We start from the raw sequence: 72,089 nt of genomic DNA, 5'->3' as shown, positions 1-72,089 counted from the left end.
AACACTCATCTTTTATTTACTTCAATTACAATCTAAAACATAAACCTTTGTTGTAAAAAAAAAACAAAGTTGTCCTTTAATACCATGGTCTTGCACTGCCACCTATTGACCAAGGTTATTATTGTTTTAGGTGAAAACGATATCTTAGCGTCATGGGGCCATAACTCCCTCCACTGAGGTAGCTGGGTTCTTTGGCGCAGGGGGTTGTTGGCCGGACTGTTGAGCCAAGGGTCATGGGTTCGACTTCTGCTTGGGGCAATGCAATTCTTGGCCTTTTATAATATAATGACACGTAGGTCTAAAAGGAAAATAAATCACGATCTCTTCTGAAAACAGTGACAAATAAAATGATCACACTTCAGTGGGCATCACATCACATCATTTTACATTTATTGGGCTATTCAAAAATAGCAGATATACAAGATCATAGGGCACTTGTAGATCTGCTATTTTTTTTAAATCGTGATAATGTGTGCAAATCTTTGAATATATATTTTTAAAGCGAACATTTGTCAAATATTTTGTTCCAGGGACCTTCAGAAGCAAAGATTTGAGTTACACAATGTTGTTTAAAAAAATATATGTATTCAATGATTTGCACACATTTTTCAAAAAAAATAGCTGATCTACAAGCTCATACCGTGGCACTCAGTGCTATGAGCTTGTATATCTGCTATTTTTAATAGCCCAAAGTATGAAATAATGGTTATATAGCTAAAAATGACACAGATGCGTTCCCGGTCATATTGGGTTAATTTGAAAAGTAATCATCTTAGAAATGTGATGTTTTTCAGCCACATGCAGGGCTTGCTGTCGTTCTCAATAGAACTGCATTCACGGCATGAGCTTAGTAAGAACAAAGCAAGTCAGGTTACATTTCTCCTGGAGTATCAACTTCAATGTGATTAAACATTAGCCTTGAACATCTGATGCAATTCAGTCATGTCCCTAATTCACAGTGAGGGTTTAGTTACTGTAGGTACAGTCACACAAGTTGTATGAAGGCTGTGTTTGTAATTATGCTCGTAAATCTTCCAGAATATGCTACAAACATGTTTTGAACCTGTGGCATTATTGAAGAGCCTGTAGGGATTTGTGTTCTGATACTGTACGTACCCTATTTATATTGTTCTACAAATACTTCATCACTATTCATATGACATACACACAGTAAAATCCTCAGCGTTCATTTATTTATTTGTAGCAGGGAAAGTGTAACCCAATTGATCCTTTTCGGCCAGTTCTGTGTCCGGGTAGCTCAATCGGTAGAGCTCTCCCCTTTGGACCACAAGGTCATGGATTCAATCCCGGGCACCGCCAACTCAGTGTACGAGTGGCTTGGGTACAGTAAGTTGTGTGGTAAGTACTGGGAGCTGATGGTAGGTGTGGTGCTCCACCTCAGCGTTTCATCTCCTAGTTGTCTAGCGCATTCTAACGGGGACAGACTCCCGCATTATCGGCTGATACTGTCCAAAAGCCTTTCCAGCTTCCCTAATTTCTACTTGGATATATTTATATATACATCATATTGGGTAAAATATACCCAACGTTAGTGGTGGTGTGATAATATTCAACGTTAGTGTGTTCAATTTAATGCATTAATAACTTTATAACTGTCCAAATATCTAATCAATCACACCTTGTATAATCGTAGATCTCCCTTTGGAAGGGTAGGTAGAGCCGTGGCCTGTGGATACAACTCAACAAGTGTCTTTTATGGCGTTTATTTTCGTTCACACACAAACTCTCACACACCCTAATCTAAACACTGTACTTTGTTGTTACAACGGTAGTTAGCAGGTTATAAAACCTGCAGATAAAAACATAGGAAATAGCAATCATTACCGACATGAAATACATCTTCACAAGGTATAATATATATGCAAGAAATACGTTATGTCGTGTAAGGTCGGAGCTTATTTTGCATACCATCCGCCCACCGCGGCTCCTCTTTGTTTCTGAGTTACTAAACTAAAAAACCCCGGTGCTAGGGAAGCTGACGCATGCGCAGTACACTGGGTCACGATGGTAGACATAACAAATAGCTAAATACCCCTCAGAAAATTAGGTAGTAAATACAAAAATCACCCCACTACTAGGATAATACTTTCTATGCGCGGATTAAGCCGCTATACCTAAATCTAATGAAAGTATATAACTAGAAAATGTGCTCCTCGGAGCACAAGTCTCCGCCAGCAAATATGTTAGCTTGGCCGAGGGGGGGGGGGACGGAAAGTGAAAACATAGTCTCCGCCAGGAGACTATGTTTTCACTTTCCGTGTGCGTGACATAGTCTCCTGGCGGAGACAATAAATCACGTGAAACCGGAAGTACGTCATTTCTCCGTCATTCCTCCCACAATTAGCTGAACAAACGGCCATTCACCACGGGATGGCGCTAGAAGGCTACATAAGTAGGTAGGCTACATGACAATAAAACACTCCACCCTCATCATAATCATGGATAATTCCACACACACACACACACACACACACACACACACACACACACACACACACACACACACACACACACACACACACACGCACAGCGTATGTAGAAACTCATTTTAGCCGCCAGATTAAAGGTTCAATGAATATAGTTTATATTGTTAGTTTCAATCCACAGGTGGGTGGGGCTACACAAGGAGTGGCAGGTGGGTGGAGCTACACAAAAAGAAAGAGCAAAATAATGATTTGCACATTTGTTGACTTCACCAGTCTCACAGAACTTGGTCCTGAGTTTGGAAATGTCTCCAGGGCTGACACCAAATACCAGCTTCCACTTGCCCTATAGAGACACACGACCGGAAGCAGAAGGCCTACAAATTCACGCCCACTTTTGACACTCGGGGTCCGTTAGAACGATGAACTGCAGCTCTCAATGCAATCTCTATGAGAGGCATTGTAAAATACCGTCATTTCACTGGTTAACTACTGAGGCTGTTGTGATTTTTTTTGTGTTCTAATAAACTGTCCCATTTGTTTAATTTATCCTTTTTAATGTCCCATATCTGTCATCTCGATATACTACCCACAATATACTATAATATACTCCATCAGTATGTCAAAACCGCTAGCATCGGTGATCTAGAGTTTAAGTGGTCGCACGGTATATACGTCACGGACGCATCCCTTGAGGTTTTCAATACCCAGAAAACTGGCGAAAGTGTCCGTTTTCAATATGTTTTGGTCATTATCTCTGGAACAGAAGGTCCAATCTGCTCGGTTCAAAGCTTGTTGGATGCACGACTTTAAGCACGCAATGACACATTTTCGGGTTATTTATTTGTTTTTTTTAGGGCAGTGTTGCTGCTTGGGGCATATAATACACAAACTGAACAAAGTTGCAGGACCCTAACCTGACTCCTCCAGATGGACCCTAACCAGACTGCTCCAGATGGACCCTAACCTGACTCCTCCAGATGGAAGAAGCTTGCTTCACATCCTACTTACCTCTGCCAAACTGCTGCAAGACGGCGGTCTGTTTTTTCAAGCTACTTGGCAGGTGATTGGATGGGATCGTCTGGCCTAAAAACGAGACGACTCACTCTTTCTTTGGTGTTTGGACCAGGTGGGCGTGGTTGTACAGGACGCAGCAGTGCACGCTTCAGGACGCATATTGGGGGAATTTGGGGAAATCTTTGCTAGCTAGAGAGAGAGAGAGACACAGACAGACAGACAGACAGACAGACAGACAGACAGACAGACAGTCACACACACACACACACACACACACACACACACACACACACACACACACACACACACACACACACACACACACACACACACACACACACACACACACACACACACACACACACACACACACACTACTGAACATGTGAAAGCTTCCTTTGGGAACATTGTGTTTGGGGAACACAGACATAGGGGACACATATAATAGACAGGTGTGTTGTGATTGGTTGAGGGGTAATTAATCACACTTGTGTATTGTGTGTCCCGTACGTATGTGTTCCCCAAAGGAAGCTTTCATTTGTTCAGTCTGATCTCCACATTATAGCTTTGTGTTATTTCAAACATTAACGCTCCTACTTCATCATACTACGGCCTCACACAAAAGCATCAAAAATAGCAGATCTACAAGCTCGAAACGAGCTTGTAGATCTGCTATTTTTGATGCTTTTGAATTTGAATCCTGAATAGTAACAGTTTTGAACATGTGAGGTTTACACCTGACAGACCATGTGGAAGTCACTGTCAGATTACAACTTGAGTCAAAGTACTCGAGTAGTGGTATTTAAAAAATACTTACTATGTTTAAAGTACAAGTTACAACAAAGCATATTTTCCTCTTTTTTAAATACATTTTCAAAAGTTCTAAAGAATAGAGAAACTAGTAGACGATGTGAGCTTGTAGATCTGCTATTTTATTTTACTATTTTTGGAACAGGTCTTTTAATGGTAAATTCATAATTTACTTTTATCCCTTCCTATAAATGTAGTAGAGTGAAAGTATCCAAAAAATACTCTAGTTGAGTACTCAAATAAATGTACTTTGATTGATACTCAATAAAGATACACAGATACACAGAGAGACAGAGAGACAGAGAGACAGAGACAGAGACAGAGACAGAGAGACAGACAGAGAGACAGAGACAGACAGACAGAGAGACAGAGAGACAGAGAGACAGAGACAGAGACAGAGACAGAGACAGACAGACAGACAGAGAGACAGAGAGACAGAGATTATGACTTACCTTTCAGAGGTAAGTTGATTCCATCTTCTGTGATCTAAAATGGACAGACAGACAGACAGACAGACAGACAGACAGACAGACAGACAGACAGACGAGTGTAAATAGTAACTAAGTATGAACCGGAGAAATGGACTAAAGCCGAGGCAATGTTTTTCAAATTTAAAAAGCAGAAATAGCAGATCTACAAGCTTATAAAGAGTCAAAAAGTGTCACTTCATTCAAAATATTTGCCAACAGTGCCAACGATTTTGTTGTTCTACCTTTTTAAGTAGTCAGAGAACATTAGTATATAACTTTATGATGGATTGGTAATCACATTAGTATATAACTTTAGTATGTGATGGATTGGTAATCACGTTACATTACATTAGTATATAACTATATATATAGTATATATATATACATATATACATAGTATATAACATTAGTATATATCTTTAGTATATGATGGATTGGTAATCACGGGGGCTTTCACTGTGCTTCCACGGAAGAAAGAAAAAAGGTCAAGCTACAGCCAGCCAGAGAAGATGGTTCATCCCCCCCGATTCTACTACTACTTCATTCGGTGGATGGATGGATGGTGGATGGATGATCGGTGGATGGATCGTTGTGAAGAATAATATTCTATGATTTTTAAAAAGGTCAGTGAAAACGCTCGGAATCGCTGGCAAGGTTAATCTCATAATGTACTCCCCGGTGCCAAGGTTTTATTGTTGTTTTTTTCATGTCGCCATAGCCCCCGCTAAATCCCTTTAAAATCGCGCGTTCATTGGGTTCTACACACACAGGGGATCTGTGTGCGACGAGCAGAAAAGACCGCATCTGTTTACGTTCCGCCATCTTGAAGCTACAGGGGTATAAACGCTAGACGGGGCGATGCGAGGAGAAAAACTACACCGGAGATAATCGACTTAGATACCCGGATCCCAGACAGGAAGTGGGTGTGATCGAAAAAAAACGGAAATCGGATATTTCTGTTTCCGGTGGTGGAACCGGAACCGGAAGGGGATCAAAAACATTAGGGAAAGTGAACCGCAAAATTTCATAACGGATTTTCTTAATAGCAGGAGGTTCGCGTAGTAGATCGACGCGACTGGCACGCTGCGGCTTTAAATATGTTCGTGTAGATCTACGCGATTGGCAGTCAATGTGTTAATGAGTTAAAATGCTCTATTTTCAGGCTTTTTGTGCTCATTTTATTTTCCATTCTTTGCTTCTAATTCTCTTTTCACTAGTTGAAACGTGCAAACGTGAAAAAACGCATAAACAAGAGCTTCACCTCACTTCTACCTGTAACTGTGTTGTGACAATACATAGACCCTCCAGAAAAACGCGGGCAAAAATCCTTGATTATGCGACAAAATATGTGTTTTTTTTTGCAATTTTATGTGGTGAAATTGCGGGAAGTTGCGAAATATGCGGCAATATGCGAAATATGCGATATGCGAAAAGTTGCGAAAAATGCGAAATATGTTAAAAGTTGCGAAACACGCGGAAATATGCGATGCAAATCGCATATTATGCAATGCAGCCTTTTTGAAAAAAACATTACCCCCGCATAATTATGCATCATTTTGCTGATTATGCGGTAAATTCTGCGATGGCATAAAGGCATTTTTCTGGAGGGTCTAAATACAGTTGGTTGATTGATGGTCTCACCAGCACGTTGCCATGGGCCTGTGCACTGAGCTGACCCAGGAGCAGCCTGGAGAAATGAAGCTCCATCACTGAGGAGGAGGAGGAGGAACAGGCTCCTCCAACGCTGGCAGGAGGAGGAACCGGAGAACTTTCTGTAGAAACATTATCCTGGACCCTCCTACCACCTCCTGAAGACGTCTCCACTGCTCTAGAACCTCCTGAAGACGTCTCCACTGCTCTAGAACCTCCTGAAGACGTCTCCACTGCTCTGGAACCTCCTGCAGACGTCTCCACTGCTCTAGAACCTCCTGCAGACGTCTCCACTGCTCTAGAACCTCCTGAAGACGTCTCCACTGCTCTAGAACCTCCTGCAGACGTCTCCACTGCTCTAGAACCTCCTGCAGACGTCTCCACTGCTCTAGAACCTCCTGCAGACGTCTCCACTGCTCTAGAACCTCCTGAAGACGTCTCCACTGCTCTAGAACCTCCTGCAGACGTCTCCACTGCTCTAGAACCTCCTGAAGACGTCTCCACTGCTCTAGAACCTCCTGAAGACGTCTCCACTGCTCTAGAACCTCCTGCAGACGTCTCCACTGCTCTAGAACCTCCTGAAGACGTCTCCACTGCTCTAGAACCTCCTGCAGACGTCTCCACTGCTCTAGAACCTCCTGAAGACGTCTCCACTGCTCTAGAACCTCCTGCAGACGTCTCCACTGCTCTAGAACCTCCTGAAGACGTCTCCACTGCTCTAGAACCTCCTGCAGACGTCTCCACTGCTCTAAAACCTCCTGAAGACGTCTCCACTGCTCTAGAACCTCCTGAAGACGTCTCCACTGCTCTAGAACCTCCTGAAGACGTCTCCACTGCTCTAGAACCTCCTGAAGACGTCTCCACTGCTCTAGAACCTCCTGAAGACGTCTCCACTGCTCTAGAACCTCCTGAAGACGTCTCCACTGCTCTAGAACCTCCTGAAGACGTCTCCACTGCCCGGGCCAGCGTAGAGGGACTGAGCAAAGACAAGTCGCCCTCAGTCATCTGTCCAAACAGAGGGTCCACGGCCCATTCGTTGTCCTCAAGGAAAGCCAGGACATCTGGGACACACTCTCTAAAGAGGGAGACACACACACACTTTAAATTTCATTTAATTTAATTGTCTAGCATTCATCTTAATAAACAGCATTAAAGTTTAATAATGTAACCTTACATGTTACTAAATGATAAACAGACAGAGAGACAGACAGACAGTCTCCGTAGGACAGACAGACAGACAGACAGACAGACAGACAGACAGACAGACAGACAGACAGACAGACAGACAGACAAACAGACAGACAGACAGACAGACAGACAGACAGACCCACCGATCAGGGTTCCACATGTCAATGTTGGGTTTGACTTTTCTGAACTTTTCCAGACCCTTGATGACATCCCGGATGTCCTCTGGAGGGAGACACGGGTCAATGGTCAAACAGTAGATGTGTTTCTGTACAGCTGGTTATGATAATAGCACTAACTATTTCAGTTCACAACAATTAAATACCACAATTACACATAGGAAATGTATATTGTCAGTGTTTAGGATTGTGAGGAAGAAATGATGTGCCTGCTATATCTAACCTTTATATTATACCATCACTTATAATACTTCTACAATACATTATGATATTTGACAGCTTATACGAGCCTAAATGTCTCCACTAGGCTTAATAGCCATTGTTTTGGTACAGCCTATCTTGTTATGGTTCAGTTGTCCTTCAAGCAGCTACAGTATAACTATGATCTGGGTGTTAATGTCATTCTGACCATGATATCATGTACATAAAGCATAGAATGGGCCTCAGGTCGTAATGGATTAACTCAGGCTTAAGTGGTCACTTTTTTGCCACCCTCCTGAAGAGGTTAATGTATGTTTTGTAATAATAATACAAATCTGCAAAGAAACTAGTAACTAAAGTATAAATACTTTGGTTAATTAGGAGAGTTTTTGGCGGGTAAACCTTGGCTGATGATATGGGTATTCTTTTATTGTTAGAATTAATAGGAGCATATTGGTTATATATTCTGCTGCTGTAGCCCATCTGCCTCAAGGTTTGACTTGTTGTGCTTTCAGAGATTCTCTTCTGCATACCTCGGTTGTAATGAGTGGTTACTTGAGTTAAGGCAAGGCAATTTTAGCCCATAGAACTGCCGCTCAATGGAATTGTTTTTCTTTACTGGAGTATTTCCATCGTTCAATACTTTTACTTTTACTCCACTCCACTACAATTATTTGAATACTTTAGTTACTAGTTTCTTTGCAGATTTGTATTATTATTACAAAACATACATTAACCTCTTCAGCCCTAGAAATACTTTGGCCATTTGAAAATAGCAGATCTACAAGCTCACAACGCGTCCCACCATGAGGCGTTGTGAGCTTGTAGATCTGCTATTTTCTATACATTTTGAAAAGTTGAAATGGGACATTTCTGCATAATGAGTACTTTTACCTTTGGTACTTCATGTACAGATTGATTACTCGTGTAAATTTTGAATATCAAACTTTTACCTGTAAACAAGCGTGTATATTTACATTGTGGTATTGATACTTTTACATAAAAAATCAGACTCTTGAAGTCTTGTTCAGTTGTCCTTTATTATACATTATATGATCTAAGCCCTTTGTCAATGTATGGTTGTCTTTTCTTATGCCCTGGGAATGATAAATACTTTATAAATGATAACAATCTCAAGTATGGTACTCTAGGCTAAAAGCACAATATTTGCCTCTGAGATGTAATGGAGCAGAAGTCAAAGTACTGGAAATTGGAGATACTCCGGTAAAGTAAAAGTACCTCACAATTGTACTTAACCCATTAAGACCTGAAGCCGATTCTACAAATGTCTTCTAAATCCCAACAGTATTCTGAACAACGTATGTATCTATATCAGTGGTTGTCAAACTTTTTCATGTCAAGGACCCTAACAAATGATATGTATTTGGCCGCCTACCCCCATCTCAAAATATTTTGTTCCAGGGACCCCCAGAAGTAAAGAATAGAGTGTGTTCGCTTTAATCAAATATATATATTCAAAGATTTGCACACATTTTCACGATTTCTCAAAAATAGCAGATCTACAAGCTCATAGAGCTTGTAGATCTGCAATTTTTGAATAGCCAAAATGTGAAATAATTATTTTTAGCTCAAATCTAAAAATGACACAGATGCTTCTAAAGGTCTGGGTTAAGTACAGTACTTAGTTACTTTACACCACTGCGTGCGTGCGTGCGTGCGTGCGTGCGTGCGTGCGTGTGTGTTGCTAACCATTGTAAGGCCTTGTGAACAGGCCGTTGGGGTCAGCGGCGCCGATGTCTCCAGCCATCGGAGGTCGTGCGGTGTGCGCGAACACGTTGCTGAGCTGCTCCGTGAACTCCCAGTCGGGGATCTGTGTCACCATGTCCACCACCAGCTTTGACTTCCTCTTCCTCCTCTTCTTCCTCGGTGGAGTCTGGACATCCTGGAGAAGAGAGGAGAGGGGAACATAATCGTCTCTGTCGGGTTGAAACCTCCTTATGTCCGAAACTGTTACTTTTCAGGATTCAAATTAAAAAAATAGCAAAAGTAGCAGATCTGCAAGCTCGAAACGCACGTTTCGAGCCACGTTTCGAGCGTGCAGATATGCTACTTTTGATGCTTTTGTGTGACGCTGTAGTATGATCAAGTAGGGCGTTAATTTACAAAAAAACCTAAAAAAGTTTTTGAAATAAGAGATTTCTGTCCCGACAATAAGGCTACAATGAACACAAACACACACCTCATCGTCGCTGCTCTCCTGGCTTTCCTCCGCCTGCAGGAGGAAAGAAAAAATAGTTAATATATGTCTGTCTGTCTGTCTGTCTGTCTGTCTGTCTGTAGTGACAGTGATGGAGGGATAAAGGAGGACTTAATGCTGGGAGGTCACGAGGAGCAGTGGGAGAGGCAGTGTCGGAGGGGGCGGCCGCCGGGACAGGGGTGGGGGACTGGGGTGGGGGGACAGGGGTGGGGGACTGGGGTGGGGGACTGGGGGCGCTGGAGGCTGAGAGAGAAGGAGAGAGGAGGAGACGAAGGGAGCGGAGGAGGAGACGAAAGGAGAGAGGAGTCGAAGGGAGAGGAGGGGAAGGGAGAGCAGGAGGAGATTTATACGTAGCTAGTGCGGCAAAATAGCATCACAAGTATCACAAACTGTGTGTGTGTGTGTGTGTGTGTGTGCACACACACACACACACACACCTGATTGTCTGGAGTTTGACAAATAAAATATGTAGTGTAGCAGCTAGCGCGCGTGTGTGTGTGTGTGTGTGTGTGTGTGTGTGTGTGTGTGTGTGTGTGTGTGTGTGTGTGTGTGTGTGTGTGTGTGTGCGCGTGCGTGCGTGCGTGCGTGCGTGCGTGCGCGTGCGTGTGTCTTACTCATCCAGACTGATTTCCACTTCTCTTCCTCCCTCTCCCTCAGTTTCCTGGGCCCTTTTTGGCTCTGTGCTTGCATCGGCCCCTTCTGAGAAACACAGATTGATTGATTGATTGATTGACTAAATGCATGTCGCCGATATCTCCATAGTTCAACTTTTGACGTGTTTTTTTTCTCGTAAATTAATGCCCCGTCTTCATCATACAAGAGTGTTGCATAAAAGTAGTGACAATAGCAGATCTAGATTGGCTATTGTCACTCTTTTAAAATCATTTTAGAATAATGATATGAAAACGTAAGGTTTTGTAAATACAAGGTTTACACCCGACAGCAACGATCAGACACAGTCAAGATCAAGATCTAAAATAGAGTAAATAAAAGATATTCAATAATAATACATTTAGTAATACATTCATACCATTTCCAACATAATAAAATAACAAACACAGCATGGGCACTGTAAATTGTCTCTGTCGGGTGTGAAAAAAACTTTTCAGGATTAAAATTCCAAAATATCAAAAGTAGCAGATCTACAAGCTCAAAACGCGTTGCTTCGCGCTGTGTTTCGAGCTTGCGGATCTGCTACTTTTGATGCTTTTGTAGTGTGATCAAGTAGGGCTGTCAGCGGGCCGGCGACAGCGAACCCGTTCCTTCTCGACTTCCAACCCGTCCGTCCTTCCTCTGTGTTCTGTAGTAGTAGCCATTTTGTGCATGTGAAGCCAAACAGATATGTAGTACTTGATCTCTGCAAACACTTTATCTAAACTATAGATCTAGATGCTTACAGCTCGATCCTAACTCGGCCTTGGCCGATTACTATCATCATCTTGTGATCTGTTCTCAGCTAAGAAGGGGGGGGGGGATTATTATTATTATTTGTTTGAGCTTTGTTTTCCGATAGGGAGGTTAGTATTTGTATTTTGCTTTCTGTCGTGGGTAGGTAAGAGGTTTGTGTTCTAGTTTTGTTTTGTTGTATCTATTCCTCCGCCCCTGAACAGTTTTTGTAAACCCCTTTGGAGAATAAAAAGAAAAGATCGAAAAAGCAAACTGTTTGGACGGCGGTTCTTGGGAGTTGGGAAGGGCGGTCTTCCACACCATATGTTATGTCTCGGTTCCCCTAGGCCGGGGCGTAACACCACCATGTTTGGAACTATGCATTCACACCAACACAGAACACATCATTATAAAACACAAACCTTATTTAGCTAATGAAGTGTTAATAAAACTACTAACCTTCATGTTGCCAGTCATATTGCCAGGCTTTGCGGAAGTATGTGTTGAGAATCTGGCAGACTGTTAAAGAATCATTTAAGAAAGCATTTAGATATACGTAGTACAGGACAGTGAGGCGGAGGTGGGCCAGGCGCTGACAAGCCTGACATCATTCGATGGCAAAGGCCAGTACTCACCGTGCCAATAGTCGTTACTGAGCATGGCAAAAATCCTGTTTGGGAGCTCAATTATCTGGAAGGAAAGAAGGAAGAAAGAAAGAAAGAAAGAAAGAAGGAGAAAAAAAGTGTCAAGTTGCAGTAATTCTGGTCTCTAAACTGCTTCCCACTGGTCAGTCTGATGGTGGGGAAAGGAACTGGTTGGAATAACGTGTTCCTTCCACGTGTTACGTTCTACCGGGGAAACCCCCCCCTGTCAGGTGATAAGAAGCGGCCTGCTCGCTCCTCATGTATTGAGGAGCATTTTAGTCGATTTAGTCGACTAAAATGTATTTAGGCGGTGCATTGATGGCGTCGTAATACCTGATTTTACACCAGGTTGCATGCTGAAAATAGCAGATCTACAAGCTCACAACGCGTCGCAGCGTGACGCGTTGTTAGCTTGTAGATCTGCTATTTTCAGAGCGCAACACCCGAGCGCAAACAAGCATGAAATGACTTGTCTTTTAGTTCTACTGGATCTCCTCTCCACTAGTCCCTCATTTTAGTCTAGTTTTTATTTGTTGACGAAATTGTCAATATATTTAGTCTTAGTTTTAGTCATCATTGCCTAGTTTTTTATTTAGTTTTCATCAGTGAAAAAACGGCGAACATTTTTCGCCATCATTTTAGGCGACAAAATAAACACTATTTGAACACAATACATCAAGGATCGCCCGACAACCTCAAATTTGCTTTGTCTGCCATTTTACCTTGAGCTCCATGGGTCCACGTCCTTGAGCGTGCTCCTGCTTCCAGGCCAGTGATGTCAGGACCCTTTCACTCACATATGGTTTTGTGACATTTATATTCTGGTGCATCTAGAACACAAAAGACAACAAATACAAAGTCCCGTGGTTAGGCATTATTGTCCCACTATAATGATGATGACAGGTTGTCAAGGAGATTCCTTCTGACAAATTAATGTGTGAGGTTTCTTTGAAGTTGCTACATACAGTAGATACTGAAGATTACCTAGATCTGTGTTTCTCAAAGTGGGGTCCAGGGTCCAGAGCTATAACTCTGAGAGTGTACCAATGGAACAGAATGGACCTGTAAGGGTCCATTTGGTTCCATTTTACCCTTGAGTGGGTTCCACCACTGACCAGAGGTGGAAGACATACTCAGATATTTTACTTTAGTAAAAGTAGCAATACCACAATATAAAAACACTCTGTTACAAGTAAAAGGCCTGTGTTCATAATGTTACTTGAGTAAAAGTACAAAAGCATTGGCCTCAGCATATACTTAAAGTACCAAAAGTAAAAGCACTAAAATATTTGAAAATAGCCTAGGTATAAAATAGGGCTATAGTGGTTAATGAATGTTTTATAATATCACAATTTATATCTGCAAAGTAACTAGTAGCTTAAGTTTTCAAATAATTGTAGTGGAGTAAAAGTACAATATTTGCCTCTGAGATGTAGTGGAGTAGAAGTAAAAGTGTTGCAAATTGGAAATACTCTGGTAAAGTAAAAAGTAACTCAAAATTGTAAAGTACTTAAGTACTTTCCACCACTGTCACTGACCCAGCAGATGTGGTTCTGAGAGGACTCACCAGAGTCTCCTGGATGTGTATAGGATGACACATATGGTCTCTGGAGGCGAGGAACGCACAGCAGCAGACTTTGCACTCGCTCAGAGGAACGCCGTCACCTCGGCTGCTGACACACGTCACAATATGAGGGAGACCTGGCCAACAGAAAACGCTCCATTCATTATTAATGAAGGAAAAGAGTGACTTTGACTTTTCGCGGAAGCACAGTGAAACACCCAGTGATTACCAACTATCAGGGGATCGAGCATAATGGAGATATATATTCTGTGGCTATACTTCAAAAGGTAAGAAAATAGAAAAAAATCACTGGCAATGGGTGCACGCAGCCAGAAATAAGTCTGGCAGTAAAAGAGTTAAAGGTAGGGTAAGTGATATTTGTTGGATTTTTTTTTGTTAAAAAGGTTAAAGTACTATATTCTGATAGTAATCATTGCTACAGAGCGTTTGTTCGGTCACAGGGGTCTCTCCAGCTCTTAAGTAAAGAGAATATAGTACATGTTCAGGTAGGTGACAACATTTAAGCCAATCAGGAGAGAGCACTGAAAATGCATGTTCTGTTTATTAAAGAGCTGGAGAAATATGGGAGACTCCTTTTACTGAACATACACTCTAATGAGTACTATATAGAGCTATTTTGCAATTATTTGAATAATTGCAAATCATTTTCCCTACCTTTAAATGGCATCATATCACATACCTGTCTGTAGTGATTATACAGATAATGGAGCCCAACTCACCGATGACTGGTTCTGCCCGCTGTGTGCTCTTGAGGTACGATAGTATCTCTTGACACGTGGAAATATCGTAGAACACTGAGGTGAAAGAAAGCTTCAATTAAGTTCAATTGAAAGTCTACAGTCAATGACAAAAGAATGACAGAATTATGATCGTCTGCTATAGTTTAAGCAGCACTCGTCCACTATTACAAGAGTTAATTATGAAATCCTCTCCACAGCATCTCTGATAACCCAACATATGAAACAATACATAAAAACAATAATAAATCATACCTTGTCCTTTCTCCAGTTCACCTGCTGTGATTGTAGAACAGAGGGTTAAGAATAAACAAGATGCATCAATGTCACATACAGTACATGTGGTTAACAACAGACCATGAGATAAGCGATAATAGGGGATAATTGATCACATAATCACATAATCATCAATTATCCCGCTTATAGAGCACCGAAGTCTGACGTAATTTACACTGGGTCGCGTTTTTCCCCCCGTTCTGAATTCCCATAGAGTGTTTAATATCGCGTCAGATAAGAACTGTGTTCCAAAAATAAACAAATGACCCCGGCGGTTTGACTCTTACGGATATGAAGCATCAACTGACGGTGAGAAACCGCGAATGTTACTTCCGCCGAATTAGTTACATTTTCGCCAGAAACGGACTGTTTCAAGTATGAGTGACTGACTATCATAAACGATACAGAACCTCCTCCCTGACAATATCGCCGAGACAGTTTGTTTATTTTTGGACCACAATTCTTATATGAGACGATTCAATGATGACCCAATGTTATTCTCCATAGAGACATTACTTTAAGACCCAGGGGATGGAGTGACGTCAGGACTTCTGTACTCTATTACACGGCTACTTAATAAATAAATAAATAGTGAACCAAAAGTAACAACAAAACTAAGTATGTCCTTGCTTACGGAAAAAGTATTCCATAAGTGTTGCACTGGGCGGACACGGTCAAAACAAGGAAGTGTACTGTAGTTGATCAAATACAATACATTTTTGGTTACTGCAACGTCTATTTCTCGCCTCAAATGTTTTCAAAAACATTCTTGAGAGCAAGGTTTAGCTGCAAATGACATGGTGTGTTTGTTTACATGGCTGTCATGTTGGATAGAGCATAAAATCAAGCAGCACAGGTTGATATGAGCAGGTGCTCTGAGTCTTAGATTAGACAGCGGACTGTTATAGAGCTCATCGGTCATTATCCAGAAATAAAACAGCTGAATTCAACTAATGACCAAACAGAATCAAGCATTCAACCAAGCCGTGTAATAACAAGGTATACTGTAGTACCTTCTGTCACAAAGATCGTCTTCATTTTCTGTGGACAGACAGACAGACAGACAGACAGACACGTTTTTGCGCGGGGTATACAGTATATAAAGCAGTGCTTCTCAAACTTTTCCATGTCAAGGACCCCCAAAATGATATGTATCAACCCCCATCTCAAATATTTTGTTCCAGGGACCCCCCAAAAGCAAAGATTTGAGTTAAAAATGTTCGCTCAAAGATATATATAAATTCAAAGGTTTGCAAATAAAATCATGATTTTTCAAAAATAGCAGATCTACAGTACAAGCTCATAGCGCGGCACTCGGTGCCGTGCTATGAGCTTGTACATCAGCTATTTTTGAATATGCTATATTAACACATTTTGCTGGGGACCCCCTGGAACCCCCCCAAGGACCCCTGGTCCTCACTTTGAGAACCAATGATATCATATAAAGTACATTTTTATGCACTCTACTGTACTGTATGTGCGTTTCTTTTTCTATATTTGCATTCTCTCTTCCCCACTTTTCCTTTTTCTTTGCAATAGTGCGAGCCTGCACAAACAAGAATGTCCCCCACTTTAACTGTGACGTGACAATAACGTTGGTGGATGGATGGATGGAGGAATCAGATAATTTCATTCATATCCATAACGTGTGAACATATGAAAATATGTCTCACCTGCTTGTGCTTCCGTCCTTGAACGTGAGCACAATAATCCTTTGTGTTCCAGAGCGTCCGATTGCAGACCTCAAAATAAATTCACATCAGCATCATTTTTCTTTAGTCCACTGGATTGTCTTACACCATTATAGTACTTCACAGAATTATAGAGAGAGGCAAGCAGTTACAGTGTGGTGATTGATTGATTGATTGATTAATTGATTGATTGAATACATTATTAGTCAGAAATGGGATGATGCCAAGATTACGGTGGTGAGAATATAATTCATATTCACCTGGCAGCTCAGTACGCCAAATCCTGTGAATAACAAATTACATTTGGCTTTTTAGGCTTTGAAGCTGCACAGGGCAGACATGGCAAATGACCTAAATACACAAGGAAATGACAAATTATTTAAAGGTAGGGTAAGTGATTTGCTTTGGTTAAAATAAGTGTTAAATAGCTCTATATTGTGATAGTACTCATTGCTATAGAGTGTTTGTTCAGTAAAAGGAGTCTCCTTGTCTCTCCAGCTCTTTATAAAACAGAAAATGCATTTTCGTTTCAGTTTCATTTCCAAATTTATCCAACCAGGACAGAGAACTCAATCAGGATATAGATTAAACAAGTGAAATTGGAAGTGATGACACTAAGAAATGAGCAGACATATATTAAAGAGCTGGAGAGACAGGGAGACTCCTGTTACTGAACAAACACTCTATTACTATCAGAATATAGTATTTTAACATTTTAACAAAATACTTTTTGTTTTAACCAAAACATATCACTTACCCTACCTTTAATAACTTTATACTTTAAAAAAAAAACGAAATAAATTCACAGGAGGAAGAAAGAAGAGAATCTGAGATGATAGAAGGCTCACTTTCTTCTTTCTTTTTCTCTTTTTCACTCTGACAGAGTTCTGTCTGCTCGCAGAACTCAGGGACGTGAACTGAAAAAGAACACAACGGTGATGATTTTGACAGTCAAACTTTGATTTCGTTTTTTAGTCATAGTCTTTTGAATAGAATTGAGTTTTAGTCATCTGTAATGTTTCAGTTTTTGTCCAGTTTTAGTCAACTAAATCTACAGGCTAAAATGTATTCTGGCGGTGCCTTAATGGCGTCGCAATGGCTGATTTTACACTTGGTTGCATGGTGAAAATAGCCGATCTACAAGCTCACAACTTGTTGTGTGAGCTTGTAGATGTGCTATTTTCAGAGCGCAACACCCAAGCGCAACCAAGCATAAAATGACTTGCCCTCTACTGTATGTCTCGTCTGTCAGACTGCAGATAGACTCTTCAGATATCTTCCCAAATCTGAGTGTGTTGCTGGGATAGAGAAAGGTCGATAACAATGTAGATTTTTTCCTGATTTGTATATTTAGAAAAAAGCCATTTTAGTATGAAAATCCTTGTAAATATTGTGTCTTGTGACGATTAGGTCCAATATTTAGTTCAGTAACCATGGAGCTAAAGAATGGTTCAGAAGCTGTGTTCACGTTCACTCTTCCACTGGAATCAATAGACTCCAACCTGCTTCCTGTCTCCTAAAAAGGCGTCCGTCCACCTACGTCACGCAGATACGGGAAGTAAACCTGAGATGGCGAGTCTTGCCATTTCCGTCTTGGGTGGTACTCACCCTGCTGAGGAGATGTATGGCTGTCCTGCAGCTCATCAAGTGTGACGATGTGTGACGATGGTATCTTCCTCTCTCTCTCTCTCTCTTTCTCTCTCTCATGCATGTAGGTAGCGGAGCCGTGCGAAACTGCTCCCCAAACAAATTAATGACAATACATATAAAACGTATTTCAGAGCGATCCAAACGAAAAGGAAACTGAACATGGCTACAAGAACGGCAAGTAAGCAGGCAAGCAAGTTGGAGGAGGATATTGAAGATATCCGTAAGTCTCTGAACCACATGAGTGCTGAGATCAGCCAAGCTGTGAAGCAACAAGTGGTGCTGGCGGAGCTCATGAAGGAGGTAACACTCCTCAGAACTCAGGCCAACAAAAAAGATGAAAAGATCAATCATCTTGAACAGAGAGTGGAAGAATTAGAACAGTACTCACGAAGAGATGACGTGATTCTGACCGGGATCGAAATAAAACCTCGATCATATGCGAGAGCGGCCGCTCCAGAAAGAAGTAACGGAGAAGACGCTCCGATCGAGGACCTACAAACCCTCGAAATGCAAGTCACCAGCTACTTCAAGAGCAAGAACATCCACCTGGACCCAAACAACATCTCGGCGTGCCACACTCTTCCCCGAAAGGATCAGAAGAACAAACCAGCCATCATCATGCGCTTCGTCAATCAGAGACACAAAACAGAGCTACTCATGCAAGGGAAGAAACTAAAAGGCACCAATGTCTATATGAATGAGCACCTGACGCAGAAGAATGCCAGGATGGCAAGAGAGGCCCACATCATGAAGAAAGAGAGTAAAATACAAGCAACCTGGACCAGGAACTGCAATGTGTTCATTAAACTGAATGGAACCACGTCTGAAGAAGCCAAAATAGTCAAGGTAAGACAACTCAGCGACCTAGACTTGTACAGATATAAGGCTACCTGAGGGCCCTGATGGCTTTGTTAAAAGAGGACTAGGAGAAGGAAAAACCCTAGAACTCATGATGGATTATCTCACCCTCTTTTTTTGTTTACTACATGTGCATTTTGCTCTTGACGCTTTCAACTCAAAACTTGAAAGTATGTTTGGCAACACAAAAAACAATAAGATACATCTTTGTTGTGGTGACAACAATATTGACATTCTAAATCCCCATGGTAACAACAAAACAAACAATTTCATTGACACCATGTTTACAAATAGTCTTTTCCCAGTTATTACAAAACCCAGCAGAATAACAATAGACACAGCAACATTGATTGATAACATCTATACAAATACACTAGAAAGCCAAATAACAGCAGGACTGACCATCTCCCTATCCTCGCCATTATTCCACAACTTCTCAGGAAGGAAAATAAACATACAAGTCACTCCTATGCAATGACACGACAAAGAACACCTGAAGCAATAAATGCCCTCAATTCTGACCTCCACAAGCAGACTTGGAGTGAGGTCTATGCTGTATGACAAACATTGTCCCCTGAAAACCCTATAAACAACATTCGGAGTTCCTCAGGGCTCGGTCCTGGGCCCTAAACTATTCATTCTCTACATAAACGACATATGTGAAGCCCTGCAGGATATGCACTGCGTTCTGTTTGCAGATGATACCAGTCTGTACTCTTTAGGTGCAGACCTTGGGCAGCTCTTGCATGCACTGGAAAATGACTTAAAAATCTTAAAAAAGTGGTTTGACAAATAAATTATCATGAAACATAAGAAAAACTAATGTCATTATCTTCGGCAATAAAAAATGTAACATTCCAATCCATTTAACCATAAATGATATTGAATTAGAGCAAGTGAACCATACAAAATTCCTAGGAATACAAATACTTACAACAAACTTACTTGGAAGCCACATATAGACATCTTAAAAAGAAAAATATCCAAAACAATAGCAATTTTATACAAAATGAAAGGAATCATAAACAAGAAAATCACTCCAGACACTATACTGCTCCTTATTATTGCCATATTTAACATACTGTGTGGAAGTGTGGGGAAATACTTATAAAACAATAATTCAACCTATCTTTATGTTACAAAAAAAAGCAATAACAATAGTTAATGTCTGATTACTATGCTCCAACTAATCCACTATTCATAGAAAGCCGCACACTGAAATTGAGAGATCTAGTCAACCTCAACTCCACTGCAATAATGTACAAGGCACACAACCAACTACTTCCAAGCTGCATGCAAGAGCTGTTCAAGCCTAGAGAAAGCAGATACGAACTCAGGGGAACTGCCATATTAAAAAAAAAAAAAAGCAAGGACCAACACCAAAGAGAGATGCATATCGGTCATAGGGGTAGATCTGTGGAACTCATTGGGAAACAAAATCAAAATGTCCAACTCAATAAAAACATTCAAGAAATTATATAAAGCAAAGGTAATTGATAGTTACATATACACATGCAATGAATAGTTATAAATATGAAAGTGAGTATCCATATGTGTGTGGGCATACTTTCATATGCACGCATACATATGTGGAGAAATATGTTTGTGAGTGTGTATTTGAGTGCATATATTATATGTATGAAGCACTATGAAGCACATATGAATCACTTCATATATATGTAAAGTGTAGCGGTAAGTAACTCTACAATAGAAAGGATAAAGTTTATAAATAAATAGAAAAAATAAAATAAAATAAATTAATAATAAAAATAATAAATTCTAAATAGTGACGGTATAAATGCTGCTAGTGATAGAAAATATTGTTATAATATAAATAGAAAAAGGTATAAACAAACTGTTTACGTCTGAAAAACTAAACAAATTGTTGTTTCTTTTTGTTTCGTCTGTTCTGAAATGTAATATTTGAAGCTCTGTGTTTGTTCATTTTCTTTTGTTTGCTCTTATGCTACTTTGATAACATTTTTTTTAAATGGTAAAAAGGTGGGCAAAATAAGCTTCGGCTTCAGCCCATACCTTTTCGGTCAAATAGTCATCTTGTTGACTAAGTTGTACTATATGTTCAACTGTTTTGTTTAAAAAGTTGTACTATATGTTCAACTGTTTTGTTTAAAAAGTTGTACTGTATGTTCAACTGTTTTGTATGAAAATAAAATAAAAAATCATGACTGAAATAAAACTAACTAACTAACTAACTAACGATGTTTGGATCTATATTACATACACAAATCAGGATTCCAATTCAACAATTGCAAAAATAGCAGATCTACAAACTCAAAACACGTCGATGTGTTTTGAGCTTGTACATCGGCTATTTTTGCTATACTTTTGTGTGACATAGAATGGCAAAGTACGCCATTAATTTACGAAAAAAGTAAAAATACGGAGATAAGAGGTGTCTGCCCTCTTATCTATATGCAATGTGGTCCTCTGGAGTGAGTGTGTAAATATAGTGGCCCTCTACATCATCACCTCTGGTCTAATACTTACCCAGCTTGTCTCCTGGTGTGATGATGGTCATCAAGCTGCTCTCCTTGCGTTCCTTCCTCCAGTCTTCCAGCATCTTCAAGGCTAAACATGGTCAGTGAGGGTTACATGGTTACATATAGGGACATATGCTTTTTTTTGTATCATTTCCTCTGCACTATAATTATATTCCCTTATTTTGGTTTCATTTAAAACAAAACACAAATAATTGTACTGTTATTTAATGCTCTGTGTCTTCATATCTCGATGCTTAATGTTTTGTGTATGTAAAGCACTCTGAATTGCCTCCTTTAAGCTCTATTAAAAATAAATACAATGCCCTGAATGTGGCCAACAGTAGGAATAATAATGTGAATGGTGTTTCTGACTCTGGAACTAAAGATTTAAAATAAATAAAAACATACCCTCTGCATAGTAAGTATCTTCCACTGATGAGAACAAAGCTGGCTCCAGGACCACTTTCTATAAACACAAGGCCTTACAGTTATTAAAACTGACATACAGTGCACTACCAGAGCATCTTAGGAAATGTATTTCTGATGATCGTTTACTTCTAGAGTGTTACTGTACTTCATTACCTTCATATCAGTGATGGTCGTTCCATGGATTTCTTCCATCTGTTTAGCTAAAGCCTGCATCATGCTGTGAAACTGGTGGTTGTAGGTGTAGGAACTGTAGCACTGCAGAGTAGAGGGATGCCATGCATTCTGGAGACACAAACAACACCCAGGTCAATGTAGTAGGCTACCCAACAACACTCGTATAAGGCCTTAAAAACTCGCCAGTTTGCTCATTTGAAGGACAGGACTGTGGTGACACATAAGAAATAAACATTCTGGAGCCTTCTGTGTGGTGGCGGGCGACTTTAATCATGTGAAGCTCACTGACACTCTCCCTCAGTTCTATGCACATGTTTCCATAGCAACTAGAGGCAACAACATGCTGGACCAAGTGTATACAAACAAACGGGACGCATACAGAGCAGTGCCCCGCCCCCAGCTGGGCCTCTCTGATCACATCTCCCTTCTGCTGATTCCTGCTCATCGCCCTGTGCTCAAATATAACAGGCCCACACAGAAGGACATCACTGTGTGGCCGAGCACAGCCGTTCCTATGCTCCAGGACTGCTTCGAGAGAACCAACTGGCAGGTCTTTAAGGAGGCGGCTCAGCCCTGAGGGCAGCGAGGAAGGACCTGGAGGCTGGAATAAAAAGAGCAAAAGCAAAGCAGGCCCAAAAAATCCAGGGGCACTTTTCCACAAATAACACCAGGGACATGTGGAGAGGCATTAAAACCATCACCGATTATGGCAAGAGGGATGTTGAATGCTCCTCAGATCCATCTCTCCCAGATGCCCTCAACACGTTCTATGCACGCTTCGAGGCAACCAACACCTCGCCCAGCTCCAGGCTAGCTGTCCCACAGGACCACCTCCCTCTCACTGTGTCTGAGGCGGATGTAAGGAGGACCCTGCTGCGCATAAACCCCCGGAAAGCCACAGGCCCAGACAATATCCCTGGAAGAGTGCTGAGAGACTGTGCTCAGGAACTCACTGGGGTGTGGACGGATATCTTTAACATCTCTCCCTCTCAGGCCGTGGTACCGGTGTGCTTGAAAACATCCACCATCATTCCAGTACCCAAAAATGCAGCTGCAAGGAGCATGAATGACTTTCGTCCAGTGGCCCTCACCCCGATAATCATGAAGTGCTTCGAGCAGCTAGTCATGGCCCACATTAAGAACAACATCGACAGACATCGATCAGTGTAGTGGACCCACACCAGTATGCCTACAGGGAGAACCGTTCTACCTCAGATGCGGTGTCGGCTGTCATTCACACTGCTTTCAAACACCTGGAGAAGAAGGACTCGTATGTCAGGCTACTGTTCCTGGACTATAGCTCTGCGTTCAACACTATCATCCTGCAGGCTCTGGTCAACAAGCTGCTGCTGCTTGGACTATCATCTAACCTCTGCAAATGGGTACTGGATTTCCTGACTCACCGGCCACAGTGTGTCAGGATCCACGGCATTACATCCTCCTACATCATCCTCAACACCGGCTCCCCCCAGGGCTGCGTCCTTAGCCCCCCTGCTCAACACGCTGCTCACACATGACAGCTCGGCTAAATAGCCAGGTTGCCAGGTGGTGAAATTTGCAGATGACACAGTCGTAGTGGGACAGATATCCCACAACGACGAGACATCGTATCGGCAGGAGGTGACAGGCGTAGTGGACTACAGTGGAGAAAGCAGTCTCTGCATAAATGTGGAGAAAACGAAGGAGATGATTGTGGACTTTCGGAAGAAGGCTCATGCTCCTCCCCCCGCCCTGTCCATAAACGGAGCCACGTGGAAAGAGTCTCCACTTTTAAATACCTGGGGGTTCACATTTCGGAGGACTTAAAGTGGACCATCAATGTCTCCAACATCCTGAAAAAGGCCCACCAGCGCCTTTACTTTCTCAGAAGGCTGAGACAGGCCGGTCTCAGCTCCTAAGTGCTGGAGGCTTTCTACAGGTGCGTGGTGGAGAGTACCCTCACTTTCTCCATCACCACCTGGTATGGGAACTGCTCCGCCGCAGATAAAAAAAGGCTGCAGAAAGTGGTGAAAACCGCCCAGAGGATCACCAACAGCGACCTCCCGGCAGTTAAGGACATCTATGACAGCCGGTACAGGAGCACCGCTGCCAGCATCATGGGAGACCCCCACTCACCCGGCACATAAAGTGTTTGTCCCACTCCGCTCCGAGAGGAGAAGCCAGATTCAGTCCATTAGAGCCAGGACTGAAAAATTCAGGCGCAGCTTCTATCCAGAGGCTGTAAGGCTGCTGAACTCTGAGCACTGAACTCTAAATGCACTTTATAACTGCTGAACTGCACTTTTCTTGACGCTCTGCCTCTGAATTGCTGCTACTAGGGATTTTATGTTTTTAATGCTGCTTTTTATTCACTGTAGGATTTTAATGACAACTAGTTTTATTCATGAAATGATAGTTTTTATTTATACATACTGCTGGTCCTGAGTGCAAATTTCGTTTTCATGTGAAAGCATGTTAATGACAAATAAAGTAAACCTTGAAAGGCACAGGTGGTCATCAAAATCAAATGAATGGAAATTCAGGCATTGGTTTCCAATTGTCGCTGTTGTGCAGAAACCTTGCATCTAAACTTTGACCATTTGTTGAAACCTATAACAGGCCCAAAATAAGAACACCAGTTTGTAAGGTTTAAAGTAACAAGGAGTAATATGTCAAAGAAAAATAAATTGGGGTCATTTTATAGTCTACTCTGGCTTTTGCGAGCCCTCCTCCTTGGCAGAGGTAATAATTACTGAAACTACAGTACATTAAGTCTAGCATCAAAGCCACGCAACCTAAGTACATTAGTACATTTCCATCATCAGTTAATTGATTTTAAAAAGTCTACTGGACTTTTGAAAAAGAACAGGGTTACTTCGACTATGCATGCACCTCATGGTACCACAACACCACTAAGGCCTTAAAACAAGACATCCAGACATCCCAAAACAAACTGGTCAGGCTACTTCTTGGCCTTACTAATACTCCTGTGTTTTAGTCCGTAAGCAGAAGGACACTTTGGTAGAAGTTAGGGTTCTGTAATGAATTACTAATACTCCTATCTAATACTCTCATCTAACCCCTGCTCACTTTGCAAGGGTCGGATGGCTCAGGATAGAGGACAGAGTACAGCAACTTGCAATGGGCCTGGTCTACAAGATACACAACACCACAAAGACACCCATGTACCTGTCAAACTACTCAAACAATGTAAATGAAGTCCACAATCATAATACCAGAGGTAGCGCCACTAATCACGTTCAACCCAGATTTGGCACTAAAAAAGGGTTTGAATTCGTTCTCCTACCATGCAACAAAAAATGTGGAATGCACTACCAAAAGCCACGAAGGAGTGTAAAACCCTACTTTCCTTCAAAACCACTAATTTTGGGGGTCCTTGACATGAAAAGGTTTGAGAACCACTGTCTTATTGAGCATGTTGACTGGAGAGTTTCCTTTAAAAAAAAACAAAAACAATCAAGAGTGTAGCAAAAATTACAATGTATCGGTGGATGTGATAGAAGCCGAGGAGATGTTTGATGATCTTAGTGTCGGTTAGAGTGAGTTTGCAGACGGTGCAGAGATATAAGCGTCTGTCAGTCTGCTCCTCACAGCGGCATTCCACCAGGTGCTCCAGACCTGCAGGGAGGAGAAGCAGTGTTGATTTCATCGACTAAAACTATGACGATTATTTTTTCGTGGACAACCTTTTTCCACTTACGAAAACTTCATAAAAACTAAGCTATGATGACTAAAAACTATGACTAAATGTACTGACAATTTTGTCAACTAATAAAAACTCGATTAAAATGTTAGGGAGGGACTATAGTGGAGAAGAGATCCAGTATAACTAAAAGACAAGTCATCATGGTTTCACGCGGGTGTCACAGACTGAAAATAGCAGATCTACAAGCTCGCGACGCGTTGTGAGCTTGTAGATCAGCAATTTTCGGCATGCAGCCAAGTGAAAATCAGCCATTTCGATGGCATCACTAAATCAACTGTAGATTTACTCGACTAAAATCTTTATGATATTTAGTCAACTAAAACTAGACTAAAAGTAAAACGTTTCATGTGACTAAAATATGACTAAAACTAAACAGAATTTCTTTCAAAAGACTATGAATAAAACCAATTTGCTTTCAAAATCAACATTGATGCAAAGCACTGACCTAGAAGAGGATGCTTCCTGTTGGCGGTTCCCAGGTATGTCTGTATCGACATCTTTTTTGGCCTTGCAGCTGTGGATAGATGGATAAATAAGGGATCAAAATAATAAAGAAGGGATCTATTTATATATTTTTCACTGAAGGGTTCAATTAAACTGCATAGATTACAATTATAATTTAGGCATTTAGAAAACTCTAACCCTAACTCTGACCCTAAAAACGGCATGAACCGTAGTCAACAAACAACAGTCACACGAGTAGAATGGAATAGAGAACAGTATAGTGCTTCTAGGAAAACTAGGATATCTGGTAAACATCAAAGCTAAATATAATATTATTCTTAACTCAATTTGTGTTCAAGCCAATAAAATAAACACAAATAAACATGTTTTTGTGTCATATCTGCCTAGTATAACTAGTACAGTATAGCATAGTATACAAGGATGGAGGAGTACTAGGAGGTGAGGTAGAGCATGAAGAGGTGAGTTTTCAGACTGCAGTGAAAAACGGGGAGCGAGTCTGTCTGCAGTTCTGACTGCAATGGAGAGTTTATTCCACAGCTTGGGAGCCAGGAGGGAGAAGAGTCTAGGACGTGTGGAGCGTTGTCCAGGGTGTTTTAGAGAAGGGAGAAGAGTCTAGGACGTGTGGAGCGTTGTCCAGGGTGTTTTAGAGAAGGGAGAAGAGTCTAGGACGTGTGGAGCGTTGTCCAGGGTGTTTTAGAGAAGGGAGAAGAGTCTGGGACGTGTGGAGCGTTGTCGAGGGTGTTTTAGAGAAGAGAGAAGAGTCTAGGACGTGTGGAGCGTTGTCCAGGGTGTTTTAGAGAAGGGAGAAGAGTCTGGGACGTGTGGAGCGTTGTCCAGGGTGTTTTAGAGAAGGGAGAAGAGTCTAGGACGTGTGGAGCGTTGTCCAGGGTGTTTTAGAGAAGGGAGAAGAGTCTGGGACGTGTGGAGCGTTGTCGAGGGTGTTTTAGAGAAGAGAGAAGAGTCTAGGACGTGTGGAGCGTTGTCCAGGGTGTTTTAGAGAAGAGAGAAGAGTCTAGGACGTGTGGAGCGTTGTCCAGAGTGTTTTAGAGAAGGGAGAAGAGTCTGGGACGTGTGGAGCGTTGTCGAGGGTGTTTTAGAGAAGGGAGAAGAGTCTAGGACGTGTGGAGCGTTGTCCAGAGTGTTTTAGAGAAGGGAGAAGAGTCTAGGACGTGTGGAGCGTTGTCCAGGGTGTTTTAGAGAAGGGAGAAGAGTCTGGGACGTGTGGAGCGTTGTCCAGAGTGTTTTAGAGAAGGGAGAAGAGTCTAGGACGTGTGGAGCGTTGTCCAGAGTGTTTTAGAGAAGGGAGAAGAGTCTAGGACGTGTGGAGCGTTGTCCAGGGTGTTTTAGAGAAGGGAGAAGAGTCTAGGACGTGTGGAGCGTTGTCCAGGGTGTTTTAGAGAAGGGAGAAGAGTCTAGGACGTGTGGAGCGTTGTCCAGGGTGTTTTAGGGGAAGGCTTGTAAAGCATTCCTGTGTTAGCTATTCTAAGTGTGCAGGCTGAGGTATGGGGTTGGATCAAATCCTAAAGGTTAACATGGCTTTGTACTAGTGGCTGCTGGCAGCAACCGGAAGCCATTGAGGGGAACACAAAATAATGAATGATGAGGCGACCCATGGAGAAGCCATGGACCAGCTCATCAACTGACCTGTGGTCCTCTTCAGTCCCAGAAGGTAGGGGTTGTGACTCAGAGTCTGCATCGCTGTCAGAGAGTGAGAAGAATCAGGAATTTGTAACCGCTCCAGAATTCAAGTGTTTTAGTCCGTAAGCAGAAGGACACTTTGGTAGAAGTTAGGGTTCTGTAATGAATTACCTCGTCATGGTGTAAACTAATCCAATTGGCGAGACATCTCGTTCCATTGTGCCGTTTCTTTTTTAAATGAATAATCCAAAAATAGTCTCCTCAGTTAACTTACATCGCACAGCTCTCAAAGTCACAAGTGCAAACAAAGCAGATTTTGTTTTTGTAATGAAAAATGTCAACTTGATGTCGATTTAGACATTTGTATTGGGAAGTAAACCCGGACTGTATCCATAGAATAGTAAAAATCAACAGGAAGTTGACATAAAAAATAAAATAAAAACACAAATACTGGGTTTTGTTTACATATTGGTCAAGTCAATGAGGAAACCTTTTATTTATTTATTATTATTTCCAATCAATGGCGCTAGATATCTCACCAATCATGACAAGGTACTGTAACTACACAACCCAAACCTCTACCACAAGTGACCTTGTGCTTTAACATTCAAGTAAATAATATAACTTCAAAATCTGGGATCTGTGTTCTACATTACTTTAGAGTGACAGTCGCGCCAAAATGATATAGTCACCCAAGATATCAATATCTTAAGATTTGCAGCTCCATCCACTCCTTGTTTAACTTATAACTGAAAAGGTTTGTATCTCACTTCCTAAGCACTTTTTTTTAACCTTGAAAAAATCTCTGGCACTGGGACAACATTTTACACTTATCTCTGTAGGCAAAGTCAATATAATAAAACAGAGGGCAGTAGCATGTACCTTACCGACATAACTGGTTCCTTTCACCGTATCAAACAAATCTCTAGGCATGTCCACAACCTGTACACAACACAGAAAAGATGGAATAAAACAGCTCATGTATATTGAAACCATCAACCACAATGTTCCTTCTGGTTACAACATCGAAGACATTATTTTGCCCACGTTGGATTTGGAAAATGAATTGTTTCAGGAATCTATTATGTTAACACCTTTAATAACATTTTGGGACGGTAAAATGTAATCTCTGCTAATTTATGTTAGTTTTGTGGTGACCTGTAAATTGATTGCGCTGATAGTTTCCATTATTAGCAGAACTAATCCCCTGTGGCTTCAGGGGTGATCAGCAGACACAAGTGAAAATATTGTTTGCAAAGTTACGTCTTGAGATAACGCATCCGCCATCGCATCTCCTGTTTTCGCTATTCTTGAAGATTTTGAAAATAAAATATTTGGCCTATAATGACATCCAGTGCTATCATGTTGAAAGTGGTAAACCCAGAGCTATGCTCACACAGTCAGACAAAGTGATGAGCTCTCTGACCTGTGATAGGGATTTTTCCATATGACTATATGCCCTGCCTGCACACAGTTACATGCACGCAACATTATACTGATTACACACATACACATTATAGATTCCTAGAATGTTTAAACCGTTCAACGAGTCAACAGGATAAGAGCCCCAGGTGCAAACTGGCACTATAACAGGCCAATGTGAAAAGGGTGGCATTTCTTCCTGGGCCTAGTGGTTATGTTCGTGCAAAGTTTCACGGCAATCGGAAAAAGTTCATGATTTGAGACATTTTGTTCAAAACGAGCCACTCCAGCAAACTGCCAATCTTAGCCAATAGAGGATATGTGCATGCTTAAAGTGAATGGCACATCGAGTGGCAAATCGAGTGGCAAAGAAACATGCAAAATTAGTTTAATGCAATCAGATATGACTTTTCTGTTTGGATGCATGGGCTGTCAAGGCCAGAAAGTATTTTTTTGACACTCAGTAGGCATTCCTGCATAACTTCCGGGTTTGATGATGTCACACGCATATCCTCTATTAGGACAAAACATGAGAAATCGGACAGATCCGTATTGATCACATGACTATAGACATACTGTGTACCGGTTTGCGTGATGTTTGGACACAATCTGTAGGAGTAATATCGTTTTTTTTGTTGTTGCAAATATCGGCCTCCTGGTGGCGCTTTAACATTCAGGCTGAAGTGAAAGATTTGGGCAACTGTTTCTGCTCTGGCTCACGTCATAGCCGCGGGAAGACCTTTTAGGTTAGGGCTGCGTTATGCGCGCGCGCGATTGTTTTTTTCGGTTTTGGTCGGGTTTTGGGGGGGTTTTTTGGTCACCTAAATTCGGTTTATTCGGTTCGGGAGGGGGGGCGGCCGCACCCCCCGCACCCCTACTTCCCGCGGTACTGGCTCACGTGCACTCCAGGGAGTGTGCGTGCACAGTTTCACGCCGATCGGTTCAATGGTGCTTAACAGACGGCAGGACAAACACGCACACACACACGGACGGGGACACGGACACACAGACGGATGGGGGCGGAAACATGCCACGCCTTCAGTCAGGCAGAAACAATAAACATATTGTAAAAAAAAAAGTACAATCACGTATACTATGCAGCGCTCTGATCAAATTCAAGTGTTGTGTATTGCCAACAGACCTGCATCCTCCCACTGTGCAGCTCCCAGTTTTTCTTTGTGTCCCTGTGGGCCGCAGAATCCACACACAGCTCCATATGATTGCTGTGAATCCAGGAGAACCTCAGTATGTCTGGGTTGGTGTAGTTCTGGGAATTATAGGAAAGATTACAAAGAGCATTGATGCAAGCTGATGTGTATCTCTGTAGCGTGATTTGGGACCGTACTCCAAATCACACATCTCTGTATAAGGTCAGGTGGTGGTCAACACTTACGTAGTAGTTGCGGCAGTGCTCAGTAGAGGTGAAATGTTTCTTTATGTCAGAGACTGATTCCTCACAGGCGTGACACAGGTAGAACAGGGAGCCAGACTCTGAACTCATGTACAGAGTCACCAGAGACGGCAAGCCTGCAGGGAGGGAGACAAATACAGAAAATAAAACCACATTCCTGTGTGTTACAATGAAGGACAGTAGGATGTGCTGCTTAAAGGGAATTAAATGTCATTTTACAGCCAGGAGGAACAAGTGGAAAACCAGCACACAATGCAGGGGTTCTCTACAGGACAACTAGCAAATGGTGATGCAAAAAATATATACATATATATTATTATTATTATATTTTTTTTAATTATAATTTGTTTCTGTTGCAAAGGCTATATTGTCATCCAAACCCTATAGTAACTACATTTTAGAGGATACCTAGTATGGGTGTAATACTTATTTATTCTCTAGTTTGCGTTCACAGGAAGTCATTCAAAATCAAACTTTAGGGACTTTTGACATAATAAAAATTACACAAAAATAAATAAATGAAAATGAGATAGTAATGGATTGAAATGAGAATAGCCAAAGAACTAAAAGAAAACGCCTCGGAAGGCAACGGGAGTCTGACAACAAACTCAGTGTTGGTGAAAACTAAAAGTTAACATAGATTAACAAAAAAATACAGAGTCCCAGGAGGGTGAAAGGTTAACCTCAAGGATTTAAATGTAACCAGACGGCCCGGTGCAGTATTTTGGCTAAGCACTTCTCCTTTCCCAGTAAACACTAATGCAGATTAGTGCGCCTTATCTTCCTTGTTTACGTTCCCTGCTAGAACACTCCATTCAGACATAATCATAACAATGTGTAGTAATAATTATAATAATTCAGAAGAATCCAGTCATACGATATAACGGTAATACTCAAATTAGATGAATAATAATTCAATATCAGTAAATCAATATTTTTTTACAAATTATTTTTTTAATCTTGAAGATTTGTACAATATATATAAAAATCACACCCTGTGTGAAGAGAGTGGTGCCTTTGATGTGCCCCGTATTGATGTTGTCATCAATGTTTGTTTATTGGACACACACCCGGACACACAGACAAAGTCAGATATAGGAGTGGTTGGCACCACTCAAAAATATATATTGTACAATATATATATATTTAAAAAAAAAATATATATATATATATATATATTTTAAGCAAACATTTTTAACTAAAATCTTTGCTTCTGGGGATTCTACAAATGTCTTCTAAATCCTAAAAGAATAAAAAAAACGTTTATTGCTAAATATCAGTGGTTCTCAAACATTTTTCATGTCAAGGACCCTCAAAATTATAAGTATTTGTCCATGGATGTGTATTTGTCAGCACACAGTACTAACCTAAATATGGGGCTCTCCTGGACTGCCGCAGAGAGGGAATGTGGTCCAAATAGACTGGAAGAGATACTGGAAGAGTCAGACAAGGAGAAACATCATCAATGCACAATATTAAAACAAAAGACCGTTTGCTTGTGTCAATAAGTTTGTTATTAACCACTTAAAGGTAGGGTAAGTGATATTGTTTTGTTAAAAGGTTAAAGCACTATATTGTGATAGTAATCATTGCTATAGAGTGTTTGATCAGTCACAGGGGTGCCCCCCCCCCCCCCCCCCCTCCCCAGCTCTTGTCATTTTCAGGTAGGCGACAACATTTCAGCCAATCAGGAAAGAGTACCCATTTCTCAGCTTCATTTGTATAGTGTTCCAGTTCCAATTTTGTCTGTTAATTTCTTTGAGTCATCACTTCCAATTTCACTGGTTTAATCTGTATCCTGTCTGAATTCTCTGTCCTGATTGGATACAATTGGTATCCCGACCTGAAAATATATCTTCTGTTTAATAAAGAGCTGGAGAGACATGGAGACTCCTGTTACTGAACAAACACTCTATATTTTAGAATAGATTTTAAAGTTATTTTACTTGTTTTTAAAGCCTTGAATGGCCTAGCACCTTGCTATCTGTCAGATTGCCAAGAGAAGTATGTCCCAGGGCGCCCCCTCAGGTCACTTGGTGCTGGACTGTTGACGGAGCTGTCAACAAATGGCAAGAGACATAGGGAGGCTGCCTTTGGTAGCTATGCACCAAAGATTTGGAACCTACTCCCCCTGCATATCAGACAGGCAACCTCGGTTTATGGTTTTAAGAGGCAGCTAAAAACCCACTTCTATGATCTTGCTTTTAACTGATCTCCTTTTAATCTGTCCCCCCACCCCACACACATTTTTTCTACTGTTTTGTATTTTTCTCTTGTCTAGATTTTAACTTATTGTTTTGTTTAACTTGTGTTTTTTAACCTGAATGTAAAGCACTTTGAACTGCATTTATGTCTTATTTTAACCAAAGAAAACCACTTACCCCCTCTCTCTCTCTAATGTTAAAAACAAATGTTTTTAAAGGGATAGGATCTTACCCCACTCAACACCATCTGAAATCCAGGAGGAAAAGAGCATCCAGAGAGAAAACAAACAGATCAGAGGTGAATTCAGGTAATAGCAATAGTAATAGTAATAGTAATATAGTCCACACTCCTTTGTGGTATTTGTTACTGTATATCTGCATACACAGTGAAATGAGGTATCTGCATTTAACCATCCTCAGTGACAGGAGCATTGGGGAGCTACGGGGACAGCGCCTCTGGGAGCAGTTAGGGGTGAAGCGTCTTGCTCAGGAACACATTGCTGAGGCCTGGAATCAAACCTGGGACCTCTGGCTTCCTATAGGCTGGGCTCTATAACCATTGAGCTACTGTATGGCCGCCCCATTACGTTGAATATAGGCCTGTCTGATGCCTGGACTCAGACTGACTGCACTCCATAATGATGGAATGTACTGAAAATGGAAAATAAGAGCCCTGCATGTAACTGTGTAGAAGTACGTGCCTGCATGCACGTACAGCTAGACAATTTGGCTCCATTGAGACATACCAACCAGTCAAATGGGATAAAACATGCACCCAGGTGCAGGGTTTACATCTGTTACTTTTGCTACTAGTGACAGGCCAGCTAGGGAGGATCGACAGGATCTAAGGACTGTCTAGGAACTAGACAGGATGGCTTACAACAACCTATGACCCTTAGCTCCATATCTCTGGGAGGCCCTCTGCTCCCCACTTCACTGCTAGTGCAGACAGCCAATTATTTCAGTGTTCAGATTGTTGTACTAAAGTATAACTATGCTTATTGTTACTTATATTATTACTTTTATATTGAATGTGTCTTTTAGTAACATGGAGTTCTGACAATAGACTGTTTATGCCTTGCTGGCTGCTCGCTTAGTCAAGGCCACCTTTTCATTCACTTTGGGGAATAGATAAGAGAATCACTCCCGTGCCCTATTCCCTCCTCCCTTAAGATTCCTTTGGGAGGGGCGAGAACTCTCTCATATGTATGTGTGGGTGTGGGTGCGTGTGCGTGCGTAAAATGTGTTCATGTTAACTTGATCGAGGCAGGAGCCAACATCTGCTATTTTCGAAAAATCTTGAAAATGTGTGCATATCTTTCTTATATGTAAACCGCTCACAAAATGTAAGGAAACTTGAATTTGGGCCATTATATCTCCCCTTTACTAATACCAATCAGTAAAGTGTTATATATCATTTTTATCGTTGATTAGTCACCTTTACAACGAGGTACAGCTTGTAAGCATCGGGCATTCATGGAATGAGCAACACAAGCAAACGTGTGGGTAGCGCCGAGCAAAAATGTTCAGACTTTTCTGCTGACATTCAATGTTGTGACATTCATGACATTCAATGGGCTTCAGGTGTGTGACTGTCTCACAGGTGAGTGACTGGCACCTGAACATGGGTTCTGCGACTTTGTTGAGTTTGTGTATGCTCCAAGCAGCAACACTGCCCCCATGGAAAGATGCCACTTTTGTCAGGATAAGGCCCGTGCAACAGGGCAAGTGAAGCTGGTGTTCCGTTATGCAGAGTGACAGCATTATTTGGTGTTAGCCCTGGTACCATTTCCAAATTTAGGATTAAGTTCTGTGAGACTGGTGAAGTCAACAAGGAAGACAACAACCCAGGCCCCTTGCTTCACTGAGGAACCATAGATTTACAGGCAAGATTTGCACAACGGTACCAAAGACATATGTCAAAGTTGCAGGGCCCATGCTCAGGTGCCAGACACACACCTTTGACTGGCAAACACCGGCCTGCAAATGCTACCAGGGCTGACATCAAATAATGCGTAATCTGCGTAACGGAACACCAGCTTCACTTGCCCTATTGCACAGGCCTTATTCTGAAGGGACAAACGTGGCATCTTTCCATGGGGGCAGTGTTGCTGCTTGGAGCATACACAAACTCAACAAAGTTGCAGAACCCATGTTGCAGAACGCAAAGTTGCAGAACCCACCTCTCAGCAGGTGTGCGCTGGCAGGTCACTCAAAACAAGAGCGATTACCAGCAAAAGCATATTGGGTGATTTTGGCACATTTTTGCTCGGCGCTACCCACACGTTTGCCTGTGTTGCTCATTCCATGAATGCCCGATGCTTACAAGCTGTACCTCGTTGTAAAGGTGACTAATCACCGATAAAAATGATATGTAACACTTTACTGATTGGTATTAGTAAAGGGGAGATATAATGGCCCAAATTCAAGTTTCCTTACATTTTGTGAGTAGTTTATATATATTTGTAAAAAAAACATTTAACGTATATCTGCTATTTTTGAAAAGCTACAGTAAGTGGTTAAAATGATTGTGATGCTATGTTAACTAATTTCACTGGGGACCCCCCCCCCCCCCCACAAACACACACACACACACACACAGACCACTGGTGGTTCCCGGACTACTGGTTGAGAACCACCGCTCTATGCTATTATCAGTGAGTCAGTGACTATTGTCACCCTCCCCGCCCGGCTTCCCTCCCCCGAAAACGGGACACATTGTGTTCGTATGGTCACTCGACAAAGCCGGATGCAGTTTGCGGACACTTTAGCACTGCGCCACTCGAGTGAACCCTTTAACAAATGTACAAGAGAGGGCCTTACCTTTGTGAAATATTTTCCCCTTGTTCTGTGGGTAGAGAACAGCAGACAGGTTTAGTAATGACTAGTGAAAAAGCTCACAACACGTCGCATCTTTCAGATCTGCTATTTTCATTACTTATTTTTTTACAGTTTTTTTTTCATGTATTAAAAAAATAATAATAATACCAAAATATATATATCTCTCCCCGCCCGGGGAGGGTGATTACTCTCGGCGCTACCCACACGTTTGCCTGTGTTGCTCATTCCATGAATGCCCGATGCTTACAAGCTGTACCTCGTTGTAAAGGTGACTAATCACCGATAAAAATGATATGTAACACTTTACTGATTGGTATTAGTAAAGGGGAGATATAATGGCCCAAATTCAAGTTTCCTTACATTTTGTGAGTAGTTTATATATATTTGTAAAAAAAACATTTAACGTATATCTGCTATTTTTGAAAAGCTACAGTAAGTGGTTAAAATGATTGTGATGCTATGTTAACTAATTTCACTGGGGACCCCCCCCCCCCCCCACAAACACACACACACACACACACAGACCACTGGTGGTTCCCGGACTACTGGTTGAGAACCACCGCTCTATGCTATTATCAGTGAGTCAGTGACTATTGTCACCCTCCCCGCCCGGCTTCCCTCCCCCGAAAACGGGACACATTGTGTTCGTATGGTCACTCGACAAAGCCGGATGCAGTTTGCGGACACTTTAGCACTGCGCCACTCGAGTGAACCCTTTAACAAATGTACAAGAGAGGGCCTTACCTTTGTGAAATATTTTCCCCTTGTTCTGTGGGTAGAGAACAGCAGACAGGTTTAGTAGTGACTAGTGAAAAAGCTCACAACACGTCGCATCTTTCAGATCTGCTATTTTCATTACTTATTTTTTTACAGTTTTTTTTTCATGTATTAAAAAAATAATAATAATACCAAAATATATATATCTCTCCCCGCCCGGGGAGGGTGATTACATACCTTTCTATGTTTCTTAGTCTTCAGATGTTCAAGGAAGTATTTTGGATTGGGGTGATTCCAGTCCTCAAGGCAAATCTGACAGGAAACAAACAATGCTCTATATCAGCTATACAGGAACAGGAAACAAACAATGCTCTACATCAGCTATACAGGAACAGGAAACAAACAATGCTCTACATCAGCTATACAGGAACAGGAAGCAAACAATGATCTATATCAGCTATACAGGAACAGGAAACAAACAATGCTCTACATCAGCTATACAGGAACAGGAAACAAACAATGCTCTATATCAGCTATAGGGTCAATCCACACATGGCCGTTCACGACCGTACGGCGTCCGTTCCGCGTCGGTTCCGTTCGCCGGAAGTCCCATCCACTCCCATGTTTTAAAAAAAACGGGACCGTACGGACGCGGAACGGTCGTGAACGGAAATGTGTGGATTGACCCATACAGGAATTGAATGATAGTCAGGGATCCAGTCAACCAGAATGTGATAGAACCTGACATGCTACACTTCTTCATTGTGTTTTTATATTGTATGTGTCTTTTAGTAACATGGTCTGACAATAGACTGTTTATGCCTTGCTGGCTGCTCGCTCAGTCAAGGCCACCTTTTGACTCACTTTGGGGAATTGATAAGAGAATCACTCCCGTTCCCAAGATTCCTTTGGGAGGGGCGAGAACTCTCTCATGTATGTGTGTGTGTGTGTGTGTGTGTGTGTGTGTGTTCATGTTAACTTGATGGAGGCAGGAGCCAACATCAACTTATCATCAGTGTGCACGTGGGGCTGTTACGATTATGACATTTTACGTGACCATTAATCCCACAAATAATTGCGATTAACGATTAAATTGTGTTTTTGTCGTTGAACACTGGAACACATTATGAATAACAATTACATTTATTTTAGGCTTTGAAGTTGCACAGGACAGACATGACAAATGACCTAGTAATTATACAAAGAAATGACTGACCAATAAAGGCTTGATAACCCACTGCACTAGAGGAAGGAAAATGACAACAACCCTGTAGTTAAAGTCAGTGGTGGAAAGTACATTTACTTAAGTATATATTTTTCCAATTTCCAATACTTTTACTTCTGCTCCACTACATCTCGGATCCAAATGTTGTACTTTTACTCCACTACAATTATTAGAAAACTTTATTTACTTTGTAGATATAGATCATTATTATTACAATACACACATTAACCACTTCAGCCCTATATACATTTTGGCCATTTGAAATTAGCACATCTACAAGCTCACAATGTGTTGCAATGCGAGGCATTGTGAGCTTGTAGATCTGATAATTTCCAAAGATTTGTATCCGTTTTATACATTTGTAAACTTGTGAAATTAGACATTGTGTATAATGAGTACTTTGTACTGTTGGTACTTTAATAGCCCTGGCTATTTGTTCCTGGTTTTAGAAATCTCTCCATTTACAACCCGTACATCTACATAAACGTTCACTTTTCAAATATAAAGTGCTGACCCCACAGCCATGGATGTAACAAGTTAAAACGGGAGGGTGTAAGTACCCGTATCTTCTGTATTGTTCAATAAAAATAATTTTAATTCCATCTGCGGCCATATTTTCATAGAGTTATAGTGTATCAGAGTGCAATACACATCCAAACCGATAGGGTCGCGTAGTTAAAAGATATGGAGACAATTCTGAGAAAATGGCCACCGATCAAATTAAAATGCTTTTTATTGAACAGTACGGAAGATACGGGTACTTAAACCTAGGCGCTTTAACTTGTTACATTCATGGCCGTGAGGTCAGCACTTTATATTTGAAATGTGAACGTTTATGTAGATGTACGGGTTGTAAATGGAGATATTTCAAAAAAACAGGAACAAGTTGCGCCATGACGCTTGTGACAGACGAGCGTCATGTGAACCATAGCTAGTAGTGATGCGCGGGTTGACCCGTAACCCGCGGGACCCGCGGGTCAACCCGCGGCGCGGGTGGGTCAAATCAGAATTTCGGAGAATTTTATGCAGGCTGCGGGTGAGCGGGTCAGCCGCTCTCACACGCAAAAAAATAAATAAAATCAGATGCTCTTGTTTTGTCTTTATTCCTAATAAGAATAAGAATAATAACAATAAAACAGTTCGAATACACTTGGGGATTATTTTCTAACCATGATTTTACAGAATAAAAAGAAAATCGCGGGTCGCGGGGCGGGTTAATCCATAGATTTATATATGGGTTCGCGGGGCGGGTTGAGGCGGGTTGGGTTCCGTCGCGGGGCGGGGCGGGGCGGGTCATGAAAAAACCCGACCCGCGCATCACTAATAGCTAGTACTTTTTGTGCATTTTGATGCCAATACTTTTTACTTCCAGACTTTTACTTGTAAAAGAGTATTTCTACTAAATTGCAGTATTGATTTTATATTGTGTACCTTTTCCACCACTGCACTGTCTGGAGGAAGTAAAGTGACAACAACCTGTAGTTAAAGTGTGTTTTATAGTTCATATCTGACAGTGTTAGTTAGTGTTAGTTAAAGACAATGTTATTTATAAAGTCCTACCTGACAGTGTAGTAACATGCTGCTTTAGTTAGTTTAGTTTAGTTTAGAGCTGCTGATTCATACGTCTGTCTGTCTGTATGTTTGAGCACAGCCTCAACAGCTGCGGCTGATTACAACACAAAGATGCAACCAGTTACACTAATTATACACACACACACACACACACACACACACACACACACACACACACACACACACACACACACACACACACACACACACACACACACACACACACTTTTGAGTAAAAATACTTAAAATTAGTAAAAAATACTTAAAGAGTAAAAATACTTAAATATTAGTAAAGATACTTTAAAGTTCCTAAACTGAGTAAAAATACTTTAAATGAGTAAAAATACTTAAAAGATGTTAAAATTAGTAAAAACACGTAAAAATCAGTAAAAACATTTACTACTTAAAATGAGTAAAAATACTTTGAAGTCATCAAAGTCTGTAAAAAGTAACTAATGAAATGAAGTCATGAAAGGCACCACTCTCTTCACACTGGGTGTGATTTTCCTTCTTGTTTTGGTGTTGGTAGCCACAGGTTGTACGGTTAAAGAAGAGCAATGCTGCCCCCTACAGGAACACTGTGGAACTCTTTGGAAGACAGACCTGTAGAGTGGAGAAGGTGGGGGGTCCTTGAGGGGGTTCCAGGGGGTCCCCAGCAATGAATACTAACATCTTATGTTAATATTCATATCTTATGAATATTAACAGAAAGTAGTTTCAACAAAACTCAAACCCCTCAAACATGTTCTTATAGCTGCATGTGTTTTATTCTTTTATAATAATATATATATATAAAAAAGGAAGGGTTAGGGTTACACCAAGTACATGTACAGAAAAGTGTCTTGTCCTCGTACCTTGCTTCTTTTTCTTTTGTTCCTTTTTTGTTTGTTTTTCTCTCCATTTTGACTATATTTTATTTTATTTCTATGGCTTCAGCCTATACTGTACCTTTTTGGTCAGAAATGTGGTTATCTTTTCTCTTTGTATGTGTCTTTTTTTTGTATTGCCAACGAAGTTTTAACTATGTTACCACGAAATGAACTAAACTAAACTAAACTAAACTAAACTAAACTAAACTAAACTAAACTAAACTAAACTAAACTAAACTAAACTAAACTAAACTAAACTAAACTAAACTAAACTAAACTAAATTCTAGACAGTCTATGGTTGGGTTTCCATTTGAACCCATTTAGACGTGAGGCTGATTCTACAAACCGTCTGTCTGGTGGAAACCTCATATCTCCAAAACTGTTACTTTTCAGGACTCAAAGTCAACAGTAGCAGATCTACAAGCTCGAAACGCGTTGTAGATCTGCTACTTTAGGTACCTTTGTGTGACGCTGTAGTGTGATATAGTAGGGCGTTAATTTACGAAAAAACACAGGCCTAATGGTCAGTGTAACTGCATGTATCCTCTGGACTACAAGTCATTTTATGAGCTTTACACTCTTCTATCTGTTCATGAAAAAGTGAATCTAGCCTCCAGTGTGTCAACAGAGAATGAATGGTGTCATTCTGATGGAAAACAACACAGTACATTCATCTTACAGAGCATATTGCTATAAAACTAACATTTTCAATGTTTTAAACTTGTATGTGTTCAATAATCTTTGTGCTTTATTATACGTCACTCTGGATAAGTGTGTCTGCTAAGTGTGTAAATCAGGGGTCTTCAACAGGGGGTCCGGGACCCCTAGGGGGTCCTCAGAGTTGCTACAGGGGGTCCGCCAAATCTTTGTGTGATATGTTTTATTTTTACCGTAACCCACTTGAACCCTATACAGTAGCATCTCTTTTCTGAGGAGAACTTTAGCCAAAAATAGCAGATCTACAAGCTGTGAGCTTGTAGATCTGCCATATGTTTTCACGTGACCCTTTGGGTTCAAAGGTGTACTGCACTCACGCAACATTACAACTCTCTGATAAAATGGCCACCAATCAGATTAAAATGCTTTTTATTAAACAATACGGAAGATACGGGTACTTTTAAGGGCCCGCACATATTTGTAACATCCGTGGCCATAGGGTCAGCACCTTTTTAAAACATTTGAACGTTTATGTAGATAGATAGATAGATCATAAAACATTTGTTTTTTCATTTTTTTGTCGGATCTTTATTGACACTGATAAAGACATTAGTACGTGAAAATTGTACTTAAGTACAGTACTTGAGTAAATGTACTTAGTTACTTTACACCAACGCCCATATAGAACCACAAACAGCAATTATTTGATCTGTCTTGATGTTTTAATGTATGTCCAGATAGGAAACCATAATACATTATGGCAGTCATGGCGAAACTTTAACCTGGTGTTTGCACTTCTCCATTTACAGCCTGTACATCTACATTAACCTTTACACTTCAAATATAAAATTATTAACTCATGGCCACAGATGTTAAAATCATGTATGGGTTCTCAAAAGTACCTCTATCTTTTGTAATGTTCAATAAAAAGCCTTTTAATCCATTATGGTCCATTATTTCCATATGTTGAAAGGTGTACTGCACTCACGCAACATTACAACTCTCATAAAATGGCCACCAATCAGATTAAAATGCTTTTTATTAAACAATACGGAAGATACGGGTACTTTTAAGGGCCCGCACATATTTGTAACATCCGTGGCCATAGGGTCAGCACCTTTTAAAACATTTGAACGTTTATGTAGATAGATAGATAGATCATAAAACATTTGTTTTGTCAGATCTTTATTGACACTGACAGAGACATCAGTACGAACACGCGGAATGCGGAAGTAATCTGACGTGACGTCACGGGGTTGGAAAAGTTAAACAAATCTCTCGTTCTCAACAAACACTTATCGAAAAATGTTCAACAAAATATGAAAATGCACAGAATATTTCCAGGTTTGTTTGGGTGGTGATGTGTGTTATGTTGCATTTAAACCACGTCTCTTAGCTCACGTTGTGTCAGTCCAATGTATTATCAATGGAATGTCTAAGAAGGCGCAGGTTGCCTTTTGAGGAATTCTATGAATGTCTATGAGTGAGTGGCGCATATTATCGTCGGGGGCGGACTATACATTATATAGTACAATTTGTATATTATAAGTGGAAGATACATGTATGTGTGTGTGTGTGTGTGTGTGTGTGTGTGTGTGTGTGTGTGTGTGTGTGTGTGTGTGTGTGTGTATATTATATATATATGTTGTTTGTGTTTGCACTTTCTCCCTTTTTGGCAGTACATCTACATAAACGTTCAGATTTCAAATAAAAAAGTGCTGACCCCATGGCCACAAATGTTGCAATTATGTGCGGGCCCTCAGAAGCAACCCATATCTTCCGTATTGTTCAATGAAAAGCATTTTAATCCGATCGGTGGCCATTTTCTCATAGAGTTATAATGTATCAGAGTGCAGTACACCTCACAACCGATAGGGTCACGTGGTTGAAAGTATACAGAGAAAATGGCTGCCAATCGGATTAAAATGCTTTTTATTGAACAATACGGAAGATACAGGTATTTCTGAGATGCCGTACACAATTTCAACATCCGTGGCCATAAATTCAGGACTTTATATTTGAATTTTAACGTTTATGTAGATGTAAGGACCAAAAGAGAGAGAGAGTGCAGACACTATGTTGAAGTTAATCCATGACGACCGTCTGAATGCGATTGGTTTGCTTTCACATTATTAATAATACATTGTTGAATTTCAGGCTTGCATGTCGTCTCTGTCTGTACAGTGGATGGCTCACATAATAATAATAATAATAATAATAAGGGTAATAATAATAATAATAATAATAATAATAAATAGCCTGTCTGGAGAATATGTGTCGTTCATCATACTGAATGATTTAAAACGGTGGTAGGGCCAAACTGTGTAGAAAAGGCCATTATCAACCGAAAGAATCCATGATAACTGCCGACTGAGCCACCCAGTCGGCAGAGCATGCCCCTACTAGGACGAAACGATCGTCCTGATAAGAGATGATAACTGCGATTGTATCGGATGATAACGTTCGAAGCGGGTGCATTTTGACACATAGACTAGGCGGGACAATAGACTAGGCCGGCCCAGTGGGCGAATCAGGACCTTCCAATTTCCAGGTGGCCTCTCTACCATTCTCCATCGATTTTGTTTTTTCTGTAGCGTATGTCTCTGCTACCCCCGTCACTAAACATATGGCACTCAATTTACTCACACATTTACACTCAAAGGACCACAATGAAAATAAACTCAAGCTTTTTTGTTTTATCCTTTTGACAGATAATTATGTATCAATATATCACTGCTGTCGGGTAGAAACCAGCTATGTCCAAAATATACTTTTTATATTCTTTTCAGGAAATGAAAACAAAAACATGTTTTTAGAACAACACAATACTGCCTCATCAAAGTCGGTATGGTGACTATACATTGTCAGATACTTGAATGTGTCCTTACATTATCATCACTTTACCCAAATACAGCTCAAGTGGAGTTTAAAACGCTAATCAACTGTAGGAACTTGAAATAAACATTGAATAAAAATTGGACATGGCTTCCCTGTGGTCTGTTGTTCATCAGCATTTTGTGCAGTATAATCACATACTGCAATACTGTCATCTAGTGTTAAATACTTGTCATTGCATGATTTATTTTCTTTAATAAGTATTTGATGGCTAGGATAATATTCAGATAATTTTAATTGCTTTAGTTGTTCAGCACCTTTAATAACTGTGTATGTTATATATATATACACATACATACACACACACACACACACACACACACACGTATATAAATAAATCCAAATAAAACAAGAAGATGTCACACGTGGACGTTTCAATGAGCCTTTATTTATAAATTACAAAACAATTAACAAAAAACAATTAACACATTGGCTGCCATGGACGCAGATCTGCGCTCTTGCAAAAAAAAAAAAAATCAAATTAAGTTGTCATTGAAAAATACCGTAGAAAAAAAAAATGGCAGCCAATGTGTTAAGAAACAAGCTTTCCTGTGCAAAAGTAGATCAAATTAGAATAACACACGGTTCATATTTAAATAAGTAAATGTACAACCCCACTTGATAGACAAAAAGGCCTGAAAGAGTGGTCAGAACATTGGTTTAAGGAAGGAGCGCTTGTTGGTTTGCGGGACAGGGATGCCCATGAGACCTGGTCTCTTGCCTGCAGCCTGGGGTCTACCTCCAGAGTTGGCTGACGATGACGTATTGTAGTTTTGTCCACAGCCGTATCTACAAGAGAGAAAAACAAGGTCGAGGAGGGGAAGGTTGTTTTAGCTGAAAGGAAGTAAATGACACCTATGCTATTTCACAGATTTCTCTGGTCATAGAAAGCTAATATATGTAATGAATTATAACACAAACTGATGACCAACCCCTTAGAGCCAGTGCTCTTGCCGGAGTAACCTCTTGTTTTCTTGGCACTGTTCGTGTAGGTGGCTTTTTTCCGCTTCTGTCCTCGTCCGGTCTGGTTGCCGAAGTAGGTGGATTCGGTAGAGGTCTCGTGATCATTGACACCATCCATATCTATACACCCCATAGCGCCTGTGCTATGGCTGCTCTGCTCTTCCACTGCAGAAAAGGTTCAAACAAACATTGCTTTTACCACTACAGTATGCAAATCAACTTCTGTCATCTATTATTCATAGACATAAAACCAGTGAGCCTCATGGGGGGGTATGTGGAATCTATCCTCACCTTGTGGCTGCCACTCAGCATATTTCTGCATGACGTCTATGACCTTGGCACCATACTTCTCCAGTGTGTCCTCTGTCACGCCGTCAATTTGCAGAAGGACTTCACGGTCAGCGGACAGTGTCTCTGTTCACAAGAAAGTATTGTTGAAGGATGTAGAGGATAATAATAATAATAATTTGGTCCGCACTCCTTTGCTGTATTTGTCACTGTATATTTGCATATACAAGGAAATGTGGTATCTGCATTTAACCCATCCTAAGTATCAGGAGCCGTGGGCAGCGCCTCGGGAAGCAGTTAGGGGTTAAGTGTCTTACTCACTTTAAGATGGTTTGACAACACCATCTATGAGTGAGAGCATACTATGTGACATAAGGGCTCCAGAGCTTACTCGCTATCTTTCTCAGGATGGCAATAGAGAAGGTCTTATAGCGGTGTTTGCGAAGCTTCTTGCCCAGCTGCTTAAGGTCAGTCAGCTCCTTTAGACACTTCAGAACCATCTCCTTCCTCTTGGAAACTTTCTTGTCCCCACCGGCCTTGTGTGTCCTGATTGTGCTGGCGCTCTTTGCATCACAGAACTCCACCTAGTGTGGGAAAAGACACACACACACACACACACACACACACACACACACACACACACACACTTCCATCAAACTTACTTGAATCAATCGTGTCCAGAGGTCTTCAACAGGGGGTCCGGGACCCCAGAGCTACTATAGGGGGGCCGCCAATCTTTGTGAAATAGGATGTTTTTTTTTTACATGAACCACTTGAACCATAGCATCCCTACTCTGAGGGGAACATTAGCCGAAAATAGCTGATCTACAAGCTCACAGAGCTTGTAGATCAGCTATTTTCGGCCAAGAGGTTTGGTGTAGGGGGGGAAAGGGAGCAAATCAAGTACTAAGTATTGACGGTTTAAGTGGTTTAATGTCTGAAACAAACAAAATTTACCGGAACACTGATGATAGTCAATGAAGCCATCTATGAAATCTATGAAAAAGTTGAATCTGCAACACAATTGTAAACAATGCAGTGGGGGGTCCCAGCTTCATCTCTCAGCTAAGGGGTCCTTGGACTGAAAAACGTTGAAGACCTCTGATCTAGTCAAATAACATCCATCTATGTTACGGTGCATGATATCTACCAGGCTGTTTTGTCATTTAGAAATACAAGTGGGTGAGGCCTTACTGGCATTTATGCACTATGTAAGTAAGTAGCCGCCGCCTGAAGTCCTCTGATTCGGCTCTACTAGTAGTTCCTATTAAAGTCTAGGCTGGTGACCAAGGGTGACCTGGCCTTTACCATCAGGGCCCCTAGACTCCGGAACAGCCTCCCATTGAACCTCAGACTTGCTAGTCCCATAACCCAGTGGCAGTGGTTCTCAAACTTTTTCATGTTAAGGACCCCCATTTGAAAAGATATGCCAAGGACCCCCAAAGAGACGATTTTTTATGGAAGTACAGCAGTGATTCAAACATTTTAATTTAAGGACCCTCAGTTGATAAAGTACCATTTCATCAGTGTTGATTTAACTCTGAGTGTACAAATGGAACCAAATGGGTCAGGGTCCATTTGGTTTCATTTGTACACTCTCTGAGTTACAGACACATAAGGGTCCATTTTGTTCCTATTCTTAAAGGTAGGGTAAGTGATTTGCTTTGGTTAAAATAAGTGTTAAATAGCTCTATATTCTGATAGTACTCATTGCTATAGAGTGTTTGTTCAGTATTAGGAGTCTCCTTGTCTCTCCACCTCTTTATTAAACAGAAAATGCATTTTCGTTTCAGTTTCAGTTTAATTTCCAATTTTATCCAACCAGGACAAAGAACTCAATCAGGATACAGATTAAACAAGTGAAATTGGAAGTGATGACACTAAGAAATGAGCAGACAAAATTGGAACTGGAACACCACACAAATTAAGCTTAAAAATGGGTACTTTCTCCTGATTGGCTGAGATTTTGACACCTACCGAAAAATCTATTTTCTGTTTATTAAAGAGCTGGAGAGACAGGGAGACTCCTGTTACTGAACAAACACTCTATAGCAATGATTACTATCAGAATATAGTGCTTTAACCTTTTAACAAAATACTTTTTGTTTTAACCAAAAAATATCACTTACCCTACCTTTAACTATCAGTCATTTGGCTGGGGACCCCCTGGAACCACCTCAAGGACCCCTGGGGGTCCCCGGACCCCACTTTGAGAACCACTGCCATAACCATTTTAAAATCTAAATTAAAAACCCTTCTTAACGGCATCTCAAATCGTTGAACTATTTTCAGCTTGAAGCACCCAGGGCCCTCCACCAAAAACGCTGGATGCTGAAGAAAGATTTTCTGCCCTGTTAAAAACAAGTGCTCCTGTGTGTCTTTACCAAAGAAATGCTTGACAGAGGCGCTAGCAGCTCGAAAAAATGCTTCCTGTGTACATGGCCCCACACAGGACACTTTAACCCATTGAGACCTGAAGCCGATTCTTCTAAATCCCAACAGTATTCTGAAAAAACATACGTTTCTATATCAGTGGTGTATATCAAACCTGTTCATGTCAAGGACCCCCAAAATTACATGATTTGGCTGCCGACCCCCCTTCTCAAAATGTTCTGTTCCAGGAACCCCCAGAAGCAGAGATTTGAGTTAAAAATGTTCGCTTTAAAACAATATATATACAAAGACAAATATTTTCAAGATTTAAAAAAAAATAGCAGATCTACAAGCTCATAGCGCAGCACTCGGTGCCGTGCTATGAGCGTGTATATCTGCTATTTTTAAATAGCCAAAGTGTAAAATAACGCTTTTTAGCTCAAATCAAAAAGTGACACAGATGCGTTCCAGGTCTTAACACTTACCCTGACCTAATTATTTCAGATATTTTGCAGTTTTATGCCAGAGATTTTTCATTGAAAAAAAAAAAGTACTCAGGAGCCGAGATACAGAATTTTTAAGTTTTAAGTTAACAAGGAAGTGGATAGGAGTCTAGACCATCTCCTTGGTCTTTGGGTCAAATAAAAAAAAAACAACAAGTTAACTCGATCTTGGTAATCAAGTGATGGATTTGAAAAACGAGTTAACTCGTTCTAGGCAATCAATGTGTTAATGGGCTAAAATGTGTGCTTTCATATCAAAATACCTTATCATGAAATGATGATGGCCATGATATCAGGGTACTGAAATGGCTAGTGTTTGTGCCCGATTATGTCAACCTCTACAGAGTACACTGTGAATAGTGACATGACACCAACACAAGCCAATAGCAGATGTGTTCAGTTACTCTGCTTTTTACCAGAGAGGATGATGATGGTTATTATTATGTTGTTGTTGTTAGCAGAGTGCCCTATAAGTGGCCTATTCCTGTAAAACCGTGGCACGCAACATTGCCTTCCCATAGGATGTATTATGAGACATCCTTGTCTCATAATACATCTGTGCTCAAATCAGAGGAAATCACAGGTAAGCGCTTTCAGGAGCATGTGCCCTGTACAACCGGATGGTAACAAGCTGGAACAGTAGATCAGCCAGAGGCACGTGGCTACTAACAGACTAGTACTGGTTACCTCTCCCATGGCCTGTAGGGCCACCGTAGCAGCCATGACCTTGGCGTGTTTCTTCTTGCGACTGGCTGACTGGGGCTGGTGGTCCACGCCGTTTACTGTCACCTGGGGTACACAACACAGGGACATTATTAGAGAGAGGGGAAACATGCATGGTGAGTCATGTCTAATTTATGCTGTCACACGATGCTGCCGCGCACCAAACATAGCGGTTCTATAAGCTCACAATGCGTCACGTCCGCAATGTGACGTGAGCGTGTAGATGGCCTATTTTTATGACATGAAGTGTAAATCAGTCTTTAGGTTGCTTAGTGGATGTAGTGAGCTATGCACACATTTAATGTATTCAATACAGAGACATGGAAAGGTAGTGTGGCACAGTGAGGTGATGAGAGAGAGAGAGAAGGAGAGAGAAGGAGAGAGAGAGAGCGCAAAGGAGAATATAAGTGATCATCTAAAAAAAATGCCTGCCTGTCAAATACATGTTATGTTGTGTTTTAACAAGTTCTGTTAAAAATGACACAGGAACAAAAGCACACACACATGTACACGCACATTCATGCATGTACGGACCCCCACCTACACACACACACACACACACACACACACACACACACACACACACACAGACCTTGAAGATGAAGTTCTTGCGGTGGTCAGGGCCACTGTCATGAACCATAACAAAGTCAGGCTGCATGATCCTGTTCTTGTGGCCCAGCTCGATCAGAGCCGACACCGGGTGCTTCCCTGGACGGACAGACAGACAGACAGATATTTACACAGAACTTTTAAAGCTTAACACAAGCGTTTTCCTTGTGTTTTCCGACAGCAGAGGAAACCCTGCAAGGCCCCAACCTGCTCATCATGGGCAGTTAGAAATTCAGTGTCTTGCTCAGGGACACTTTGACTCTGACCCTGGAGTCGAACCAGGGTCTCGCTGTCACGTGTGTGTTGGCCTTGACAGGTAAAACATATGTCAAAGTGTCCTTGGGCAAGACACCTGAACCCTACATTAGAAGGCGTTTCCCCCAGCGACCGAGACCCCGGATCTCTCTGTCCCTTTGCGGTTGGGACTGGGGTCTTCTTCACATTCAGGGGTGTTTGACCCAGTGCCAGAGAAACCGGAACCTTCTGTCCCTTTACAGGCCACTTGTATGATTGAGGGACTAGGGCTGCAACTTTCATAAATCGATTAAATAATACAATTATTTATTATTTGTGTGTGCACACACGTGTAATGAAGTAAAAATAAAACATTGGTTTAAGGAAGGAGCGCTTGTTGGTTTGCGGGGCAGGGATGCCCATGAGACCTGGTCTTACCTGCAGCCTGGGGTCTACCTCCAGAGTTGGCTGACGGTGACCAGGACTTATTGTAGTTTTGTCCACGGCCGTATCTACAAGAGAGAAAAACAAGGTTGAGGAGGGGAAGGTTGTTTTAGCTGAAAGGAAGTAACTGACACCTATGCTATTTCACAGATTTCTCTGGTCATAGAAAGCTAATATATGTAATGAATTATAACACAAACTGATGACCAACCCCTTAGAGCCAGTGCTCTTGCCGGAGTAACCTCTCCTTTTCTTGGCATCGTTTGTGTAGGTGGCTTTTTTCCGCTTCTGTCCTCGTCCGGTCTGGTTGCCTAAGTAGGTGGATTCGGTAGAGGTCCACCCCATAGCGCCTGTGCTATGGCTGCTCTGCTCTTCCACTGCAGAAAAGGTTCAAACAAACATTGCTTTTACCACTACAGTATGCAAATCAACTTCTGTCATCTATTATTCATAGACATAAAACCAGTGAGCCTCATGGGGGGGTATGTGGAATCTATCCTCACCTTGTGGCTGGCACTCAGCATATTTCAGCATGACGTCTATGACCTCGGCCTTGTGTCTCCCACCGGCCTTGTGTCTCCTGATTGTGCTGGCGCTCTTGGTATCACAGAACTGCACCTAGTGTGGGACAACAGCCATGAAGTATTACTCGACAGAGTACATAATGACACTTGACAGAGTGTGCGTCAAGCGATAACTATAAATTAGCCTTAAAGCTTATGTATGACTGAACGAGGAGTACCTGCATGCGTCCTGAGAAGGCATTCTAACGCCCACATAGGTTCAAATTAAAAAGCTCTTGGGAGACTTTTGCATCTGCGGTGATTCTACTGATTTAGAGAGGACTCTTACGTTAGGTCTGGCACAGTTGTCACAGATGACGTCTGGATGGTCCTTGCAGTAATTAGGGTTGAATCTGAGCTCACCAAAGTAAGCGAGCAGCTGTATCCTCCGGCACTCCATCACGTTCTCGCAGAATTGCACCATGTGGTTCAGGTTAGTGTAATGAGTTGATTGGGCATTTCTGTCACCATGTTTGTCCACTGTGGATAAACAGAGGATATTGCAGAGGATATTTTGTCCGTCAGTGCAGACAAAAATTATACAATTTCTTAATACGCACAGCAAAGGTTTGGTGACGCATTTTACTGAGAGGCAGTGATGTGGAAAATAGAATACCAAAATAATACACAACAAACAAATGTTGCATGCCAAAATACTGGCAGCCACATACGTGCGAGGATTTTCTTAATACGGACAACGTCGGAGTAGGCATAGAACAGAATGCAGTGAGAGATATCTCCATCTCTGCCTGCTCTCCCCGACTCCTGGTAGTAGCCCTCTACCGACATGGGGAGAGTGGCATGGATCACATAGCGGACGTCAGGCTTGTCAATGCCCATGCCGAAGGCTGTGGTGGCACATATGACCTGTAAGAAAAGGATCACCAAATTGAGTTGAATTTGATGTGACTGTGTGTGTGTGTATGTCAAGGTGAAATTTCCAACATAACATTTGTATGAAACTTGAAAACAATTCAAAGCTTTAATGATGCTGTAACAATGCTGTAACATCAAAGAGAGGTAATTTCACCTGACAGCCATCCTGATTGATCCACTTGGTCTGCACGTATTCTCTGTCTCTGTCACTCAATCCAGCATGATAGGCGAGAGCCAATATCCCTGCCCTCTGTAGACTCTTAGCCATCGTATCACAATCATTACGGGACAGGCAGTACACTATGCCGGAGCCACCTATAATGTGCAGAGGGGAGATTGCATATACAATTTATTTTGATGAACTGTTCTGATCTTTTTAAAATGTTCTCCCCAATATAGCCATTATGTAAATTTCTCCCCATGTTTTTGTCCCTGTCCCTGCTGACCCCTACTGTTTGTCTAGAGAATCACATCTCCTGCTATGCTCCTGGAGTTGCCAGCTGCTTCTTTTCACCTGACAGTGACGAGTTTCACCAGGAGAGCGTAACATGCGCTATCCTACCCAGTTCCGCTCCCCACTGAACAGGTGTGCTGAAAAACCTGTAGGAATCGTTAGTGCAGTGACTGAGTACCCTCCCCTGCTGACTTCCCACCCATGAACATGGCAAATTGTGTTCACTGGAGGGCCATTCCAGAGGCTCCACGGAGGTGGTGGCAGGTAGTTACCCCCTGGACGACATGAATACAGAAGATTTGTCGTTGTGTGCTACGGCCGGGCAGCAAATGGACATAGTCATGTTATAGTGAGACCCGTACGTGGATAGTGCTTCTTGATCCAGCCGATGCAGTCCTCATCTACCTTCTTGGGCTTCTTAGGCAGGACAGAATACCTGAGGTTTGTTCGGTTGAAACTCGTGGTAAATCTGCAAACAAAATGACAAGAGGTATATCAATTATTGTCTGGCCTTTTGTTTTGTGGATCATGAAACAACTGGTGTGGGGTGGCAGGTTACGTACAGCTGTGCTCGAGTAATCTGCAGCTGGTGGAGGAGGTCTTTCTGGACACGCGGAGTGGCTGTGGCTGTTAGGGCCATGATGGGAACTGTAGGGAACTTCCTACGCAGCTCATGCAGCTTCTTGTAATCCGGGCGAAAGTCGTGGCCCCACTGAATGAAACAAAACGCGTCAGATTTATATTCACAATTGCTTTCTGCCAGAAGTTAACGGTGAGCAAACACCTTCATGCGTGGGAACATACCTGGCTGACACAATGGGCCTCATCGATAACAAAGCGGGCCAAAAGGCCTCGATCAAACAGGTTCTGCAGTGCAGAGAGTAGCCTTTTACTTGCTCTCACCTTGAACAAAAAAAAAGAAACATCAGGACCGGGTCTGGGTTGAGTCACAACAACTACCATTTCTAAAATAGCTTTAAAATGCAACATTTCAATTGACAGCAAGCACAATTACATTCAAATTGTGTTTTTGTATTATCTCTCACCTTCTCAGGAGTGACATAGAGCAGTTTAATGATGGGGTCTTTCTTGGACAACTGCATGTAAATATTCGACGCCTCTGTGTCAGTCTTGTCACCAGACAGACTTGTGGCTGGGATCTAAAAAGGTGCAGGGCATCAGAAAAAAGAAAATACAAGCACTGATTCACTACCAAGTATGTCACACGTGTCATTGCAACCGTCTTAGTGATATGCGAGAGGGAGGCTGTAGGGACAATGCTTACGTCCAGAGAGGTGAGTTTCTGGACCTGATCTACAATGAGTGATTTGAGTGGAGAGAGCACTACAGTGACTCCTGGTGACACACAGGCAGGTAGCTGGTAGCACAAGCTTTTTCCCCCACCTGATGAAGAGCAGAATGATGGAGAACTTCAGACATCTCACACATGTTTATAACATACTGCATTGCAAGGAATAGCTTCCAGTATTATTGATCAATCTATCCAGCTCTGTTGGTCACTTGGTCTCTATTCTTGTGACCTTGGCTTACCTGAACATGGGGATAGGGAACTGAAACAGAAATTAATTGAAATACAGGGGGTGTTTCCGGCAGTGCAGCAGAACCTGGACCCCATGGTACTGTGGAAGACTGACATCATTGCCCCTTCAAGAGAAAATAGCACCATCCACCACTATGTTTAATGAATAAAGAACATTATCACTACTAAGCTATGGAGGGGATATCCATATAATGGTTTCACCTGAACTTTACCATCCCCAACAGTATTAAAAGGGGCATGAAACCCTGTAGTTTGTTTTCCTGTACAGGAATATGGCAGGCAATTAAGCAATGCAGCTGCAGCTAATACAATTAATAATGGGTGTGTTAGATTTAAGTGTAGCCTGGTAAACCATCCCAGTCGTGTGAATTCACATTATCATGTGTCTTCTGCAGACAGCAGACCGGTTTGGTCCCAAGCGCTGTGAGAGACAGACGCTGATAAGAGTATGTTAATCAAATACAACTTGTACATTTGGGGTGACTGTATATGGTCTCTCTTTGGTAGAGTATGTTGACAGAACTTATACAATTGGGGTGGTTGTGTTTGCCTGACACAATCCTGTTTCTGGTTTTACAAAAAGTTGTAAAGATTTCAGCACCTGGGTTCAAAACCATAGACATATAAAGGTAGACGCCTCCTCCGGCTCTGAGGCGTCTGTATCTCGGGTGCGCACCAGCTTCCGCCCTCAGTCGCGTGCGTCACAGAAGGGGACGTTCGGTAGGCCAATCAGAGGCCTACTGAACGCCCCCTTCTGTGACGCACACGACTGAGGGCGGAAGCAATACAAGGGTATTGCGATACGGGTTGCTCCAATGAACTGCAGAGGCCAATGAGATATCTAGGTTTCTATATCTATGTTCAAAACTCCGGGGTAGAACAGGAAAGTTACATATAAGCAAGCCAGAGTTTGCTTGCTTCACTGTACGTTACCAACGGGTTCAATTGTTTTTATTGTTACATCTTGTGTACTGGTACATACTGTAAGAGTAAAACATATTTTTATTCAGCTTCCTCAGACATTGCAGCAAGCGAATAGTAATTAAAATTAAAAAGCAAACAAAAAGAAGGACAGTAGGCTTTTTTATCAACGAATATACCATGTACAGTAAGTCATCATCCGCAGTGACAGCTGCAGTTTCCGGGTTTAAATCATCATCCAGCTACAATGGCTCCTACATCTGTCTCATACAGTATGTACACAACTGTGTTTCTGTTAAATGTACACTGTAAATTACCAACCTGTGGGCATCAGGATGAATGTATCCTCTCCCAACATAGCAGCATTGATGGATTCCAGCTGATTGAATCTGAATTGATGGAGACCAAAGCGCTTGTGAAAGATCTTCATCATCTCTGGTGAGTGGGGAAAGTTGCACCCTCTGAAGCGATCATGGGCCGGGTTATGGAAAGTGGGTTCTGTAATGTGTGACACTGAAATTAGACTACGGCTAACAATACATACAAATAGAAGTAACACAAATAAAAGCTAACAAAATGTGTCAATGAAAGGAGACTTACCAGGGGAGTTGATCTTTGCTGGCTTGGCTGAGGATGCAGGTGTAGAGTTTTTTTTCTCCCATGTGGATTTGTTGACGCCTCCTTCTCTGACAGTTTTAGCCACAGGCTTGGACATGGAGGAGCTTGGGGGTTCATCAAAGTAGTCTGGAATTTCTGATTCGTCCTCCTCAAAAAACTCACGGGATGGGCTTGGAATGCTGGAAGGTGATGGGGGATTAAATGTTCTCTGCACAGATGGCCAGTCCTTGTCCACAGAGTAAACGGACTTGGCAAGACTGCTGGCTTTCTTAGCCATGCCAGGGGTTTGGACACCGATAATAATACAGTCAGAGTCCTCACTGCTGTTGTAGTCCACGGAGATGATCGAAGATTGCTTGAATGGCATGGTTTTCTTGGAGGACACTTCAGGACTGTCCACTGAGAAACACATGGTCAGGAAATAGTGGTTAATCATAAGAATGCCTGTTTATGTATATCTGAAAAATACCTTTTTGCTTGTCATATTTTTTAATTACACTGTAATTTTGTTATTGTACGGTTTGACCCTAGGAAGAATATTCACAGCTGAGGCAATGACTAATGAGGATCTGAAATAAACAATAAACCCGCACTCACCTCCTTTCTCATTAGCTAACCCTTCAGTCTTAGATGTAGGAGATTCAGTCTTAGAGACTGATGACTTCTTTTTAAACAACATTTTAAACATCCTGTAGAAAGAATAATAATCTTGAAAACACATATAGTAATACTAGCTAGACTATTGTACCTTTTGTGTGTGTGTGTGTGTGTGTGTGTGTGTGTGTGTGTGTGTGTGTGTGTGTGTGTGTGTGTGTGTGTGTGTGTGTGTGTGTGTGTGTGTGTGTGTGTGTGTGTGTGTGTGTGTGTGACTGAACGATCCTGTGTACCACCTGTTTCGAAATTGCACATAATGCAGGAGGCAGCAGGACGTTCAGTAATTGAAAACGAGCGCCTCCACAGAAAAATAACGACAGAAAGTAGCTCATAACATGTCTACGGTGGATTTTTATGAGGGACAGATCCACAGAGGATAATTCAAGCTTTCCGTACAGCTGATGAGTGTTCAACACAAGTAAATGTACGCCAACATTTAAGTAAGTCAAGTTAAGTAACAATACTTCCCCCCATGCAATGTTACAACAACAATAGCTCTGGTTCAGAGCGTTAGTGAGTTCCCTCTAACGCTCTGGAAGACCCCTCGCTCTGCGCATGTACAAGGAATTCCACTGCCCTGCGAGCGTTCAAGTGTAGTGAAAATAAACAAAACCATTTCGCTACTCACCGAAGCAAAGGCTGTTTTGTGTTGTTGAATGTCTATTCTCCAACCCCGCACGCCTAAACACACCCACCTACTCTGTAAAATACACTTTTTGGGCAGAAAATAAAATATGTCAGCGAGACGGACATTATTTGTATTTACTCCACAGTGTCCTCTACAGATCTGGGGGATTTGGGATTATTATTATTCGATCATGAGACTATTCATGGTAGCAGCATACGTAGGCAAGCAAAGGCAGCAGATCCGGCAGGATCTCAGCAACAGAGCAGCAGCAGCGTCGGCACGACAGCCCAGCAGAAGAGCGCAACTAGAATGAACAGGGGTACTGAAGCCCCACTATCTATCCTGTTGCAATGACTTTACTTCTGTAATCTTGATGCTCATAACATGACGTCACTTGGCAACCCACTTTTCTATATACCATGTACCTTCCACATGGAAGCAAGCATGCCGTGTTAGCTTGTGCTACGACAATCCAGAGCTATCCACGTAAGCAAGGCATGCTGAGTTAGCTTGTGCTACAACCAATTTGATAGCTTAACACATGGGAGCAAAACATGCTGTGTTTAGCTTGTGCTACCGACAATCCAAGCTTCCACATGAGAAGTAAACATGCTGAATTAGCTTGTGCTACGAATAATCCAAGCTTCCACGTGGGATGCAAAACATGCTATGCTAGCCTGTGCTACAAACAATCCAGAGCTATCCACGTAGCAAGGCATGCTGAGATAGTTTGTGCCATGACATCCAAGCTTCCACATAAGAAGCAACACCTGCTGTGATAGCTTATGCTACATCAATTCAAGCTTCCACGTAAGAAGCAAAACATGCTGTGATAGCTTGTGCTAACAATTCGGCCACCACATAGGCAAAACATGCTGTGCTAGCCTGCCTGTGCTATAAACAATCTAAAGCTTCCACATAAGAAGCAAAACAACTGAATTAGCTACGAACAATCCAAGCTTCCACGTGGGAAGCAAAACATGCTGTGCTAGCCTATGCTACAAACAATCCAGAGCTATCCACATAAGAAGCAAAACCTGGTGTGAGCTACAACCAAGACGTCAAATCCACCATGAAGTAATTATCTATTTAAGCATCTGTAACTAATCCGCCCACATTATTCTTACCTGAACTTGAGCGATAAATTAAGTGAATAGAACAGGAATGCAGAAATAACAGCTTCACTGAGTGGATTATATTAACTTGAATATCCCATGATAGTTGTGTACCTATTTAACATGACAGTTCACTGCCTATACATGACCAGTTAAGAAAGAAAACACCCTTGCCCTTTCACCTTATTCTCACACGGTAGCATTGAGCTGATCCCCATGATGTGACTGTGTCAGTTACAGTACCCAAGATGCATGCTGTATTGTATGAGACTTCCTGATTACTCCCAAGGAGTAGTCACGTGATACCACCACGCCGTGTTGCCAGATTGTAAGAGAAACAAGCGGCCAAGTCTATAAAAACAAGTCGCAAAACAAATGTTTAGAATATTAAACATTTTTGCACCATGATTACATATGAATCTGGGGTTCCTTCACATGAACCCTGTTAAGTAATCATATTTGCTATTGACTTAACAGAACACAATCCCAAAGTCGCTTATAATAAGCAGACATGGCAACACTGATTTGATACACGTGCTGTGTTTTCCTATCCTGGCTTGAGTACATGTCTGAATTTGACTTCTTGTCTTATATTATGCCCTGTTGCACACAGATTGTCTACGACAGCCTTGATAAGTATAAACATATTATTTGCTTCGGTGAGTAGCGAAATGGTTTTGTTTATTTTCACTACACTTGAACGCTGGCAGGGCAGTGGAATTCCTTGTAAATGCGCAGAGCGAGGTCTTCCAGAGCGTTAGAGGGAACTCATGACGCTCTGAACCAGAGCTACAACAAGAAGAGACAGACGGTCGTCCAACTCTGAGAAGGAGCAGCATTATTAGCACTATGCTAGCGTAGAGCCTGCAGACATAATGTAGTGCAACACTTACTCTTTTGTAGGTTCATGAAAGGTCTTGGTCTTGGTGTGAGCCGCTTTTTCAGCTTTACGTTGATGGTAAATGGCCAGCTGCTCCTGTAAATTGTTCTGTGGAACAGGCATGTCTGTTTCTGGCAGCTGCATGGTAAATCTGCAAACAAATTGACAAGAGGTATATCAATTATTGTCTGGCCTTTTGTTTTGTGGATCATGAAACAACTGGTGTGGGGTGGCAGGTTACGTACAGCTGTGGTCGAGTAATCTGCAGCTGGTGGAGGAGGTCTTTCTGGACACGCGGAGTGGCTGTGGCTGTTAGGGCCATGATGGGAACTGCAGGGAACTTCCTACGCAGCTCATGCAGCTTGTAATCCAGGCGAAAGTCGTGGCCCCACTGAATGAAACAAAACGCGTCAGATTTATATTCACAATTGCTTTCTGCCAGAAGTTAACGGTGAGCAAACACCTTCATGCGTGGGAATTTTAAAATTGAAGAAATCAGGAAAATTGTAAAGCTATCTGAAGTAGGAATAATATGTTTTTCAGAAACCTGGCTCGACTCTAGCATTAATGATTCGGAAATAACAATCATGAATTATAACGTAGTGAGGAAAGACAGAAATCGTCAAGGGGGTGGAGTGTGTGTATATGTACGCTCAGACATTTCCTTTAATCTCAGAGAAGATCTCATGAATGATCTGGAAATCGTATGGTTGGACATTTGTTTAACCAAAACAAAACCCATATTATTTGGGGCTTGTTACAGACCTCCAGATCAGACAGAGTTTTACAACTCATTGGACACAGTGTTATCCAACGTTGCTGATTCAATGGAGACTCTGATAATGGGGGACATGAATACAGATGTATCTAGACCTGCCCACCCTACCTTTAAAGGGTTTGAAAATTTGTGTAACTCCTTTGGTTTTAGACAATTAATAAAACAACCCACGAGAGTAAGTGAAACAACGAAATCCATCATTGATCTCATTCTAGTTTCAGATGTCACAAAAGTATCACAGAGTGGCACCATTGTGTATGGCATCAGCGATCACTTTATGACATACTGTACAAGAAGAATAGAGAAGGTAAGATTTCATGCTCACAAGACTGTCTTAGCAAGGACTTTCAAAAATTATACAGCTGAAAAATTCATAGAGCAAATAGACAAGAAGGACTGGACTCCAGGTTTAACATGTGGCTGTGTCAATAAAGCATGGGAAGCTTTTGGGAAGATCTTCCACCAAGCTATTGACTCAACCGCACCACTTAGGCAGGTGAGAATCAAACAGAGGTCCAGCCGCTGGTTCAATAATGACATTTTGGAGTCAATCAGGTCCAGGGAGAAAGCTCACAAGAGCTATTGTAAAACAAACACAGTTGAAGATTTGGCCCTTTTTAGAGAGCTGAGGAATAAAACTCAGAGGCTCATTATTAGTACAAAACAGACTCACTACAAAGAACAAATATTAGAAAATAAAAGCAACACACAAAAACTCTGGAAAACTCTAAAAGAACTAGGTGCAGGAGATAAAATCAAAAGCAATAAATGCAGTAATATAGGTCTTAAAATTAATGAAGAGATGGTATTCGATCAAAAATTGGTTGCAAATAAATTCAATGACTATTTCACAAATGTCGCAGCAGACCTGGTCTCCAAATTGCCATTAGCACCGGGGATCTATGACATAGACAGGGTCAGGGAGTTTTATGGGAAACAAGGAGTGTGTTCCAACTCATTCTCCCTGCAGAAGGTAGAGGTGGAGGTGGTCTATGAGATGCTGTCCAAGATCAATTGCGCTAAGGCCACAGGCCTGGATGGAATAGCTCCTCTCTTTTTAAGGGATGCTGCAATGCAGATAGCGCCCAGTATCACGCACATCTTCAACCTATCAATTGAACAGGGTGTCTTCCCCCATGACCTAAAAAAGGCCAAAATACTCCCCCTGTACAAAAAAGGAGCCAAAAATGACCCCGGTAACTATCGACCGGTGTCAGTTTTGGGTTCAGTGTCAAAAATATTTGAGAGGGTAATCAATAACCAATTAAACGAGTACTTAAACAGGAACAATCTAATGTACAAACTCCAATCAGGCTTTAGAAAGTCATACTCAACTGACACATGCCTACTATTCTTAACGGAACAAATTAGGAAAGAGGTTGATAGTGGGAAGCTGTGTGGAATGGTACTACTGGACTTACGGAGAGCATTCGACACGGTGAACCACATTAGACTTCTCAACAAGCTTGAGGCCCTGGGGGCAGACAGGGCAACATGCAAATGGTTTCAATCATACCTAACGGACCGCGAACAGAGAGTAGAGGTAAATGGTGTTTTGTCAGATTCAAGCTTCATGAAATGTGGTGTTCCTCAGGGAAGCATTCTAGGCCCAGCACTGTTTTTGGTATACGTGAATGATATGACAGACGCCTGTAACTGTGATTTATTCTTGTATGCCGACGATTCTGCTCTGCTGATGTCCCATAAGGAACAATCAACACTGGAGAGTTCCCTGAGTGAGGAATTGACAAAGGTTAATTCCTGGCTTATAGACAATAAGTTATCTTTACACACAGGGAAGTCGGAATCTATCCTATTTGGTTCTAAAATCAAATTAGGAAAGAGCCCAGAGTTCAAGGTCAAATTAAATTCTGACTTCATTGAAGCTAAATCATCGGTAAAATACCTGGGTTGTATCTTGGAGGGTAACCTAGATGGCCGAAATATGGCCAGCAAGGTGCTGAGCAAAGTCTCCGGACTGACAAAATTTCTGGCAAGGACAGCAAGGTACTTGGATAGGGAGACAAAACAGGTAGTAGCCAATTCTCTTATTATGTGCCATTTTGATTTCGCTTGTACATCTTGGTTCGAGGGCTTATTGAAATCCCTCAAAACAAAGCTACAGTCAGCTCAGAATAGACTGATCAGGGTCATTCTAGGGTTAGGACCCAGATCCCATATAGGTAGGAACCAGTTTAGAGAACTCAACTGGCTCCCAGTAGAATCCAGGGTAATCATGGCCAGATTGACCATGGTTCATAAGATATTATATGGCGAGGTCCCCATATTTTTAAAGACATGTTTTACTCAGAGAAGCGAAGTACACCATTTTTTCACCAGAGCCAGTGTAGCAGACGTGAGCCTTCCGGCTTTTAAAAGTAAAGTAGGCAGGGAATCATTTACTTACATAGGAGCCACACAGTGGAATGACCTCGAAAACAGTGTCAAACTGACAACAAATCTGAGGACTTTTAAATACAAAACGAAAGCATGTCTATTAGAAAAGGTTCCCCTATAGAGGGTCTTTAGACTAGGAAAGATAAGGTAGCACTTGCTTGTGTACTGTGTATGTTACTTGTGTTCTTGTATTGTTTGTATGTATGTACTGTGACTGTTACTTGTGTTTTGTATTGTTGTGTAATGTGTACTGTGTCTGTACTGTGTATGTCACTTGTGTCTATGTAGTGTTACGTTAGTTACATGTGTTGTAAAGTATTTAACGTATTGATTGTTAATTGTAAGAGGACCTCAACGGAAATAAGTCTCAGGACTTTCTTGTGTTATCCTCGAACTGCGGTGACCATGTGGTGATGGCTTTTCAAATAAATCAAATCAAATCAAAAAAACACACCTGGCTGACACAATGGGCCTGTGAGAACCAGTGCCGGTGCTAGGTAATTTGGCGCCCTAGGCAATATTTTTCCTGGCGCCCCCCGCCCCCCCGCGCCGCCACCGTTTTCTGCCACAGCGCCACCTAGATTCTGAAAAAAAAAAAAAAAAAAGTTTTTTTTTTTTTTTTTTTTTTTTTTGCCCCCCCCCCCCCCCTAGTGGCGCCCTAGGCAACTGCCTACTCTGCCTAATAGGGCGCGCCGGCTCTGGTGAGAACACTTAAGTCTCAGGACAGTGGACTGCGATGGCTGGTTGGGTTGTCAGCACCCTGAATGAGATAGTAAAATCATACATAGTTCATCAAATCTCAACCCCTCTGACACAAGATGTGTACAACCAGTCAACTGAACAAACAAGGGTTCTAAACCGCTTTTACAATGAGATCAGAAATGTATATAAATACATGTATATTAAGATGATACTTGATAACTTTCTCATGTCAAGGGCCCCCAAATTAATGTACTTGGCCGTGGACCCCCATCTGAAAATATTTTCTTCCAGGGACCCCTAGTTACAAATGTTTGCTATAAAAAAATATATAAAAAAATCTTGATTTTTCAAAAATAGCAGATCTACAAGCTCATAGCGCGGCACTGCAGTGACGCGCTATGAGCTTGTAGATCTGCTATTTTTGAATAGCCAAAGTACAAAATATGGATAAAGGGGTTAAAATGATTATGATGCTATATTACCACATTTAGCTGGGGACCCCCTGGACCCCACTTTGAGAACCAATGCTCTACCTGACTGCTGCAGTACAGCAGGGCTGATGCAGCGCTGGTGGTTGGGTGGGTTAGCGATGGTTAGATGCTACAGCATGGATGAGAGTAAAATAAGTTACAAATACATACAGTTCATGAATCCTCACCCCCTAGTGCAGGGGTCTTCAACGTTTTCAGGCAAAGGACCCCTTGGCTGAGAGTGAGATAAAGCAGGGAACCCCATTATATATTGTATAGAATATTTATTTTTTTGTAGATTTTATAGGCAGCTTCATAGACTTGTTTCACAGCACTATCATGTTGGATTCATGTTAATGTGTATTTCCAGACATTTAACCATGCACTTAAACAATACTTAGTATACCTGACCTTTCACTCTGTACTTAGCCTGCTCTCCCCCCCCCCCCCCCAATACTAAACCACTTTGCCGAAAATAGCAGATCTACTGCTATTTTTGGCTAAAGTTCCCCTCAGAATAGGGATGCTTGGTTGAAGTGGTTAATGTGAAAATCACAAAGATTTGGCGGACCCCCTGTAGTAACTCTGAGGACCCCCTGTTGAAGACCTCTGCCCTAGTGAATGACACCAGCATTTAGCTTACAGACAAGAGTATCGCCCCCCCCCCCCCACACACACAGTCAGGTAGAACTTAAAATAATACTATACTATCTATATAAAGTGTATAAACTTCAATCTCTTCTTCCAATAAATCACAGGTTGGTTGGATCATTCATGAATTGCACTTCACCTGAGAAATATACAAGACAAAGTATAAAAGCCTTAAGAAACAAGTAAATACACAAGTAAAAAAAGAAGAAAATCTTTTCTACTACTGCCTGCCACAAGCACACAAACAGCCTTAAACTCATAATGAACACACAGCACACACAACTTATAAAGGACACTCACACAGGCTGCTTTGGATATCATCTTCATAACACCAGTACGCAACAACATCCAAAAGGAAACATGCCACGCTAGTCAAGGGTTGCCATGTTTTGCGAGAGAAACAAGCAACCAGGTCTATCAAACACGTCGATCAAAACAAGGCCTTCACCCTTGCAACACAAACATTTGCTATTGGAAACTATCCAATCTACAAGCTCACCACGCATTACCATAACCAACCACTTTCACACACAATCACAAAAAAACATAACCACCAACATCTACTACAAGCGCCTGCACGAAAAACGTGCCCAAACAGCTTATAATACGTGCACATGGCGACAGCATAATATGCACGCCAGCCCTGTTATACTCAAATGTGTTACCCTATGAAATCTGGTCTCTGTGACTGTGAGACAACAGGATTCTATAGGTCACACTTATGGTGTAACACCCAGCGTGGTTTAAGAAATAACACATTATCATCTCTCATCTAAACAATTGGATTTATGTGCCTATACTGCCTAAGTTAACTACCAAACTATCTCTCCACAGCAAAACAAGGCATTTAGACTCAAAATTGTCGACGTTATTCCCTGGTTAATTTACAGCCAGGTTGTGCAGAGTGAAAAGAGCAGATCTACAAGCTCACATCAGTCACTTATGCTTCACGATGTGGGCTTGTAAATCAGCTATTTTCGCTGTGCAACACCGTCGTACAAACACGTATAAATCTGCATTCACCCGCAAAATGATGATAATGGAACCAAATTAGTTACTTTACCGTTCTAACCTTCAGATTTAAACAGCACATAGATTATCTTCTGTTGTAAATGCATAAGCATGTACATCATACATGCATTAGTATCAGAAATCGCCACTCCAAAAAAGCCTGTGTTTGTCTAACATGCAGTTGCTTTGATGTTTCTTGAAATATAATATATCAGAGCTCTGTTTTCAGAACAAAACATCTTATAACCTCTTGCTACACTTAACCAAGTTGAAACTGAATCAAATGGTGAGCTAATTGTATTCTTACCTTAAAGTTAGAAACTTGGGAGCTCAGAGCTGGAGCAGGTGGGAACAGGTGCAATGGCGACGGTCTCCAAACTTTTCAAGGGGCGGGTCCTTCTTGTGGAGGAGAATATCGCGTGATTCTCAAGTCGTAAAATGTACTGGTATTAATCTAGTAAAATATAGTAGTAGTAAATATATTGATGCCTGTAAATTTTACTCAATTTTGACCGTTGTGTGTGTGTACATGACAAGATAGGGTGGGATTAAGTAAATAAAACCATTTGAGGAATAAATGCACCCTTTCATGTATTTTCAACAAGTGATAATGAAAAATGAATTGAAAAAATCATGTAAATGGACTTACTTAATTTTGTATTGTTAATTATAACAGATTTCATTATATTACATTTACTGGACCTCAGCTTCATTTTTTTCAGTGTATATAGATGTATTGATAACTTCTTTGTTTGTGTATGTTTGTGTTTGTTCGTTTTGTATTGTCTTGTAATTCATGAGAATATAAATAAAGATTTGTAAAAAAAAAAAAAAGACTGGCCGTGGGCGTCGGCGTCCTCTGGTAACTCCCAAGGAAATTAGAAGAAGGGACAGCCTAGGGGGCGGGCGGCCGCCATTGCTCGCATAGCAGACGCCATTGATGCTCATGGGAGGCAAAACTGTAACAGGAAGTTTGGTGAAATACTATGAAGTCTATGGCAGACAGCTGGACCAGCTTGTGAACAAACACTATTTCTGAACGATTGTCCCTTGTCAGATAATCGGCTCAGGAATATAAAAGAAGACATATCACAGGTTTATATCACAGCATATATTGTATAATTATGTATACAATTGTGTTTCATAAACATACAAGTTATTGTGCATAAATACTAAGCTATTAAAATAATAGACAGATTAATATATTCATGCTTTTATTTTAAACATATGTACAGGGTAGTGAGTAGGGTGGCGCACTGCCATTTATAAACATACCTTATTAACCGAGAACAACAATCTGTCAATTGCACAATAATCATGTATACAAGCTATTCAAAATGGACAGAATCATTTATAGATATCATCATTTATTTAATACATAAATGTGGAAAATGTTTTTTAAATATATGAAGACAAATGGATATTTAAAACAATATATATACACAAAATATTTGTGTGTGTATATATATATATATATATATAATTATTGGAATTGTCTAATCAAGCAACAATTTCGTGGACCCCCTGCAGTACCTCGCGGACCCCTCTTGAAGAGGGTCACCAGACGTATCGACCCGGGACAATTCGACCCGGACAGGTCGACCCGCTTGGACCCGACAATTCGACCCAGAGAGAGAGAGAGAGAGAGAGAGAGAGAGAGAGAGAGAGAGAGAGAGAGAGAGAGAGAGAGAGAGAGAGAGAGAGAGAGAGAGAGAGAGAGAGAGAGAGAGAATAATAAGTACATTGATTTACCAAACAATTATTATTTGTCTGTCAGGGTGAAACAAGCCCAAAGGCTTTCAAGCAAGCACAGCCATTGAGATAGACACCTCCTTACCTCAAGCCCTATTGTCTTATTGATGTGATAAGGCTTTCAAGCACAGCCATTAGACACCTCCTTACCTCAGCTCTAAATCCTTACAGTGTGTCTATTAGCAATTGGTTCAGCCTGGTGATCCTCAATCTGTGTTGTCTGACAATTATTCTTGCACTCACTTTATTCTCCCCTTTTCAGGTAAAGTGCAAAGTTGCCATGTTATAATAAGTTTCTATGAATGCTTTAGCTTCAAGACTGTATTGGTGTGGGACTGTGTTGGTGTTTTTGTTGCACTCGTTACAAAGCTAATGGAGGCTAATGGAAGCTAAAGGGAGCCACCCAGAGGACGTTTACAGAACATCATAAAGTGACGTTCAGTCTACACATTAGCAGCAGCTCAGTCAGTGTTGTCGTATATGAGATGCAAATATTATAATTGGGATTTCATTTATATTGCATATTTCATCTTACTTACATTTTGTTTACAAGGTGAATATGTAGGCTACACAGCATATGGCCGTGTCCTTAATCATGTTTAAGGAAGGATAGGCTATCATAAATGTTTAGCTTCAGCCTATTTCCTTTTGATCACCTCAAACACTGATGGATGTAAGACTTGTATACATGTGTAGTAACTGAGTAGTACAACTGTAATATGCCTGACTACGCCACCTCCCGCTTGTGGAGGGGGCAGGAGGAACCCCTAAACCAGTGGTTCTCAAACATTTTCTTGTCAAGGACCCCCAAATTGACACTTATTAGCCCGCGGACCCCCATTTGAAAAGATATACCAGGGACCCCCATAAGAGAAGATTTTTACGGCTCTAGCAGTGATTCTCAACCATTTTAATTATAAGGACCCCCAGTTTGACATGCATTATTAGGCTACGGACCCCATTTAATGGCATCTCTATCTCTGGGACCCCAATTTATATTGTAAAATCAATGTTAATTTAACTCTGAGAGTGTACAAATGGAACCAAATGGACCCGTTAGGGTCCATTTGGTTCCATTTGTACACTCTCAGAGTTACAGACCCATAAGGGTCCATTTGGTGCCTAATCTATCATTTAGCTGGGGACCCCCTGGAACCCCCTCAAGTACCCCTGGGGGTCCCCGGACCCCACTTTGAGAACCAATGCCCTAAACCTTATACCGTTCAACTTCCCTTAAACAGGAACAATTATTTTACTAGAGGCAGTTTGTGGAAAAATATAACAACTTTATTACCATAAAATTACAAAACACATCACTGTCTATTAGAAACTAGCACGACAACTAAGGTACTTAAGGCAAGGTATTTAATATTAAAATGGCAGTCTAACAGTTTCCTCTCACATTATAAGGAAGGGCGGGTCGGCCCGTGCACACAGTGAATACCAAAATAAACTAGGGGAAAAGAAAAGGGGACAGGCCTCAAAGAAACCATGCAATATAAATACAAAATTCAAATACAAAACATGCAGTGCCAGGTTATATCAATACACACCAATAAAAACCAAAGGGGTCCCCAGTGCAGTCCCAAGCTGAGAGGAAAGCCGTGTGCAGCAGGGCGGACCCGGCCTTGAACAGGGTTACACAAATTAAGCTGTAACAGAACAGAAGAGAGAAACAGTTAAAATATGCCAATATGGATAAATGTTAAAACCTATGCCTACAATGTACCTTGGCTAGAAGGCTCAAGTAAACAAACAAAAAGAGTAAATTAACTGTGGAAAACAGTGGCCGGTGTGGTCCCTTTAAGGAGACAAACAAAACGCATTAGTTGCCAGCCCTAGTATCACACTATAAAACATTATATTCAAATCATTAAAAGAACAAAACAGCTTAAAACCTACTTTGTGTTGCAGTAACGGTGCACACAATGCAAGGCCAAGGCAAGGGGGGCAACCTCAACACCAGAGCTGCTGTATAAAAGAAAACAGTGATGTTACAAACTAAAATACATTAAAATCCACAAAGAGGCAATGCATAAAATGTATACTGCTTTACCCGTGTCTCCAGGTAGGGCAGACAGAACAGAACAGACACCACCAGGAGGTCACTTCGTTTGTAAAACTGAAATAATAAATAAATGCATTAAAATAAGATAATAAAACACAATGATGTTGGCTAAATTAAAGTGCTAAAGAGCATGGGAAGCCTCCATGTGCTCAACAGAAAATAGGCAACCAAACAAACAAAAGCCAGTAGTAACATGTGCTCAAACAATAAGCTAAACATTAGCATGAGCTACAACAAACAAAAGGGTCACACAAAGTAGCAGATCTACAAGGTTCAGTTTTTATCATGCCTACCATGTGTTGTCCTGCTGCCTACAGCAGAGACAAATGGCTCTCTACTGGGAGGAGCTGGCTTTTATACTTCCTGGTCATGTGACTAAGTCAGGTGCAGTGGGTGCACCATTCACCTAGATTCCCACACATGCTTAATGTCCCTTTAAAGTTAAAACTGTATATAGAATGCAGCTATATGCAGAGAAACACAGAGACACTGGCCATCAACAACATCAATCACATTCCTAAGGCTAGCAGCCATCATCAGCACCATCATCCATCCCCATAGCAGAGTATGACCTCTCCTGGGGGTTTTGTGAATAATCACATGAAGTATAAAAGTCTGATATATAAGAAAAGTTATAGTTATAATGGTAATGCCTTTATTGATTGTATGCTGTGCTTTGAATACACTATATTATTTGTATGTGTTATGGAAATTATTATTTTGTCATTCATAGACTGAGAGAACGAGAGGAATCCATGGTCTCGAAGGGCGGATCCAAACCCAGGCGCCTGGAGCAAGGCGCGTCCTCCGATTGCTTCACCAATCTATGTCCCCGCCTCCCCTCCCCTCCCCCCCCCCCCCCCCCCCGGTCTGTGCACGGAGCAGGCTCCAAATTTAGAGCGACGCCCCTCTGCACTCTGGTTGGTTAGGAGTTAACAAGGTCCTAAGACCATAGTTCCTGCACCGTTCGCCCAGACGTTTTTCTTTTGAAACAAAAAAAAAGGCTGGGATTCCGAGGCTAGTCATAAAGTGACGTTCAGTCTACACATTAGCAGCAGCTCTGTGTTGTCTGACAATTATTCTTGCACTCATTTTATTCTCCCATATAGACGGGTTTCATGTTTGTAAACATTGAGAGGATATGACCGCGCAGAGGAGGGGGAAGCCTATAGAGGGCGCCATTACCCGCAGCAGCTCTGGTCAAATGTCCATTCATAAAAGAAATGATCTTCACCGGGTTTAATGAAAGTAGATTAAATTATGCAGTTTGTAATACCTTGTTTACTCAATAAAAATGATTTGTCGAAAGTTGGATCTGTTTGTATATAATAGCAGCATTATGCCTATTATGCCTATAATAGCAGAATTATGGCTATCTAACTCCCGAACACAACAACAGAGTGAACGGCGCTCGTTTTCGTTTCCCCCGAGCATGCGCAGATTGCGCATTCTGCTCTGTGATGACGTCGCGCGGAAATCCGTCTATAGAACATAGCTCTGTTTACACAATGCTGTACCCTCCTCCAACTGTATATGTTCCCCATCTTAAATCTTGAATATGGAGAATTAGGCATCATATATGAGATGCAAATATTATATTTGGGATTTCATTTATATTGCATATTTCATCTTACTTACATTTTGTTTACAAGGTGAATATGTAGGCTACACAGCATACAGTATGGCCGTGTCCTTAATCATGTTTAAGGAAGGATAGGCTATCATAAATGTTTAGCTTCAGCCTATTTCCTTTTGATCACCTCAAACACTGATGGATGTAAGACTTGTATACATGCTTTTTGTATATACTACTATTTTTGACCTTTTTTTCAATCATTGAAATTGTTTTACACTGCCCTGTTTTGTCAAATAAAATAACAGTTACGTTAATTCATTTCACCTCTTGTGTTGTGTTTAATGATGGCAACTAGTGTAGATCTGCTACTTTCAAATGATTTTAGAGGAGAGGAGGACAAAACAGACAACATTACAATAAGGCATACATTATTATTTCATTTAGAAAAGAAGGTTTACAAAAACACTTCTTTAAAAAAAGTATGCAACTGGGGGAGCATGCTTACAATATTTACTCTTAAATATACTATAAATATACTCAGGACCTCCCTCACCGTCACCTTGTACCTTGTACTCTACTACCCTCTAGGGGTTACTCAGAGATACTACTTCAGATAATTAGACCCGGTCGATTTGGGTCGAGCTGTCTCAAATTCGCGGCTGGGCGAATTGTCCTGGGTCGAGACGTCTGGTGACCGGGAGACTTGCACTAGGCCATTATGAGCACTTAAGACCTTTACTGGATATTAATCATACAGGAGTGATCAAATACTCCAATTACACTGTAGACAACGCCACTCTCAATTACAGGGTGAGAGACCCGGAATACTTGGTAAGTGTTCAGTTTGACTGAACAATAAAGGTCAGTTTTGAAGTAAAAAAGTAGTTTTATTCACGATAATGGAGAATCGTACAAAGCATTGGTATATTAAAAACACATGGTCATATCAAATAGATCGCATTAGGGCTAATGAGGCTAGACAGTTCAGTCTGGAATGGATTTGTTGTACTGAGTTAATAATCATTAGTTTAACCCCAATCACATCTATAAAAACACTGCAAACGTAGAAAAGCAAGGAATAATACCAAGCACGCTTGGTCTTGAAACACACTGCAAAAGATCACTGCAAATATACTGGAACCATAAAAGTCATGCACATCACACTATAAAACAAAAGGGTGTATTCAATGATGTGCAAAACTGCAGCGTAACTTTAGCAAACCAGAGTGGTTCTGTCTTAAGGTATAGCCCCAAATAACCATCCACTAAATCAATATGATATTGAAATACTCCTTTAAAGTCACAGTGACTGTCACCTCATTCATGTAACACTAGAGCAGCATAGAGTAAAATAAAATATACAAAAAAACAGGTAAAAAGAACAGCGGTTCAACAGATTGGAGTCTGTAAAACAAGAACAAAATATAGCTGCAAGCAGCGATAATACGGGGCCAGTGAATAGAGAGAGAGAGAGAGAGAGAGAGAGAGACATGGAAACGGAATAGATTGAAGAGAGAGAGAGTGACATGGAAACAATAGATTGATGAGAGAGAGAGAGATGGAAACATAATGGTTTGATTGGACATCTCAACCTACTGCCATTAACAGGATTCGAACTCTCAACCTTCAGACTAATAGGCTGCAACACTACCTATAGTGCTATAGCTTTGTCCAGGCTGATATTGTCTGTTGAAGATCATAAACTCTTGCCTTCTTTCATGAACCAAGCCCCTGTTTCACTAACACTAAGATCACTCGTTCACAAGCCATTTACCAATGAAGAAATTGTACATCTCCTCAGAACCAAAACTAATGAAAGTAGCCGATCTACAAGCTCACAAACCATGAAAAGTTGTGAGATTGTAGATCAGCTATTTTCAGAATGAAGTATGTCATACGTAAAAAACGTACTCTCAAATAAGCATTTCAGGTTATCTTTACCATTTGCACATGTATTCATTGATACAGTCATGTTGTTTGCAATTCCACTTAAATTAAGTCTACATCAAGTGAGGCTTGAACTGGCGACCTTGAGATTGTGAGGCATTCATTTAAGGGAGACGCCATTGGCCCAACAGACAAGTAACTGTGAAAAAGGAGATCACACAGATGATACAGTTTCACGCAAATAGCTGAAAAACCCTGGGTTTAAGTGTTTTTCAAACTGCTCAAAATTGCGGACAATCTAAGGGCGGAGCTTAATGGTCAAATCGATACGTGTGTTCCTCATGAGTCAAGGCACATGTGTAAGCAAGTTTCACGACTTTCGGCCAAACGAGGCATGACTTATGCCTGTTTAAAGTCTGCCTTTTCAAAAAATTGCTATAGCGCCCCCTTTTGGCCAATTGGAGTAAGATTGGTTTCAGTGATATTTGGAATGACCCTGTACATTTCTGCAAAGTTTCAAAGAAATGTGAGTCTGCATGTATGTTTTAGGCACAGATGAATAATTTTCTTTAAACTGTAATAGTTAAAATCTATCTCCTCCTGGGATTTTTGAGCAATCTGCACGAAACGTTTAGCACTTGAACCTTGGACCACTGCCTACA

At 41.3% G+C, this 72,089-nt stretch overlaps 2 protein-coding genes and 1 long non-coding RNA gene across 3 annotated transcripts; all 3 read right to left on the bottom strand.

Moving 5' to 3' along the window:
- Positions 1-13,813: 13,813 nt before the first annotated feature.
- Positions 13,814-16,779, bottom strand: LOC311040924. The gene is made up of 6 exons (XR_014600338.1): positions 16,754-16,779; positions 16,476-16,544; positions 15,816-15,843; positions 14,782-14,805; positions 14,509-14,583; positions 13,814-13,905 (listed from the first exon to the last, which is right to left on the bottom strand). It is a non-coding gene; the product is annotated as an uncharacterized lncRNA (long non-coding RNA).
- Positions 16,780-21,498: 4,719 nt separating this feature from the next.
- On the bottom strand, positions 21,499-29,201 carry LOC311041028 (uncharacterized protein; the record flags this gene model as incomplete). The annotated part of the gene is made up of 8 exons (XM_084051465.1): positions 21,499-21,590; positions 21,911-21,968; positions 22,085-22,213; positions 25,584-25,723; positions 26,257-26,325; positions 27,921-27,974; positions 28,802-28,856; positions 29,178-29,201. 8 exons carry the CDS (start codon positions 29,199-29,201, stop codon positions 21,499-21,501), a joined length of 621 nt encoding a protein of 206 aa, XP_083907591.1.
- Positions 29,202-44,203: 15,002 nt separating this feature from the next.
- Positions 44,204-63,454, bottom strand: LOC311041027 (recQ-like DNA helicase BLM; the record flags this gene model as incomplete). Its single annotated transcript, XM_084051464.1, has 22 exons — positions 44,204-44,517; positions 44,661-44,856; positions 44,983-45,105; positions 45,371-45,563; positions 48,543-48,644; positions 49,171-49,286; positions 50,369-50,483; positions 50,718-50,908; positions 51,100-51,295; positions 51,459-51,619; positions 52,121-52,227; positions 52,322-52,470; positions 52,563-52,661; positions 52,805-52,918; positions 53,044-53,162; positions 54,562-54,738; positions 54,841-55,257; positions 55,456-55,547; positions 58,149-58,286; positions 58,381-58,526; positions 62,562-62,612; positions 63,434-63,454. 22 exons carry the CDS (start codon positions 63,452-63,454, stop codon positions 44,376-44,378), a joined length of 3,165 nt encoding a protein of 1,054 aa, XP_083907590.1. The 3' UTR covers positions 44,204-44,375.
- Positions 63,455-72,089: the final 8,635 nt, after the last annotated feature.

This window comes from Gymnoscopelus microlampas (assembly GCF_963454915.1).
Source record: "Gymnoscopelus microlampas genome assembly, chromosome: 24".
Taxonomy (NCBI): Eukaryota; Metazoa; Chordata; class Actinopteri; order Myctophiformes; family Myctophidae; genus Gymnoscopelus; species Gymnoscopelus microlampas.
This window is presented reverse-complemented; position numbering and strand designations above follow the sequence as displayed.